General features: G+C 53.5%; 4 protein-coding genes across 4 annotated transcripts; all 4 read left to right on the top strand.

The window, feature by feature from the left end:
- The first annotated feature begins 1,034 nt into the window (after nt 1-1,034).
- On the top strand, nt 1,035-24,286 carry PRKD2 (protein kinase D2). Its single transcript, XM_016212637.2, has 18 exons — nt 1,035-1,295; nt 3,324-3,462; nt 7,061-7,192; nt 9,777-9,931; nt 10,035-10,251; nt 11,204-11,281; nt 11,358-11,511; nt 12,318-12,435; nt 12,539-12,616; nt 12,792-13,050; nt 14,242-14,294; nt 14,431-14,503; nt 15,213-15,319; nt 16,152-16,313; nt 19,665-19,763; nt 21,692-21,959; nt 23,722-23,807; nt 24,065-24,286. The coding sequence occupies exons 1-18, from the start codon at nt 1,050-1,052 to the stop codon at nt 24,275-24,277; spliced, it is 2,637 nt and encodes an 878-aa protein (XP_016068123.1). The 5' UTR covers nt 1,035-1,049; the 3' UTR covers nt 24,278-24,286.
- A 4,933-nt stretch (nt 24,287-29,219) lies between these two features.
- On the top strand, nt 29,220-37,832 carry DACT3 (dishevelled binding antagonist of beta catenin 3). The gene is made up of 4 exons (XM_087826782.1): nt 29,220-29,486; nt 34,199-34,295; nt 34,450-34,602; nt 35,580-37,832. The coding sequence occupies exons 1-4, from the start codon at nt 29,238-29,240 to the stop codon at nt 36,974-36,976; spliced, it is 1,896 nt and encodes a 631-aa protein (XP_087682908.1). The 5' UTR covers nt 29,220-29,237; the 3' UTR covers nt 36,977-37,832.
- Nucleotides 37,833-47,153: 9,321 nt separating this feature from the next.
- On the top strand, nt 47,154-48,064 carry GNG8 (G protein subunit gamma 8). The gene is made up of 2 exons (XM_016212633.2): nt 47,154-47,438; nt 47,784-48,064. The coding sequence occupies exons 1-2, from the start codon at nt 47,355-47,357 to the stop codon at nt 47,910-47,912; spliced, it is 213 nt and encodes a 70-aa protein (XP_016068119.1). The 5' UTR covers nt 47,154-47,354; the 3' UTR covers nt 47,913-48,064.
- A 6,503-nt stretch (nt 48,065-54,567) lies between these two features.
- PTGIR (prostaglandin I2 receptor) lies at nt 54,568-56,899 on the top strand. The gene is made up of 2 exons (XM_016212631.2): nt 54,568-55,507; nt 56,513-56,899. Exons 1-2 carry the CDS (start codon nt 54,734-54,736, stop codon nt 56,897-56,899), a joined length of 1,161 nt encoding a protein of 386 aa, XP_016068117.2. The 5' UTR covers nt 54,568-54,733.
- The last annotated feature ends 4,542 nt before the right edge of the window (nt 56,900-61,441 follow it).

The raw sequence follows: 61,441 nt of genomic DNA, 5'->3' as shown, positions 1-61,441 counted from the left end.
GAGACGGCCCCCTTCCTTAAAGGGCCAGGCGCCTCCGCGCCCGCCCCCGCGACCTGTGGTGGCGGTGAGGCTGGCTCGCCCCTCCCTCTCCAGCTCAGGAAAAAGTTAACTTTGCAGACTCGGGTGTGTTGTGGGGAGGGATCGGTCCTACCCCCCTGCCCTGCATCTCCTACCCCTGCCCCCTGACCCAGGCAGTAGAGGTGCCTCCCCCAACTCGGAGGTGCTGGGCCCGCCCTCCCCTTCCGCCCCCTCCGCACACTCCACCTTCTCTCTGACGTCACCAAGGCAGGCGCCGATTGGCTGGCTGCACTGTCGCTCCGGACACTTCCTCCTGGGCCGTAGCAGCAGAGTTAAACTTTGGCGAAGGAAAAAGAGCCACCCGCGCCCGGCGACCCTCCCTTGCCCCACCTCCACCGCGGATGGTAACGCCCCCTTCTCCGCGGGCCCCCGACCGAACGTTTTTCCAACTTCCGAGATCCGTGAGATTCCCTCTTTACCACCCCAGCCCTCGGGATCCCTCTGCCCATCCCGGGCCCGTCGGATCCCTGGGATCCTCTGGATCTCCGACTCAGAGATTCCCGCCCTCTATCCTCAAGGTTTGGTGATTCCCTCGGCCCCCCTTAATTGGATCCTCTTCTTAGAGCCGCTGGATTCTGGGGTCCCCCTGATCCTTTTTCAATCCTTTCTCTTTACAAGGGGCCTTCAGATCCTGGGCTCTGCCGATCTCTGCGACCCCTACTTACTAGATTTTCTATTTCGATTTCTTGGAATTTCTCAGTCGCTGGGTCCCCCAAACCATTTATTTTTTTCTGCTCGTCTGTGATCCCTTGATTCCCTGGCGTCTCATCCACTAGATTTCTTTTCTGATTTCCCAGGGTCCCGCCATCCTAGAGTCCCCTCAACCTGCCAGATTTCTCTAATCGGATCCCCAGGATCCCGCGCTCCCACTACCAGTTTACGAGAACCCTTGGATACAGTGATCCGAGTTCCCCGGGCTCCTCCAGCCGGATCGCGGGTGGGCGCCGGGCGGCCGATCCCGGGCCTCCCCCATGGCGGCCGCCCCCTCCCATCCCGCCGGGCTCCCGGGCTCCCCCGGGCCCGGGTCTCCTCCGCCCCTCGGCAGCTTGGACCTGCAGTCGCCGCCACCGCTGCTGCCCCAGGTTTCGGTCCCGGCCCCGGGCCCTGGGGTCTCCTTCCACATCCAAATCGGGCTGACCCGCGAGTTCGTGCTGTTGCCTGCCGCCTCCGAGCTGGCCCATGTGAAGCAGCTGGCTTGCTCCATCGTGGATCAGAAGGTGAGGCGCAGGGTTTCCCCCACCCATTTTGGGGAGAGGTCTGGAGAAGGGGGGCGCTGACCGAGGCGACCTGGAGCCTGGCGTAGAGGGGGAGGGGGTTTAATCCTTAGGAGACTGAGGGATGGGGGTAGGGCATTGGCCCCAGTTGCCTCCTTACCCCACTACCCGTTTGAGCGAGGCCTGGGCAGGGGTGGGGTGCCCCAGAGGCCTCCCCAAATTGCGAGTCCCTGCATGTTGTTTTGTGCAGCCGGCAGGGAGGAAGGGAGGGGCCCACCAGGTGTAGAAGGAGGAGGAGGAAGGGGGCAGCAGATGGGGGTGAGGGAACACCTCCCTGCCCAGGCCCATCCCTGACCTCCCATTTGGTGGAAACAGTAGAAATTGAAGCCGGGCTGGCCAGGGCGATCGGGTGACATGTGTAGGTGTGGGTGCTTGCACTAGCTGCCAGGGTCAAGTGAGGTCGCAGAGCCTAATCTGCCCTCCCCCAGGCCTGAGGTGTGTGTGGAGGGGCAGGCAGCTCTTCCCAAAGTTCAGAGGTTCTGGGGACTTTTACCCCCACACCTGGGCCTGATGCTGGCCTGTTAAAACTGGCTTTCCCCACCCCACCCCACTCTTAGCTTTGGACACCAGGGTCACCATTGGGGGTGGGGGGCTGAGGGTCATGGCAAGAGGGAATCAGGAGGAAAGTGAAAAGTCAGAATAGTGATCTTCTCTGTTGTTATCTAGACTATCAAAATGTTCGAATATTAGAATTCTAAATTGGAATATGCAACCGTAGGTAATTGAATTCCTCTGATATAAAATGTTCAAACATTAGAATCCTAGGTTGTTGAAATACTAAAACGTTAAAATGTTGGAATATTAGATTCCTGGGTTGTTGGAATCCTTTAATACTAAGATATTCAAATATTAGAATCCTAGTTTATCAGACTCCTAGAACATTAAAATACTAGACTACAGCTAATCTAGGTTGTTGAAAATCCTAACAGGTATAATGAGAATATGTTGAACTCTAGAATGTCTGAACTCCATAATGTAGGCAAGTTGGAATCCTTCAATCTCCAAATTTTAGAATCTTCTCAGACTCCTGGAAATGAATTCTTTGGGCTTCAGAGAAACATCTGGAACTGGGCCAACTCCCCCATTTTACAGACTAGAGCTTATAGAAAGACTTCCCAGGCAGTCAGGACCCAGTCTGTCTAGGTCACCTGTGGACCCTCTCTCAGTGGGTGAGAACAGATAGGGCTTCCTTTGCCCTTCCAACCCCCAAACTAGCAGGCCCAGCTCCCATGCCCACCTGAGTCTGCTCCTTGGGAAAACAGGCTGGGAGGCAGGGCAGATTGTCCTCCGGGTGAAATTCTTTGTCCAATGATCAAGTCTTCAGCCTAACTCTCAGGCCTCACCCCAGTTTTATTTTCTGCCTTCTCTGTCCAGGTGTCTTAGGGCCCCTTTCCTTCCTTCCAGCGGCCCCACCTGGGCTGTTTCACTTTCTGTTCTATGGGGTTTCATTTCCTGCCCCCACCCTCCCAAGCTGGGGACCAGGACACCTGGGTCCTTTGGGCTTTAGGTGGGGAACATCCTCCACCTTCAGCTCCCTTAAGCCCTAGCCATCCCATAGCCCCCACTTCCCTGGAGTCCCTTAAGTCCCTCCTTTCAGCTCACCCTATCCCAGTGCTGGGCCTGGAGCCAGGTAACAGGGACAATAGATCCAGGAAGGAAGCTGGGAAGGGGGGGCATAAGGAAAGGGGTGCTCACTCAGACCCCCACCCCCGATCTCCGGGAAATTCTAGTGCCCAGGCTCCCGGAGCCACTCTCCTTCCCACCCCAGTGCGGCAATCCAGCCACTAAACTGGCCTCCTCTCTCCCAGCACACCTGGGGCCCTGGCATCCTGCCCAGTTGGGCCTGGGAGGGAGCCGGCAGGAAGCGAGGGGCTGCAGGGTCTCTGAGTTTCCGGGGGAAACAGGCGGCCCTGCTCTGGGAGGGTTCCAGACCGCTGCCTTTCCGTCATTACCTCTCTCTCCCCCCCTCAGTTCCCCGAGTGTGGCTTCTATGGCCTTTACGACAAGATCCTGCTCTTCAAACATGACCCCACGTCCGCTAACCTCCTGCAGCTGGTGCGCTCCGCCGGAGACATCCAGGAAGGCGACCTGGTGGAGGTGGTGCTGTCCGGTGAGAGGCCAGGCCCGCCCAGGGGCGGAGCCTTGCGTGGGGTTGGAGCAGGGGGTGGAAGGGGAGGTGGGCCTGGGGACTTGCTTTTTTTTTTTTTTTAATATGTCTTTATTGATTTCAAAGAGAGGAAGGGAAAGAGAGAGACAGAAACATCAATGATGAGAGTCATTGGTCGGCTGCCTCCTGCACGCCTGCCACTGGGGATTGAGCCCGCAACCTGGGCATGTGCCCTGACGGGGAATCGATCTCCTGGATCATAGGTCAATGCTCAACCACCGAGTTGCGCCAGCCAGGCAGGAACTTGCTTCTTAAAGTTAGGAGCCAGTGGTTCTAAGTCCTGGCTGCAAATTAGTCACCTCGGGAGCTTTTACAAACGACTGCTCCACTTCTCCGGAATGAGTAAATTTATTGTTGTGCACGCACACTGTGGAATCCGCAGAACATAAACCAGCCACAGCAACGCTGGTGAATTTCCCAAACCTAATGCTGACAGAAGCCAGACATGAAACGACGTTCTGTATAATTCCATTTATGAAGTACAAAGACAGATGCAATACTCTGTGGTATTAGAAGCCAGGAGAGTGGGTGCCTTTGGGGAAGGGAGAGTTGGGTGGAGGACACGAGGGAACTTTCTGGGAACTGGCTTAAACTTCCATTTATCTATCAGGGTGCTGGTGACACGGCGTGTACAGTTGGGCAGTTCACTGAGCCATGCACTTTCGCGTCTTTTTCTAGACGTATGTTAGACGTCGATATAAAGTTTAAAGTGTTTTATGCCCGTGCCTCCTTCCCAATGAAATGCTAAAATGCAATCTGACTCTGCAAGATGTCAGACTTTTCAGCCAGAATCTAGTCCACCCACTGGCCATTCCTTTGTTATAGATGGGCAAGCTCTTGCACCGATGAGCCTGTGAGGGTTCCTTCAAGAGGGAGGGAGTGGGAGGTGTCTGCCCTAATCACGGCTGTGTTTCCTCCCCACTGCCCCTTGCATACTGCAATGCTCAGTTACATTTGTTAAATGGATGGATGACAATTAGAAGTTTGGATTTAATTCCCGTGTAACCTTATTCAGGTTTTAAATACCCTCACTTAGTCTAGCAACTCTTAGATTTTTATCTTCACCCTGATCTCTCCCCTAAAACCAGGTCTCATTCACATAGCTGTCTCCCTGCACTTTTACTTGGCATCTCCAGGCATCTCACAATGGCCTGTCCAAGACAGAAATTGTATTTTCTCCTAAACCTACTCTCCCTGTGGTCTGCAACATCCAAACCTTTAGGCATCCTTGACTCCTCTTTTTCTCCCACCTTCACTTTATGTCACCAAACCTCCTGGTCCTACCTTTCACATACATTCTAAATTTATTTTGGACTACTGCCACTGGTCCAAGCTGCCATCACCTCCTGTCTACATTATTTCAGTAGCTCCTAAGTCAGATCTTGACACTCCACTGCTGGGGATCTTCCCATAGCTCCCCATTACCCTTGGAATAAAATATAAACTCTTCAACATGGGTATTGTCCATTGTTCAAGGCTGCCCACTGTCGGGCCCCTGCCAATTCCCCCAAAGTCATCTCTTAACACTGTCTCCTTACTTTCTTTGTTCCAGCCATGCTTGCCTGCCCTTTGTCCCTTGAACAAACCAAGCTCCCTCCTACCTCAGGGCCTTTGCACTTGCTGTTCTTTTTATTTTCTTAATCCTCACCTGAGGATATTTTTTCCATTGCTTTTCAGAGAGAGTGGAAGGGGGGGAGAGAGAAACACCGATGTGAGAGAGACACATCGATTGGTTGCCTCCTGCACGCTCCTGCCTGGGACCGGGGCCTGAGCCTGCAAACAAGGTACGTGCCCTTGGTCGGAACTGAACCGGGGACCCTTCGGTCCACAGGCCGATGCCCTAGCCATCTCATCTTCTCATAGCTAGCTCCTTCTTGTTATTTGGATCCCAGCTTAAATGCCATTTCCTCCCTTGTCTGAAATTTATTTATGTGTTTATGTTTCGTGCCTGTCTCCCCAAAAGAATGTCAGCTCCTTGAGAGTGGGGTGTAAATCTCTCTTGTTTATAGCTTTATCTTGAGTGTGTAAATAGTGCTTGGCCACAGAAGAGAGTCCCCTTTCCGTTGCATAATACAGAGAAAAAAATAGCTTAATAGTAGACTGAAACTTGGGGGAGAGGGAGGAAGAATGAGTCCAAAAATGAAACTTCTAAGATAATAGCTGACATTTATTGAGCACTTTCTTTGTGTTGGGCACTGTTTTAAAAGCTTTCCATGCATCCATTTAATCCTTAAAGAACCTATAAGGAGACACTATTATGATGCTAGTGTATTCTTTTCCTAGACACCCGCACGGCTCATATCCTACCTCCTCAGGCCTTTGCCCTAATGTGACCTGGAGGCGGCCTTCCCTGACCACCTGTTTCAAGTTGTACCTCCCGCACCTTCCCTATTTCCCTTTCCTGTTTAACTTTTCTCCTAAGCACTTACTGACTTCTAACTGACTGTATATTTTACTACTTGAAAATTTCAGAGAGGCAGGAAGTATGGTGATAAAAGCATGAACTCTAGGGCCACACTGGCCTGGGTTTGAACGTGGGTTCTATAGCTGTGTGACTTTGGAGAGACTTGAGATAAGTTGCTTAACCTGTCTGTGCTGCAATCTCCTCTTATAGAAAATGGGGATGTAACAAGATGTGTCTGACAGCCTTGAGAGGGCTAAATTCATTAGGTTTTTTTTGTTTGTTTTTTAATTGAGAGAGAGAGACATCAATCGGCTGCTTCGAGTACCCACCCAGACTAGGGATTGAACCCACAACCTGAGGATGTGCCCTGACTGGGAATCAAACCTGCCACCTTTTGCTGTACAGGATGACGCTCCGACCAACTGAGCCACACTGGCCATAGCTTTTTAAAGTACTTAAAGTACTTAGATTAGAGCAGTGTCTGCACAGAGTAACTGCTAGACTGGGTGATTGTTAAATAAGAATATTTATTTTATTTACTTTGTCTGCCTCCCTCACTAGAGGGTCAGCAGGGATTTTGTCTGTTTTGTTCTGTGCTATCCCTACTGCTTAGAACAATGCTCAGTAAATTTTTGTTGGATTTTCATTTTAAAGATGAAAAAACTGAGGTACACAGGTGTTTGTTTTTCTCTTGATGCTCTGGCTCTGCCCCAGACCAAGTAGATCAGAAACTCTATATTTTTTTATTAAAAAAATTTTAATTGTGGTGAAATATACATAAAGTAAAATGTACCATCATAACCGTGTTTAATTCTACGGTTCAGTAGTGGTAATTACATTCACATTCTTGTGCAACCAATCCGCAGAACAGTTTTCATCTTGCAAAACTGGAACTCTATACCCATTCAACAACTCTCCCCTCCCCTCTCCCAGTGCCTGGCATAAGCACATAGGTGTTTTGCCCAGTGGTGGAGCTGGGATTCGAATCCAGGGAGAATGTAGTATATGAGTAAATGAATGAAGGGAGGAACTATTAAACCTTGCCGCTGGGAGGATTGTGAGAAACCCGGAGCGCGGGGGCTCGAATAGCCTCTGCTGGCCCCCGCTCAGTCCTCCGCCCCTCCCTGCTGCCCGCAGCTTCGGCCACCTTCGAGGACTTCCAGATCCGCCCGCACGCGCTCACGGTGCACTCCTACCGAGCGCCCGCCTTCTGCGACCACTGCGGGGAGATGCTCTTCGGCCTAGTGCGCCAGGGCCTCAAGTGTGATGGTGAGTGACGGGCTGGAGGCGGGGCCTTGGGCGGAGCTCAGGGCCGGGGGCGGGGCTCGGAGGCGGAGCTCAGGGCCCCAGGCGGAGCTTGGGGGAGGAGTTGCAGGTGGGGCCAAGAGGCGGGGCTGGGTGGAGGGTGGAGCTCAGCGCTCGGGGTGGAGCTCGGAGGGAGGGGTAAGGGGCCGAGCTTGGGGCAGGAAAGGGGCGTTCACAGGGAAAGGGGCGGAGCCTATGCCAAGGCGAGATCTACCAGAAAACTGCCGTTAGGGATTGTTGGAAGGAACTGGTTTACGGGATCGCGCGGGCTGACTGGCTGGCCAGCTCTTAATCCGTAGGGTAGCCGGTCAGCAAGGGCAGGCTGGAACTCTCAGGCAGGAGCTAAAGCTGCTATCCACAGGCAGAATTTCTTCATCTGGGAAGTCTCAACTCTGCTATTTAAATCTTTCAACGGATTGAAACAGGCCCACCCAGATTAACTAGGATAATCTTTCTCACTTAAAGACCGCTGATTGTGGATTTAAGTCACATCTGCAAAATACTACATAGCAACACTTAGATTAGCGTTTGAATAACTGGATGCTAGCCTAGCTGACTCATAAAGCTGAGGGTCAGGATCTACCCCTTGTCAACTTGGCACCTCAGTCTGCCAGGGCTGCCATAACAAACACCTCAGGCTGGGTGGCTTAATCAACAGACACTCATTTCTCACGGTCTCAGAACTGGGATACACACATATATTCAGTCTATAACAAGCACCCATACACATCTCCTTAAATCATACTTAAAAAAAAATAAAGGCACACATTGTTGATGCTTCTGAGCGAGAATGTTGAGATCTCACCTGCCTGCAGCTGAAGCCACAACACCCACCTTGGCTATGCTCTACACACAGAAGATGGGGACTATCCATTCTGCAATGACGACCTGCACCTCCATTGTTCAGTGTGCCAGCTTCGTGGTGCTCGTGTTCCTATGGAAATCCAGAGTCTTTGATATCCTGTGTTCCAGATGACCTACAGTGTAGACTGCGATTGTTATCATGTAGCCCTAAATATATTATTTAAGGACTCGGGATAATAGCCACACCAGGCCTGCAGAAAGCCGATTCAGTGCATTCAAAGCTACTATCAATATGGCTGTAATCCATACATCACATCCAACTCTTTTTTTTTTTTTTTAAATGTCTATTGATTTCAGAGAAAGGAAGGGAGAGAGAGATAGAAACATCAATGATGAGAGAGTCATTGATTGGCTGCCTCCTGCACAGCCCCTATTGGGAATCGAACCCGCAACCCGGGCATGTGCCCTGACCAGTAATTGAACCGGGATCAGCTGGATCATATGTCAATGCTCAACCACTGAGCCACACCGGCCAGGCCACATCCAACTCCTGATGTCTTGGAATATGTAACCTTCGTCATGGTGCAATCCTGATGTCATCATATTCTAACAGGCAGTCTTAGCAGGGACTTCAGTGGCCCAGCTCACAGATGGTGGTCCAAGTTCACATGGTTCCAAAAGAGGCCCAATGACTGTACTTGACATCACTGACACCTTCCTATGTGAGTTGGACTACCTTGGTACTCATACTGGGAGTCATGGGTGAGATTCTGAAATTCCGTGGAGCATATGAAAGGCCCAAACTGGGAAATGATTCCTATACGCAAAGGCCATTTGCCACCCTGAAGCTCTTCTTGTCACGCCAACAGCATTCCTGGGGTGCACCTCTCCAGCGGGACGTCGTGCATCTGAGACAGTGCCGGTGATGGAGAGTTACTGAGCTGCAAAGTCTACAACACGCAGCCTACGAGAAGAGAGCCTTCACGGAGCATCCTGAAAGAAACTTCCAGAGGCTGGAGGAACATTCCAGGACAGCCATCCTGGAATCACGTGGAATCACCAGAGGTGGATGGGAGCAAGGGTGCAGCAAGCCCAGTGGAAACTACAAGCTGAGTCTGATTTGTGGACTGTAAAAGAATTTTTTTTTAAAGAAAAAAACAATAACAAAGTCATGCTTCCACCCGATATGATGCAACCATCCCAAGTGCAACTGGGAGCATGCTAACCCTTTCTTTCCCCAGAAGACGTGTGTCCTCGAATGGTGTTCATTCCTCTCCACTGATGTCCTGTAATTTAAATATAACACAAAGTGAATTATTATCAATATCACAGTGGGTGATAAGGGGATAGGAGAGGGAAGAAAACAAAAGTACTCGCTATTCGCACACATGCTCATAAAGTAGGGAAGAGCGGCTCCTAGCGATTCTAGTCCTCACTTCTGCAGCCGGTCACACGGTGGTGGCTTCCCTCTTTCACCCCCAATCCGCTTTCCCTCTTCAGCAAGCACCTCGCTGCTCACGGTGCTTTGCCTGGTGGGGAGGCCCAAACCTTCATTTCTGAAAGTCCTGGGCCAAAAGCAGTTCTGCCTGACTTGGGTTTTTGTAGATTCCCGCTGACTTTAATTACACTCTAAGAAGCTTCCTGAGGGACTCGCAGCGCCCCAGATCTGCAGAGGAGAGGGGGTGGAGCTTTAGAGCCCAGGGCCCTGGTGGCCGTGTTTCTGACCGTCTGGCGCCCCCCGCAGGCTGTGGACTGAACTACCACAAGCGCTGTGCCTTCAGCATCCCCAACAACTGCAGCGGGGCCCGCAAGCGGCGCCTGTCGTCCACGTCTCTGGCCAGTGGCCATTCGGTGCGCCTCAGTACCTCGGACTCCCTGCCCTGCACGGCTGATGAGCTGGTGAGGGGCTGGGGGGAGTGGGCATGTTGGTGGGTGGGGGGTGACGAGGCCCGGGCTTGGGGCGACGCCCTGATGTGTCCCTTCCGCTCGCACTGACCGATAGAGCCGCAGCACCACCGAGCTCCTGCCTCGCCGCCCCCCCTCCTCCTCCTCATCTGCCTCATCCTACACTGGCCGTCCCATCGAGCTGGACAAGATGCTGCTCTCCAAGGTCAAGGTGCCACATACCTTCCTCATCCACAGCTACACGCGGCCCACCGTCTGCCAGGCTTGCAAGAAACTTCTTAAAGGCCTCTTCCGCCAGGGCCTACAGTGCAAAGGTCAGTGGAGTGGGGGAATTAGGGGGGTACAGAGAGGGTTAGAAACCCCCCCCCCCACGCACACATGCACTCAGAAGCTTAAGGTCTCAGTTGGGCTTGTAGCAAAACACAAGACTGCCAGGATCCCAATCCTTCGAAGCACAGGATCTTATAAGAGGTGGGCCCTGAATCCTGGTGTTCTAGAACCTTTGGCATTCTGGAACCCTAGAAATCCAGAATTGTAGAACTCAAGTCACTGTAAAACCTTGGACATCAAGGAGTCTTAGCAGTCTAGAATCATAGAACCAGAGATGTGTGTAGAACTCCAGAAACTTGGACATTGAACTCTGGAGTCTTAGACATCTAGAATATAGAACCTTAGAAAAATAGGTTTACATCAAATTCTAGAATCTCTGATGTACAACATCCTAGAACCTTATAATAATCACACTCTAGAGCAATAGTTCTCAACCAGGGGCAATTTTGCCCCCCCAGAGGATGTTGGGAGACCTTTTGTTTGTCATACAGGGATGGTGCAACTGTTATCAAATGGGTAGAGATCAGAGATGCTGCTAAACATCCTATGATGCCCCGAACAGCCCCCCACAACAAGAAATTAGCCAGCCCAAAATGTTTATAGTGCCAAAGGGTGAAAAACCCTGCCCTTGAGTGTTCAAAGTCTAAAATCAGAGAATGTTAGACACTGTTACATTCTAGAATCTTAGAAGTCTAGGGTAAAGACTATTTACATTGTTCAAATACTTAGAGTCACAGGGCTTTAGAGCCACAGACATTTAACTTGGCCCTCCTATTTAATCTAGTCTCTCCGTAGTTGGGGAAACTGGCTCAAAAGGGGACAGCCATGGAAGGGGGTCAGCCAGTTTCCTTCCTGACTCTTTTGAGCCTGGTGGTTAGGGGCCAAGATTCAACCCTTCCCCCTCCCCCTTCTCCTTGTTTCCTGACCTCCTCGCAGACTGCAAGTTTAACTGCCACAAACGCTGCGCCACCCGAGTCCCTAATGACTGTTTGGGAGAGGCACTTATCAACGGAGGTAAGAGGCTGTGGGCTGAGCGGGAAGGAGCCGGGGGCTCTGGGTGGAGGCCACTCTGATGCCCTGTCCCCCTCAGATGTGCCGATGGAGGAGGCCACCGATTTCAGTGAGGCTGACAAGAGTGCCCTCATAGATGAATCAGACGACTCCGGTATCATCCCAGGCTCCCACTCGGAAAATGCTCTCCACGCCAGTGAGGAGGAAGAAGCTGAGGGAGGCAAGGCCCAGAGGTACCCAGGGTGCCCTCTGGGGATGCCCTTCCCCATCTCTGCAATGGGTTGACATTACCTCTATTTGAAAATTTCCCAGCCTCCTGAGGCAAATCTTAAGCACCCACACTTTATTTTTCAACTTAATCTTTTTTCCTGATTTACATTTTTTAAAAGCTTTCAAAGAAGCATATTTTAATTTACATTGTATTTTGGGGGGGAACTGGTAATACAGCCATTGAAGTCCTCCCTCTTCCCTGCCTCTCAGCTGCCCAGCTCCTCTCCCTGGAGGATTCCAGTGGGATCAGTTGCTGGTGGGTCCTTCCAGAAACAATCTGTATTGCAAACTGACAGTACAGTGTAAGAACATGGACTCTGGAGCCAGACTGCTGTGTGGCCTTAGGCATGAGATTAACCTCTCTGAGCCTCAGCTTCCTTATCAGAGAGGTCAAGTCACTTGCCCAGTGTCACACACCTGGCTACACAATCCCTGGCTCAGTCGTAATTAGCACTTATTAGGAACCTAACTGTGTGCCAAGCACTGTGCTAAGCTCCTTAGAAAGGTGTTCACTCCCCAGCAACCCCTTTGGATGGAGAAACTGAGGCACAAAGAGGTTTAGTAATTTACCAGGCAGCCTGACTTTGGAACCCAGCTTTCCAACAAAAGCCTCCTTCCTCATTATGGGAAATCTACAAAACAGGGATGGGGGGGAAGTGTGCCCCCCAAAAACAACTCCCAGGCTGCCCAGAGATGCCCACTTCGGCCCCAGGCGCTGTGGTTATTTTCTGCTTATAGTAACCTCCCGCCCCTTCTTTTCCCTCCTCAGCTCCCTAGGGTACATCCCCCTAATGAGGGTGGTGCAGTCAGTGCGACACACGACACGGAAATCCAGCAGCACACTGCACGAAGGTTGGGTGGTTCATTACAGCAACAAGGACACGCTGGTGAGTGGAAGGGGCGGGGCGGGGGCGGGGCCGGGGCGGGGGGCGGGGTTTAGGGCCCGAGACACCTTCGCCTCTCACTCGCCTCTCCCTCCTCTCCCCACAGAGGAAGCGGCACTACTGGCGCCTGGACTGCAAGTGCATCACACTCTTCCAGAACAACACAACCAACAGATACTACAAGGTGGGCCCGCGGCTCCGGCTCCCCCGGGCTTCCCCTCCTTCCCGCCACCTTCTTCACGCCGCGTCCCTTCGAGCCGCCTCACCGCTGCCGCTGGATTCTGCGCGCTCTCCCGAGCAAGCGGAGAATCCAGAGTCCGCCCGCTGTCCTGACCTGCGCCGGCTCTGTGTCCCGCCAGGAAATCCCGCTGTCAGAAATCCTCACCGTGGAGCCCGCCCAGAACTTCAGCCTTGTGCCACCAGGCACCAACCCGCACTGCTTCGAGATTGTCACTGCCAATGCCACCTACTTTGTGGGCGAGACGCCTGGTGGGGCCCCAGGGGGGCCCAGCGGACAAGCGGCTGAGGCTGCCCGGGGCTGGGAAACAGCCATCCGCCAGGCCCTGATGCCTGTCATCCTCCAGGACGCGCCCAGTGCCCCAGGCCACGCGCCCCACAGTAAGTCCCCCATCCTGTCCTGAGAGGATGGGTCTGGGAGGGCTTGGATGGGGTCCTGGGGAAGGGAAGGAAGGGCCAGGGGAAGGCAAGGAATGGCACAGGGATGAATGTGGCATCTGAACGCAGCAGGCCCTGGTCCAAATCTTCATTAAGCCCTGGACTTGATGTGTGGCCTTGTGCACGTCACTTTCCTTTTCTGAGTTTTGTTCAGGTGGTGACAACTTCTCCACATTGTGAGTTTAGACTTTTAAATTCATGCGTTTACTGAATGCCTCCTCTGCCTGACCTGTGCTGGACAGTGCTGGGTTCACAGCTGTGACCAAGACAGCCAGCTCAGGACCTGCCCTCCTGGGGCGCACAGTCCAGTGGGGGAGACGGAGCTGTCTTTAGACATGATGCCTCATAGTGAGCAGCAGGGCTGGGACATGGGAACCAGAGGGCTGGAGAAGGCCAGGGGAGGTGCCTGACCCAAACCGAGTATCCAAGAGGGCTTTCTGGAGGAGGCAACTCTGAGCTGAGACCTGGAAGCTGAGGAGGGGTGAGACGGGGGAAAGCAAATGGGAAATGATGTTAGGCAGAGGCGAAGGGTGATCAGAGTGCCAGGTTGCCAGCCTTCCAGAGCTTATAATCCAGTGTGGATGGCAGATATTAATCAGATCATCCGGCACGATGATAGCTGAGACATAGAACACGTGCTAGAGTACTCCGACATGGCCCAGCAGTGAGACAGGCTGAAAGATGAGGGAGATGAGGAGAATCTCTGGTTCTGGTTGGGTTGGCAGGGGGGCAAGTTCAGGGGAAGATGCTGGAATCAGTTTGGACTTTCCCCTGAGCCTCAGTTTCCTCCTCTATAAAATGGGATGAGCACACCTTGCTTGGCGCGGAGATCGCAGGGTGAAATGCTCGGGAAAATCATTCATGACATCACTTCTCAAGACCCTTAGTACATCTCATTTACTCCCCTCCCTGGCCCTGAGACAGAGGTGCTTGTATTATTCCCATTTGCCAGATGAGGAAACTGAGGTTCACAAGTTGGTAGACAAGTGAGGTAGACAAGACGGTAGCCTGAGGGTGTGCCTTGGATACCTGGATTTGAACTTGGGTGGCCTGGCTCCAGAGGCTGCCCCTGGAGTTGTGGATGAACGTAATCCTGAGCCTCGCCTCTTACCTCCGCCTCTCCCCTCTCCCCAGGACAAGCGTCTCTGAGCATCTCGGTGTCTAACAGTCAGATCCAAGAGAATGTGGTGAGACCCCTGCCCATACCCCATGGCCCCAAAGATGTCCTCCCCATCCCATACTCTCCCAGCTCTCCCACCCTCCCCAATCTCCTCGACCCCCATCTCCATTTGCACCCCTGACCCTCCTGTCCCCACCCTGCAGGACATTGCCACTGTCTACCAGATCTTCCCGGATGAGGTGCTGGGCTCAGGGCAATTTGGAGTGGTCTATGGCGGTAAGGACACTTCTGCGCTTACCCAGAGTGGGTCCTGGGGGTTTCTGGGCTCCAGACCTTCCTTCCGGTTGGCCATATGTCACCTCCTGTTCTGGTTGATTAGAAAACTAGATCCTGGGGGCAGATTGTCACAGGGTCTTCTCTTCCCACTGGGAAAAGACTTTCTCCTGGTATGAACACGGAGGACAATTCTGTACTCTGATTGGCCACAGAGCTAGAGTCTAGATTCTTTTTATTTATGTATTTATTTGTTTGTTTTTTATTGATTTGAGAGACAGAGGGAGAGAGAGATTGAAACATCAATGGCTGCCTCCTGCACACCCCCTATTGGGGACTGAGCCCTCAACCAGGACATGTGCCTTGACTGGGAATCAAACCTGGCAACCTCGGTGCATGGGACGTAGCCCCACCAACTGAGCCACACTGGCCAGGGCTAGAGCTAGATTCTGATTGATTGTAGATCTAGTTTCCCATGTAGTAGAGTCCCCTCCTTGGAGCTCTGTCCTTACCTTCCGTCATTCAACTTTTATTCCTAGGGCCCCCTGCCCCTTATGTCTCTCCAGGGGGCCCCACGGAGCCACCTTGATGGCTTCCCATCCACCTTCACCTAATGCTGGCTGTGTCTCTGCGGGTGGGGGGCAGAGTCCCTCCTGCCAGGACTGGAAGGTCCTGCTCCCCTCATCCCCCACCTCCCCTACCCCCTGCCCAGGAAAGCACCGGAAGACAGGCCGGGATGTGGCAGTAAAGGTCATCGACAAACTGCGTTTCCCCACCAAGCAGGAGAGCCAGCTCCGGAACGAAGTGGCCATTCTGCAGGTGAACACTGGGGTCTGGGGCACAAGTCTTTCCCACCCAGGAAGGGCCTTTCCTTCTCACTTCCTCCCTTCAGCAGCCAATTGACCCATCTGGGGTAGGCAGGGAAGGCTTCTTGAAGGAGGGAATATGCATGTCGAGACTGGAGGGTTGGAGAAGATGTTCTGGGCAGAGGGACCAGCCTGTGCAAAAGTTTAGAGCTGAGAGGGAACATGACAGCTTCTAGGCACTTGAAGGAGTTCAGGGTTATTAGATAGTTTATGTGGTGGGAAGTGAGGTCAGGGAGGAAGCTGGCGTCACACACTGTGGACTTTCTCCTGAGGGTACTGGGGAGCCATGGAAGGATTTTCAACAAGGAAGGGACAGAGTCAGGTGTGTTTTTAGAAAGATACCTTGGGCTTCCATTGGAAGGTGGGTGGAAAGGGGTGGGAGGAGGCTGGGTGGGGGACCTGGGTGAGAGAGATGGGTTCAGGCCAGGCAAGGGCTGGAGGAAGAGAAAGGAGGCACAGATTTAAAAGGCAGATATACAAAGAATTCTTCCCACTTCTCCATACTCCCCTCCCTCCCTCCCACAAACCTGGGCCTTCACCAGAATTTCATGATGTAAAGACAGATCCTTCTGGACGCCTGGTGGTGCAGGGTGGTGGTTCTGCCTGGGCCTGTGGGAAGCCCCTTCCCCCCCCTGCAGTGGCACCTCCAGGGAACAAGCTGCTCGTTCAGGGACATCCTTCCTCATATTTGTCATCCCCCTGCTCCCATGGCTTGCCCTCTGGGGTCCCAAGTTAGTGGGTGACGTAGGTCCTGACCCCCTACCCTGCACCCCGCCCCACTCCAGAGTCTGCGGCACCCGGGGATCGTGAACCTGGAGTGCATGTTCGAGACGCCCGAGAAGGTGTTTGTGGTGATGGAGAAGCTGCACGGGGACATGCTGGAGATGATCCTCTCCAGCGAGAAGGGCCGGCTGCCCGAGCGCCTCACCAAGTTCCTCATCACCCAGGTGTGCCCCCCCCGGCCCCTCCCTGCCAGCCCCCCGCCCTGCGGCAGACACCCCCTTGGGGCGGCCGCATGGTCTCAGGTCAGGCAGACACTGGGTGGATACTAGAAACCAGTAAGACTAATGATAACAGCAAAAATCATAGAAATAACAGTTTAAAAATAATAGAGTAATAATAGGACAGATAATAGAGCAATAACAATAGGAAAATAGGATGAGTGGAAAATAGTAGTTAACAATAATAGTTACTATTACAGCCACATAATAATAATAATAGATATCATTGCAGTCCCTTGCCACATAAGGGCGGGTCAGTCAGCGATGGACATACACGCGACCGTAACCCCGTCAGGTTATAACGGAGCTGGGAAATCCCTACTCCCAGTGACATCGGAGCCCTCGTAAGGCCGTAGCGCAAGGATTCCCCTGTGTTTATACAGTGCTAGTCCTATAAGGCACAACACACAGCTAGGTACGGGGCAGGAGATGATCGTGACCATGAACGGCGGTTACTGGTTTATGTGTTTACCACACTTCTTGATCACGGTTTTAGAGCGCTCTCTCTGTTCCTAAACCAGCACGCCTCCTATGTCCCCGCCTTCTCAGCACCTCAGTTTGCCTCGTGGTTGAGTCCGTGTCATGTTTTGTACGGTAACGTGCTGCACGGGCCGGTGGCCTGGGACCGACAGGCCGCGCGCCGTCCGGGCTTGTGTGCTGCACTCTGATGGCCACACGACAAGGTGGCCCACTGATTTCTCAGACGGCACCCCTGCCGCTAAGCGGAGGCTGACTGAGCCCTATTTCAGTACATGCTTAGCCGCAGAACGGCCTCTTTTTCTGAATTGTACCCCATGGTGGATATCACCAAACCCCCCAATTGTTGAGCACGTAAGTTGTTTTCCATTTTCCACTATTACAAACAATATTCTGTGAACGTCCATCTACAAACATCACCAGGTTCTGGTGGGAGGATTTCAATAGAACACATTCAAGTAGTTAACTCTTACGTCCAGGGACATGTGCTTTAAATTTCCTTAAACATGTTGGCCTTTTACTCTCTTTTTATCTTTGCCGTGATCAACAGAGCTTGAGGGTGTATATTTTCTCCCTCCTTACTAATTCTGGGTAAAATAAACACCAGTCTTATAGATGGGGAGGTAGTACTGCATGTGGCTTCACCTGGCAGTTTAAAAATTACAAGTGAGCTTGACCATATTTTCATGTTTATTGACATGTGCTTTATTGTACTCTTTTTTTCAATTGGATTATTCTTGTTGAATTGTAAACCCTCTTTGTATATGAGGGACTTTGGATCCTTGTCACTGTTCAGTTTTTTTACCCCAGATTTGTTTTCCTCTTCATTTCATTCATGGCTTTTATTTGCCATAGAGAGTGTAACTTTTACAATGTTAAATGTTGCCTTTTGTGGCTTCTGCATTTCAGAGCCTTCCTAGAAAGGCCTTCCCATCTGGCTGGTCACTCACCTGATTCTGGGACATCTCTGTTGGTTGCAAAGCCCCCTGTGCTATGCTTCTTTACCCAGGTCTAGCACCCTCACTCTCCCAAGCTGTGTGGCTTTGTCAGGCTGGCTTGCAGGTGGGGACAGAAACCCACTGAGGCAGGCTCATCCAGACCAGGTGGGGAGGGGGAACTGCCTGCCTTCAGCAACTGAGGCAGTTTCTCTTTCTTTCTGGTCATCCATCTCTTCCTCTCTTCTTCCTCCACTCTTCTCTTTTTTTCTTTCTCTCTCTCTCTCTCTGCAGATTTTTGCTTTCTGCCTCTTGCCTGCCCCACCCCAAGTCCTGGGCTCAGCCCTTCACTTGTTTAGGCCTCACAACCACCCTTCGAGGTAGGTATTATTATAACCCCCATCTTACAGGTGAGGAAACAGATGGAGGGAGGTCCCGGGCCTTGCCCAAGGTCACACAGTTAGGTAACAGCCTGGTGAGATTTGAACCTGGATCTATCTTGCTTCCAACCTGCCCTCTTTACTCACCACATTTAGTGGGAGCGGGGAAATCACCCAACAGGAAATCAGGAGACATAAAAATACATCCTAGGATCTCAGTCTCCCTGTGTGTAGAATGAGGAGGTTGGACCTCAGCGGTGACTTTCAAATAGCTTTTCTGTCCTGGAAAGTCATCCAGCGCAAACAGTGTGAAGGACAAGTATTTACATTCTAAGACAGAAATTACAACTTCATGCTTACATCTCTCTACTCCCAGTGCATTTAGTATTTTGTTTGAGTTTCCAACAGAATCAAGGAAAATTGTGGTTCCTACAGATAAATGCTTACAAATGGTATCAGGTTTTTTTGTTTTGTTTTTAAAGATTTTTTATTTATTTTTAGAGAGAGAGGAAGGGGGAGAGAGAGAAACATTGATGTAAAAGCAAAACATCGATCAGCTGCCTCCTGCACACCCCCACCGGGGATCGAGCCCGAAACCCAGGCATGTGCCCTGATGGGATTGGAACCGGCAACCTTTCCATGCACAGGATGACACCCCACTAACTGAGCCTTACAGGCCAGGGCTGTGTTTTGTTTTTTTAAATCAGCTCACCTTGCCACTGTAGAATACTCTTGAATTAACAGATAACAGCAGGAGAGGCTTTATTTGAAACACAGAAAAATATGTTCACCAACAGGTCATCACAAAAATAATAACCAATAACAACAATAATAATAGCTAATGTGTAGTGCTCGCTCTGTGCCAGACGCTGTCCTGAGCACTTTATATGCATCTGTTTTTAAGCCTCACCGAACCCACAAGGATGGGTACTGTCATCATTCCCCATTTTACAGATGGGAAAACAGACCCAGAAATAAAGTGACTCGCTCAAGGCCCCAAGTGAATAAGTGTAGAGCCAGGTTTTCCACCAGGGTAGACTGGCTCTAGAAAACCCCCCACCTCTTAAGAGCATTACACTTGATATATGACGCATTGCATATTCATATTGTTTGTATTGCTTTGTATTAGTTTTTCAATGGATGAAAAATATGTTTTCAAAAGTTGCATCACACAATAGTATCTCCTTGAAAGCTGTAACTGTATTAATAGCTCTTTTTTTTGCAAGAACTTACCATGTGCCAGAGGCTCTCAGGGTCTTCCCGAAACCACCACTCCAGTTTAGCCTTCCTAGAATTAGGTGTTCGACTCCTATCTCAGGCATAAGTGGTTCTGGGGTCCTGAGGTTTTTCTTTGGTGTTCCAATGCCACTGTTGGCCCAGCAGTCATCTTTAGGAATGCAGAGGAGGGCATGGGTGGGATTTGGAGGGCTGGCTGCTGAAGGCAGGAGCTGGAGCAGGCATCTCTCCTCCTTTCTGACTGGCTCCATCTCGTCTCCTCTCCTCAGATCCTGGTGGCTTTGAGACACCTGCACTTCAAGAACATCGTCCACTGTGACTTGAAACCAGAAAATGTGTTGCTGGCATCAGCTGACCCGTTTCCCCAGGTCAGTTTTGTCCCCTCCTGAATTTGGGGAGTCCAGCCAGTGCTGGTGGCGGGTGGGATGTCTTGTATTAATCAAGATAACAATGGCTGAAATAAAGGCTTCTTTCTCACTCATGGAGGGCCAAGCATAAGCATTCTGGGGCTGGAAAAAAAATTAAATCAAATTTAAAAATCAGTTATTTACTTGCACTTGCCATATTTAAAGTGCTCAGTAGTGCCCTTGGTTAGAGCGTCGGCCCACTGACTGAAGGGTCCTGGGTTCGATTCCAGCCAAGGGCACGTACCTGGGCTGCAGGCTCAATCCCCAGCCCTGGTCAGGGTGTGTGCGGGAGGCAACCAATCAACCTGTCTCACTCACATCGATGTTTCTCTCTCTCTCTCCGCCCCTCACTCCCTTCCACTCTCTCTAAAAAAATCAATGGAAAAAATAACTTCAGGTGAGGATTAACAAAAAATAATATTAATAATAATAAAGTGTACAATTCCGTGGCTTTTAGTGTATTCACAGATTTGTACAACCATTACCACAATTCATTTTAGAACATTTTCATCAGTGGACTTGACTGTTCTGGACATTTCATAGAAATGAAATATGCAACAGTATGATATGTGGCCCTTTGTGATTGGCTTCTTTCACTTAGTTATGTTTTCAAGGTTATTCTTTTTTTTTTTTTTAATCCTCCCCGAGGATATTTTCTCCATTGCTTTTCAGTGAGAGTGGAAGGGAGAGAGAGAGAGGGAGAGAAACATGGATGTGAGGGATACACATTGTTGGGTTGCGTCCTACATGTGCCCCAACCTGGGCTGGGGATCGAGCCTGCAACCGAGGGTATGTGCCCTTGGCTGGAATTGAACCTGGGACCCTTCAGTCCACGGACCGACGCTCTAACCACTGAGCCAAACCAGCCAGGGCAAGTTTATTCATTTTTATGGCCAAATAATATTCCATTGTAAGATCTGTAGGAAAGGGTGGATCTTAGGAAAGAAGAAGATCTCTAAGGTCTGTCAAAAAGGAGAGGATCTTAGGAAAGAGTGATGTGGCTGTCACGTTGAGATTCGGGTCAGGGTTGGGGTGTGGCTGCTTTTGAAAGCAACAGAGGCTTGGGGCTTCAAGGCATTTGGACTTTATCTGAAGAGCAATAGTAAGTCAGGGAAGGATTTGAGCAGAGGAGGGACAATACATGAACAGAGGTGGCCGCACAGAGGACTGCCAAGGACTGATAGGCAGCAGAGCAGGACCTTGAACCCAAGGCCTTGCTGGCTCTAAAACCTGTCCATGCCCCTGGCCTGCCTCCACCAACCAGGGAAAGCTAGGCACACACCTGTTACTGTCTGGATACCATGGTCCCCAGTTTACCTGCCCAGTCCCATTTAATCCCCAGGTGAACTGGAGAGGAAGCTGCTATTAACCTCCCCCAATACAGATGACAAAACAGGCTGGGGGAAGTTAGGTCCCTCTCCTGAGTTCCAGGCTCACTCTGCCAGACACTGCTCCTAATGCTTGGCATGTGTTTACTCTTCCAACCCAAGCAGCCACCCTTTCAGGTCCGGGCTGTTAGCATCTCCATTGTGCGGACGAGAACACAGGCACGTGGAGGTTCCCGCACACCTGTTCCGCATGCCAGGCGCGGTGGCAGGTAGCGTTCATTGAGCACTCATTGCCTGCCGGGCATTTATTGTCCCGTAAGCTTTAGATGGATTAACTCGTGTGATCCTCATGACAACCCTTGAGACAGGCGCTGGTATGACCCTCCTCATACAGATGGGGAAACTGAGGCACAGAGAGTGGAAGTCACTTGGCTAGTGAGCGGAGGCGCCTGGATTCGAACCAATATTCTCTATTCTCTGAAATATCATGATGGGGGGACACTGGGCGGAGAATGCAGCCTCAACACCCTTTCAGACCTCCCCCACCCCTCACCTTGGCAGGTGAAGCTGTGTGACTTCGGTTTCGCTCGCATCATCGGCGAGAAGTCCTTCCGGCGCTCCGTGGTGGGCACGCCCGCCTACCTGGCGCCCGAGGTGCTGCTCAACCAGGGCTACAACCGCTCGCTGGACATGTGGTCAGTGGGCGTGATCATGTACGTCAGCCTCAGTGGAACCTTCCCCTTCAACGAAGACGAGGACATCAACGACCAGATCCAGAACGCCGCCTTCATGTACCCCGCCTGTCCCTGGAGCCGCATCTCAGCGGGAGGTGCGCCGGGCGGGGAGAGTGGGCGGGGCCGCCAGGGGGCGGGCCGTGCGTGGGGGTGGAGCCTCGTCGTGGGGCGGGGCCTCAGGGAAGGTAGGTCCTTTAAACTGTAAGGCACCCTAGATCTGGAAGTTTGGGGCAGGAACTCAGGGGCTTATGTGGAACCAGGGCCCCAGCCTCAGGCCTGGACTAGGTTGTGTGGGCTTGGAACGGAATGTCCAGAAGCGCTAAGACAGACTCCTGCCGTGGGGGCTAAGCTAGGCGTGGCCTGCCTGGGACCAGACCAGAAGAGGGACTGGACCTGAGGAAACCTCAGGGCTGGGGTGCCAGGAGAAGAGGCTGATCCTCCCAAGGTGTTAGCTAGGGCCTGTAGTCTTTGTTGCTATGACCCCGAAAGGGTTAGCCCCTGCAAAGGTGGGGGGAAGGAGGGAGCCAGGAGACAGGTTTAAGGAACAAGAGGTGGCTAAATTTGCGGGGTTGCTGGGGTGAACTAGGGATTGAGACCTGGGGCCGGGTCCAGTGACAGAGGGGGCTGGTTTAGTGGCGTGGTTAGAGGAGGGGCAGGGCCATGAAGGGTTTCTGTAGCTGTATGGGAAAAACACCACCAGCCCAGAGACCAAAGTCACACCTGGAACCTGGGAGCCGGTTGTGGTGGGGAGAAGCGTGGGTCGCAAGAAGAGGGAAGTCAGGACCAAGGCAGACCTTAGGATATCTGCATACAGGGGCTTTGGTGTCTTGGCCAGGTAGTTGCACTGGACCTTGTGACTTGAGCCGCTGCCTTGTAGACCAGCCTGAGAAAGTTAAGTCCTAGTGCCCAAAACTTTGGGGGGAGCCAGTGTGGGGGTGGAGCTAAGATAAGAAACCCTAAATAAGTTAGAACAAGGGGCAGGTCCTGTAGCCAGGAGCTCAGGACAGGGGGAGTTTGGGAGGAAGGTTAAGAAGACAATAATTTTTTCATAACAACTTATTCAACAAGGACATGTTGAGTGCCTACTATGGGCCTGGTTTGGACTGTCCTAGATTCTGAGAATACTGAGATGAATTGGAGAGAAGGGATCAGGTGGAGAGAAGGTTGTTGAGTGGTCTCTGAACAGTGGGAGGGGTAAGGGCCCTAGAGGGTGTGACTTCATGGAGCAGGCAGAGGATGGGGTGACGTGAAGGTTACCTAGTGCAAGGAAAAGAGTTGGTGGGGGGCCCAAGAGAGGTAAGCACTAAGCGAATTGACTTGAGTCCTAGAGTAATGCTGGAGGTCCTGAGAAGTCACTCAGTAAGTTTGTCAAGTATGCGTGAGAGAATTTGAGGGTGGATGTGCGTGAGGGAGCCTGCGGGTGTTGACCAGAGCAGAGTGCCCGTGCAGACAAGGCCTACACTCAGAGGGGTCCACACAGTGAAGCCTTTGTCTGTCCTTCAAGGCTTCTGATCAAGGAGAGAGCCTCGGACAAGCTCTGGGTTGTCTTGAACGCCTGATACTCACTAATCTTCCTTGTCATAGAGAACAGGCCTTGGTCTCTGCAGGAAACCAGTGACTACCTACCATCTACTAGCATTGTTTATTTTCATTTTCTCCTTGTGGACATAGCAAGTGATGCATGGATTTCCATTGACCAGGGTGATGTGAAGTTTCCATTTTATAGAAATTCATGTTCACCTTAAAAAGTGAAGTGATTTACAGTGCAAAAGGAAGGCCAGAATGGGCAGCAGGTAGGCTGGGGTGGCCTGTCGGCCCTCACCCCGCAAGACTTGAACTGCCTCTCTCCTCACGCAGCCATAGACCTCATCAACAACCTGCTGCAGGTGAAGATGCGCAAGCGCTACAGCGTGGACAAGTCTCTCAGCCACCCGTGGTTACAGGTGATGCAGGGGGCGGGGCTGAACCTAGATTTCTCATTGGCCACGCAAGTGGTGAGGGGTGTGGCACGTTACGGTGGTTAAGGAAAGAGCCTGGGCCTCCCATTGGTTGAGCTGTGGGAGGGGGTGGGGCTACATCTCTATTGGTGGAGCGGGTTGCGAGGCATGTGGCTACCTGGTCTTCGGTGCCTGGAGCTGGGTCGCTATTGGCTGCCGTCCTTGCAGCGCCCCCAAGCTAACCCCTGTTTTCCGGGGCCCAGGAGTACCAGACCTGGCTGGACCTCCGAGAACTGGAGGGGAAGATGGGCGAGCGGTACATCACTCACGAGAGCGACGACGCGCGCTGGGAGCAGTTCGTGGCGGAGCACCCGCTGCCCGGGCCCGGGCTGCCCGCCGACCGGGAGCTGGATGGGGCCTTCCCACCGCAGGACCATGAAATGCAGGGGCTGGCCCAGCGCATCAGCGTCCTCTGAGGCCCCGCGCCCTCGGCCCGGCTGCCCCGTGATGCTGTAACCCCCGTCCTCGTCCCACCGATGAACTGCTCTAGTGGAAGCGACCTCCCGCCCAAACTGGATGGGACAGGCCCCGGGGGAAGAGCATGTCGGGGATGCAGGGAGTTATTTCCAAAGTTAATTCCTCAACAATTAAAACGGACTCATCTCTGGCCCCATGGCCACGGTCTCTGGCCACACCTCTTGTATCCTCAGTCTGTTCGCCTGGGAAGGGGGCTGCCTAGGAAGGAGGCCTGATGGAGAGGTGCGGAGGAGGGCAGAGGGGGAGGACTTGGCAGAGAGGGCTAACGGTGGGAAATAGAGGGGGAGGGGTGCCGGGAGGGGAAACGAGAATTGGGGAAGGTATGGAGGCGGCATGAGGAGGAGAGGGAAGAGTATAGACAAAGAGTTACAAGTGGAAGAGAGGTGAAGGAATATGGCCGGAGGGGGAGGTCGGGTGGAGGAGTGGGGGGTTTAGAGGAAAGCAAATAATCTCATGGTTTATTTGATGCATTTTATATTTGGTGTTGCTATTACTGATCAGCTATCAGTAATGACATTGCAATCAGCAGAGGTCTGGTTCATAGCATAAACCTGATACACAATATTTACTATTTTAAATTGATGTGATGACTTCTCCACACTGAATGTGTTCATTCACTGGTTCACCCATTTGTCACACTGTGCTGGATGATTGATGTTGGAGACACGGTGGTGACCAAGCCACCCAAGGCCCCTGTCCTCAAGGGGTTCACCATCCAGTGGGGAGACAGACCTGTCCTTGGACAATGATGACCCAGAGTGGGCAGGTCTAGGATGGGGAGCCCAGGAGGGTAGGGCAGCCTACAGCGAGCCTGGGGGTCAGGGAGGACAAATCTTCTGAGCTGACTTCTAGGCCCTGAGGTTGTAGGCAAAGGGAAGATCCTTCCACCTTTGACCCCTGCTCTCCAGTATCCCAGCTCCCCCATTGTCAGCCAGACCCTTGGTCCCACAGCTGAGGGTGAGTGATGTGGGAGCATGCACCTGGACACCTTCTCTTTACACCTTGGTCATATGTAGGCTTAGACATCTTAGTTAAAGACTTTCCTGAGCCCCTTAAAACCTCAATGTTTAACTGCCAATTTAGGTTAGTTACTACCTGAGCTTGCTCTTCATGTCTTCCCAATTTATATCAACTAATCCATCTGCTGGTTGGTTCTGGAGCTGCAGCTCTTTGATTTGAAAAAAACTAAATGAGCCTCAGTCAATGAGGATCTCCAAGTGAACTAGAACACCTCTGAGGTGTAACCTGAGCTAATACTAGTGGGGGATGTCTCTTAAACTCCATCCTGAATGTGCCTTCCTCTAAAACTGATCTAAGATCCAGGAGTGTAGACAACAGAGGGACAAATCCATTACCAAGGATAGACCCAGGCTAGGAAATGTATGGAAAGACTACTCAGGCCTGATCCTTAACAATTCTGCCTTGGCAACTAGATTTAATATCCTGAAATTGGAGGCATGATCAAAAACATAACTTTAACTAGAAAAATGCCTCGATTACAGAATTCATGAGATAGCCCAACATCATGAGGATGCCATGGCAGATCAAATCCATACAATATATTTTAAGGTCCTAGGACTCAAACAATTAGAAACAAAAAAAAATGTCCATTTTATCAGGACCATCAAGTACCACAAAACCTTGAGACTGTCCAGCTTTAAAATACAAAAAGAAATTCAAGCCTAAGATTCTGTCTCCCCAATGACTGCCTTCCAGCAGACTTTCTCCTCCTGTCCATAAATATCCCTCAACTCACAGAGGGAAATGACCATCCCCATTAATGGGCTTGCTACCACCGTTTTAGTAAACACAGGGGCCACACCACTAGTATCTCACATCTACCCCCCAAGTACACAGCAGTGGTTGTGATGAGATGCCACAGTTTGCCACATGATTTACCCTTGTCTAAGCCATTCTCTGTCTTGTTAGGTACCTTACTACCCAACACCTTCCTTTTTATTATTTTAAATTTTAATTTGTTGATTGATTTTTAGAGAGGGGGGAGGGAGAGAGAGAAACATTCACGTGAGAGAGCAACATTGATCAGCTGCCTCCTGCACACTCCCTACCGGGGATAGAGCCTGCAACCCAGGCATGTGCAGAGATCCAACATGCAACCTTTTGGTAACCACCCTAATGTCAGGAACCACCTCTTAATTGAACTCACCTGGGTTTCCCAGCTATCAAAATATTACCCATCCCAAGTCAACCGATGCTGCTGACAATTTCTTCTGTATCGGTGGCATTCATTGTTCTTCTAGTGACTCATCTCGTAGTCCCAGCCCTGTCCCTGCATCTTCTCAGTTTTCCACCTTTAATCAACATTTGTTTCTGATGACTCAAATAAATAAGACTATTATCCCCATGAGACTTGGGTCACCCCCAATTATGGGTACTTTCTATGTGTGGATTTCACTGACTGGTATCTACCTACCAGCTGGACTGGCTCCTGTGACCTTGCCAATCCTGTAAGCCCTTATCAGAGTTTCTATCCCCCTAATTCTATCAACACCCACATTTCACTCTCCTCTCAAACCTGCAATTCCTCACAAATGTAAGAGGTCTGTCAGATCCTGTGGAGGCTGAAAATCACCACACAGGCACAAGATCCAGGATTACTGTCATCTCCTTTTTCATTAGCATCCAAAGAGGCCTTGGAACAAGAAACCAGATGCTTGGGAGTAAACCCTGAGGATTCAGTATGGCCTCCAACCATATTTGGGCAACTTTTGTACCCAGGTTAGGGGCTGCTGGGGAGGGACTTGTGGCCTGTGGTTGGAAGCAATGCTGCATGTTAATTTCCAGGAACTCTGGAGGCATCATCATTATCAATAAGGACATCAAAAGGCCAAAAAGGAAATCTGCAGAATTGCTACCACTGTTCTGACTCTGCCAATCAAGCATCTCTCTCCACTTCCTTCTCGGAACCCTCTCGATTGGCTGCCCTTTGGCCTCGAATCTTGGTTTTACTCCTTTATTCAGCCATTTTAATGCATCTTCCTAGGAATTACCATCTGCAAATGCCTGCTGACCAGAACCCTGAATCAGCTTGAGATTCAAGATTTTACATAGCAAGTGGTCCAACTGGTCTTGCACAAACAACAGGGAAGAAATGCCAATCCTGACATCACCCCAGACACCATCTACTGAGAAAAACTTGTTTGCAAGCCAGCTCTCCAGATCCCCCTTTCATTAATCCCAATCATCTCCCCATGTTAGAAAATTAAGGTCATTAAGGACAGATTAGGCCTGTCTTAAACAAGAGGGGGATTGAGTCAAGTTTGTCTCTATTAAAGTTCAGGCTTATTTTTCTCCTTTGGACTCTAGAATAGTTTTTACTTATCAGATCCTCTGTGGCTTATTTATCAGATACATGGAAGGCACCATTTCAAGCACTTGACAAATATATCACTTAATCCTCATAACAACTCTGTGAGGTAGGCAGTATTCTGACGCCCATTATACAGATGAGAAAACTGAGGCACAGGGAGGTTAAGCATGTTTCTCAAGATCACACAGCTGTAAAGTGGTAGAGTTTGGACTCACTCTTGACAGTCTTTGCTCTAATTCTCTACTGTTACCTCTCCTGCTCATGATCAGAAGGTCACTCATAAAAGTGAGAGGCTCTCACATGGTCTTCTGGGCCCTGGCTTTTAAGGAGTCAAGGACTGTCTGAGAAATGGTTATGAATGTTGGAACTAAATCTTGAAGGTTGTAGGGACGCACACTTGGCGTAGTGACACAGGCTGGCCACCTGAGGGGGCGCCAGCCTCACTCGCGGAGCCCGGAGAGGGAGGAGGGAACCTTGGAAACAAATGTCAGGCTCAGACTCTTTAGGACCATAGAACGTCGAGAACACAGCATCTTAGAAGGCTGAGAACAAAGCCTCTTAGAACGTAGAACAAAGGCCCCTGGAATCGTAGAATGGTGAGCTCAGAACCTCACCGCATCTGGGAGACAAAGACGTTTAGATTCTGTTCTGGCTAAATCATAGAATCTTCCTCCAGGGTCTTATAACGCCAAATTTTGGAATATAACCGATCTTAGACTCTTAGAAGCAAGACTGGCTACATAATTTGCGAGTCCTAATGTGAAATGAAAACGCAGGGCCCCTTGTTTAAAAATTAAGGATTTCAAGACCGTAACAGCAGAACATTAAAACCAAGCCCCCGGATCCTCTAAGCTTGGCCGCATGCCGGTGAAACCGGCCCCGCTTAGAAGTATAATTCTATGGGAGGTTGTTGATCTGAACTAGACCGGCCCTTCTAGTTTTACGGCTGAATTCTGAGAGGGCTTCATGGAAGAGAGGGCAAAATCCGGGCTCTATTCTCTAACTCTTTCCTACTCCCGCTTAACCTCAGAAGCTGAGGGTTGCGAGGGGCTGAAGGGAAAGGGAGATCTGCCAGTAACTTGGACCCGTTCTCTATTTATAGAATACCTCTTCCCTTCCTGCCCAACAATCCAATGGTAGCCCGAGCTCGCCCGCAAGGGGGCGGAACCAGTTGCGGGACCCGGGAGGCACGGACCAATGACATTGGAGCAAGGACGGGCTTGTTTCATTGTGACGCGTGGGGGCGTGGCCACGGACCAATGGCAGGCTGGCGTGGGGGGGCGTGGCGAGGCCGCCTGAGAGCACAGCGAGTAGGCAGCTGCGAGCATGCGTCGCATTGGGGGAGCGGGTGCATGCCCCAGCAATAGGTGCTGGTTGCTGTGTGGTCGGGGGCGTGGCTATGCAGATAAGGCGCGGGCGGGCGGCCCAATGGGCGTGCGCCTATGCAGATGAGACGGTGACAGCCGGGCCAGCGGGCGGGCGGGCAGGCGGGCTGTTGGGGCGGGGAGGTGGGACCGGGAGAGGGGTGGCCGCGGGGCCCGGCTGGGCTGGGGCGGGGGGCCGCAGCCATGATCCGGGCCTTCTCGTTCCCGGTGAGCCCCGAGCGGGGCCGGCTGCGGGGCTGGCTGGAGGGCAGCCTGGCCGGGCTCTGCGAGTTGCACTGGCTACGGGAGAGGCAGGAGTACCGCGTGCAGCAGGCGCTGCGGCTGGCCCAGCCCGGAATGGGGGGCGCCGAGGCCGAGGACGAGGAGGACGCCGACGAGGACGAAGATGCAGCGGCGGCGCGCCGGGCCGCGGCGGCCCTGGAGGAGCAGCTGGTGAGGGGCCGCCTGTCCGTCCGTCCCTCCGCAACCATCTGTATCTGTCTGTCTATCTGTCTCGGTTAGATGCTCACACACCCGTCCCGGTGGGGGAGGGGAAGGGGGGAAGGACAGGGGGTGGGGCTGCAGACCCTGGAGTCTGGGCGGCGGGCGGGATGTGGCCTCCCCACCCCCGAACTGGGAAAGGAGGGACCGCATGGCTCCGCTGGAGTCTATAGACATGCCCAGGCCCCATCCCCAGAACCCCTTCCCCAAAGAAAACCCTTCTGGGCGCCAAGTATGTGTCAAGCCCGGGGCCAGTACTCAGCATGCGTTGTCTTCTTGCAGCTTGGGTGATAAGGGGGGATAGTCCCCATTTTACAGAGAAAGAAACTGAGGCTCAGAGAGGGCAAATGACTCACCCAAGGTCACACTGCCCAGATCCAAACGTGCCCCACTCTGGGCCCCTGCTGCCAGGGCTCCATCTTCCCTAGGTCCTGGTGTGCTTGGAGGTCTCCGGGGGCCAGGTGGGGTGAGGGACTCTTAGGGCCTCCGGAGGGAGGGATGCCTGCCCAGGGGAGGCTCACAGTTCCTGAGGACCCCACGGTGATTGTGGCCCACCCGTGGTACTTTTCCTCCTTTCCTACCTGGTCCCAACCCTGGTTAACCCAAGAGGAGGCAGGCTGAGGCGGCATGGGGGGTCTGACTCCTGGGCTCTCTGGGCGCTTGAATGGGGGAAGGTGGAGCAGAAGCCTCCAGAATGACTCTCTTGTCGTTCCCCACTCTCCCTCCCCTCATTCCTTGATTCTCCCGACGTCTTCCTGGGTTCCTCACACTCTCCCCACCGCACATCTCTGTGACCTGCCGTGTGTTTCTGTCTCCCTGCTCTTCCCTTTTGCACATCTGCACCTCTCTTTTCCGGCCCCAGGTCCCCGTCTCTGCTCTCTCTTCCCCTCCCCCCAGCCCTCCAGGCCCCAGACCCCAGCTCCCGGTGCAGATCCCATCCCCAAGCCTGTGGGTGGTCAGAGCTTCCCGTTTGGGGAAACCTGAGCCGAGGTGGTGGGGGAGTGGGCTCTCCCTGCTGCTGACCTCGACTGCCCCCACCCCAGATGGGGACTGGGGAGGGGACTGAAGCCAGACTCAGAGGCTGCAGGCCCAGCCCCTCCCCCGGCCGGGAGTGGGACCCTGCACATTCTTCTCTGGAAACAGAAACAGCTGTGGGAGGCGCCACCCCCTCCCAAAGTTAGAGAAGCATTGTGGGGGCCTTCACCAGCTCCCCGCCACCCACCCCCGGCAGGCTGGGCTTGGGAAGGCGCCTCCCAGCTCTAGGAGGAGAGGAAAGTCATGGGGATGGGCAAGCTGTGTCCTTCCTCACTGCCCCTCAGTCTCTGCCTCAGTCTCCCCTCCCTTCCCCCTCAGCTACCCCATCTCTGCCCCTCAGCACCCCCCCCCATGAGGTGGTAGTAGGGAGGCCTCTTCCCCGCCAGTCTCCAGGCAAAGCGCCGTCCCGGCATCAGGGAGGAGGCGGCAGCAGGCAGCGGGAGGGAGACAGTGGCCCGAGAGAGGCGCAGAAAAGCGCTAAATATAAACCCCTCTGGTGTTGGGGGTTCCTGGGTCCTTCTGAAGAGGGGGTGGAGGCCTCTACTCATCCCTGAGCCTCTGTCTTACGATGCTTACCTCTCCCACCCGCCACCCAGGACTATAACCCCTTTGAAGCAAGAGCGCTGAAGCCAGACTTCCTTCGTTTCTCACAAGACTGATGGGGAGGCAGGAACAGGGTCTCAGAGGAAACAGGCAGGAGTCCTGGCAGGGGGTGGAGGTCCCTCTCTCTCCCACCAAGGAAGAAGGTCTCCTTCCAGCAAGAAGGACTTAAGCTAGACTTGCAGAAGGACTTCCTAACAGAGACAAAGGGAATTGGACACAGACTAGGGATGTGCGGGCAGGAACAAAGGTCTGAAAAAGTTTGGGCGAAGGGGTTAGGTCTCCCCAAGCCCTAACCACACTCATGTTAAGCCTGCCTGAGCTTGACGCCCTCAAGCCCACTCGGTATTGGGGGCAAATGGGGAGCCAGATTCAAACCAAAGACCTTCTGGTCTTTTAAAGATTCATCCCTTTGCAGCTGGAAAGAATGAGGTCAGACTTAGAATAGACTGGGGGAGGGAGTGCTGGGGGGGCCCAGGCACAAAGGTAGAGGAGGCCTCTCCTTTCCATTCCCCCTAACTCCTGCCTTCCCTATGACGGCAGAATTGAAATTAGACCTGAAGAACTCACTAACACTTATTTTTAATTACACAAGTAATCGTGATTTTATATTTTCCTTGTTAGAAATTCAGAGCTTTCATGTAAAATAAAAGCTAACATTTATTGAGTACTTAAAAGGAACTGCTCTTTTAACTCACTGAATCCTCACAACCCCATAACAGAGGGAGTTGAAGGATGCCCTGTTACAGATGAGGAAACCAAGGCCCAGAGAGGTGAAGTAACCTGCTCAAGGTCACACAGCTGGGAAGCGCCAGAGCTGAATTCGAACCCTGGCAATTAGACTCCAAGCTATGCCTCCTTAACCACTTCATTGTACCAACCTGTTCCCTTATCCCTCACTTGGCTCCCTAAATGCACCCTCTTCCCTGAAATCACCTCTGTGTCACCTTGGAAGTCCCTGCAGGCCTTTCAATGCATCTACTGGCAGAAACAGTTTACATACCAGAAATTTCAAGCTTTGCTTTGCTTTTTTACAAATTCCAGTTTCTTGGGTAAGGTCCCAGGGCCTATGCCAGTGGTTCTCAAAATGTGGTCCACTGGACTAGAGCATCACATGGGAACCTGTTAGAAATGCAATTTTGGGGGGTTCCAGACTGGAATCAGAAGCTCTGAGGGGATCAGTAATTCAGGTTTTAATACACCCTCCAGATAATTCTGACCCACCCTCATACTATACACTCTGCACTTTCCTTTCCCCACTCAACATTCTGTCTTGGTGATGGTTCTATATAGAAATTGCCTCCTTCCATTTTAACAGTTGTATAATATTCTGCTGTATACATTCATTCCTTCATTGAAAGTTTCCTGAGCACCTACTTTGTGTCAGACACTGTTCAAGGCACTGGAGGTGGGGAGGGTGCAGTAGTGAACAAAACAGTCAAGAATCTCTGCCCTCCAGGGGCTGACATTCCAGTTCGAGAAACAATAAACAAATGCCAACCTGAAATATATAATTTTAAGCCATGGGGTCATTGCTGCTATGTAGGAAAAAAGGCAGGGCACCTGAGGTGCAGAATGACAGAGCTATTTTGGAAAGAGGGTGGGAGAGGGGATCGGGTAAGCAAAGTTTCTGAATGAAGCAAGGGAGTGAGCCAGGAGGAGATGCGGGGGACACATCCTACTGAGGATGGAACATACCTGGCATGTTCAGGGAACAGCAAGGAGGCCAGTGTGGCTAGTGCAGTGAGCAAGGGGGCAATTAGTGGGGGACATGATATGGGGTACCTGGGGAATTCTGATTTATTTCTAGTCACCCCAGATGCTGCACAATTCTCCTGCTTTCCTGGGTTTTGCTCAAAGACGACGCCACCCTGAGCCCCTCTGCACACTCAGAGCAGGAGCCCAAAGTGGATTGTCTTGTTGACTTTCCTGCCATAAACAAGCCCAGGTGGGGGCTTCTGTTCTGGGGGAGGGAGAGGATGGAGCCCAGGAGAGCAGCCACAGGAGTGGGAAGCTGGAGGGGGGGGGGTGTCTGCAAGGGAGCTGGCCAATCTTTCTGCCTTAAATAGGCAGGGCTGGGCGCCTGCCCTCCCAGCCCCTCCTCCCTCCCCCCTCCTTCCCGCCGTCCAGACAAGCTGCTTTTGTCTGAGGGTCAACCGTCAGCTCAGCTGCCGCCACCTCTGGCCTCACCCAGACCCCAGTGAGACTCTTCCTGCCTCTGGCCCCAATTTCCAACATGAGGTTCAGTTCCACAGTCACTGTCACACTCCCCTTAAAGGGTTTTCACCTTCACTTTTTCACACCTGATAAGAATCGATCTTTTGCTGCAGCAAGAAGGAGACAGGGTAGACTCAACAGAAATTTCTTATGGGGATCAGGAGCAGTGGGGGCTTCTGAGTGGGAATGGAGCAAGAGCTGGAGGCAGATGTGGTCCCAGGAGCCAAGGAACCTGCTGCAGTACCACTGAGGCTAGGAATGCCTTTCCATTAGGCATGAGGGGTTCTTTCTGAAGTGAGGAGCAAAAACATATGAGTCATAGCAGCCTATTTTATCCATGTGAGGGAAAGGGTCAGTCTGCACCAGGAAGGACTCAGGGAGATTTGCAAAAGAACTTTCTACCGGTGGATGAGGGGGAGGGAAGATGGAGGCATCTGAGAAGAAAAGGTCAAGGACCTGGGAGAAGGCAGACTAAGGGATCTGCTAGGTCCTGGACACCAACTTTTAGCAGTGAAGTGCCCTTACAGCAAGAAGAACTAAAGTTAGACTCAATGAGGGACATTCTAATAGGGGTCAAGGGGCCATGAGCACAGATGGAAGAAGGGAGGTGAAAGGAATGGGACCTTCTGAGGCCTCGTCACACCTAAAAGGGAATAAGTGGCTGTGGTAAGGACTGGATTTAGCCCGTCTTTTGAAGTCAGAGTCTCATTGTCAAAGTGAAACTCTGCCCATGAGCTCCTGGAATAGGGGACCAGTCGGCAGAGGACTTGGGGGTGGGGCTTCTGACCATCCTGCTCTCACCATGCCTTCAGGAGGCCTTGCCCGGACTCATCTGGGACCTGGGCCAGCAGCTGGGAGACCTGAGCCTGGAGTCTGGGGGCCTGGAACAGGAGAGCGGGCGCAGCTCGGGTGAGCATGGGTAAAGGGAGCAGGGTCAGCCTGGGACACCCCAATGTTTTCCACTGTCCCCCATCTCTCAGGCTCCCTTGTCTCTGTTGCTTGGTCTCCACCCCCTGGTTTCCCCAGGCAGGCCCCCTGATTATCTCTCCCCTTCTCAATCCAGGCTTCTATGAAGACCCCAGCTCTACAGGAGGTCCTGACTCACCACCCTCAACCTTCTGTGGGGACAGTGGCTTCTCCGGATCTGGCTCCTATGGACGCCTGGGTCCCTCTGAACCCCGGGGCATCTATGCCAGCGAGAGGCCTAAGTCCCTAGGTAAGGTGGGTGGGGTTGGGGCCCTGAGAGCCAGGGAACTGACAGTGAGAAGATGGTTTTGACCACACACTTCTGAGTCAGACCAACCTGAATTGGAATTCTGGCTGTGACATTCCTTTTCATGTGATTTTGAGTATTTCACTTCTTTCTGGACCTCTGTTTCTCCATCTGTTAAAATGGGATTAATAACTGCACCGATCTCATAGGGAAGTTTTGAGTATTCAGTGGGCCTTTGCCTTAAGGCATTGGACTTGGTACATGGGAGCCTCTTGGTCATTGGGAACTACTGTTATTCATTCATACAAGTTTCTGAGCCCCTACTATGTGCTATCCTAGCACACTATCCCATGGGTGATGGATACAGCAGTGAAAACAGTCCCTGTCCTCACAAAATTGACATTCTAGTGAGTGAAATAGGTAACACACAAGATAAATAAGTAAAACACATAGGGTATTAGATATTGACAAGTACAATGAAAAGAAGATTTGGGGAGGAGACTAGGGAGTGTCTCTTGGAGTAGGGGAATGAATTGCAATTTTACAAAATACGGTCAGAGAAGGCATCCCTGAGACTGTGACATTTGCGTGGCACCCTGAAGCAAGTGAAGGAGTGGACCAATCCTGAGGGAAGAGCGTTGTAGGAATCAGTAACAGCAGGTGCAAAGGCCCTGAGGCAGGAGCATTACTGGCCTCTGCATCCTGGAGGTCACGCTCGTGGGAGACCTATACATGTAGAGGGGAGGGCTTAGAAATGGAGGTCAGAGAGGCAGAGGCAGGACAGATCACTCAGGGCCTTGTAGGCTACTGTGAGGATTTTGTTATGAACCTGATGTGGGGGAAGGGGTGAGAGCAGGCTTTTTTGTTTGTTTGTTTGATGGAATGGGACAATAGAGGGGAAATGCCCGTCCTGGCACCTTGAGAACGGCCTTGAGAGCCTCTTCCACTCTTCCTTTTGAAATTTTGTTTCCCTCCCGTAGGAGATGCCAGTCCTAGCGCTCCCGAGGTGGTGGGAGCTCGGGCAGCAGTCCCGCGGTCCTTCTCGGCGCCCTATCCCACGGCAGCCGGGTCTGCGGGCGCGGAGGCCGGCTCCTCAGCGGAGCGGCGGGCCCGCGCGGGGCCCTTCCTGACGCCCAGCCCTCTGCACGCGGTGGCGCTGCGCAGCCCTCGGCCCTGCGGCCGCCCCCCGGCAGACTCGCCCGACGTACCGGGCTCCGGACGGCCCCTGGACGGCTACATCTCGGCGCTCCTGCGCAGGCGCCGCCGCCGGGGGGCGGGCCAGCCCCGGACCAGTCCCGGGGGCGCGGACGGGGGCCCGCGGCGCCAGAACAGCGTGCGCCAGAGGCCGCCCGACGCGTCCCCGCCCCCCGGAGGCGCGCGGCCCGCGCCCGAGCCCCCCGTGGAGCGCGCGGGGGGCCGTTCCGCGAGTCCGGCCGCCTTGGGCCGCGCCTGGGCCTCGCAGTGGGAGTCGGAGGCGGCGCCCGAGCCCGCCGCGTCGCCCGCAGCCCCCTCGCCCCCAGACAGCCCGGCGGAGGGCCGCCTGGTGAAGGCGCAGTACATCCCGGGCGCTCAGGCGGCCACCCGCGGCCTCCCCGGCCGCGCGGCCCGCCGCAAGGCGCCACCGCTGACCCGGGGCCGCAGCGTGGAGCAGTCCCCACCCCGGGAGCGTCCCCGGGCCGCGGGCCGCCGCGGACGCATGACGGAGGCCTCGGGGCGCCGGGGCTCGCCCCGGGCGCGGAAGGCCGCGCGCTCGCAGTCGGAGACCAGCCTGCTGGGCCGCGCCGCCGCCGTCCCTCCGGGGCCGCCCAAGTATCCCACAGCCGAACGGGAAGAGCCGCGGCCCCCGCGGCCTCGCCGCGGCCCGGCACCCACGCTGGCCGCCCAGGCCGCGGGGTCCTGCCGCCGCTGGCGCTCCACGGCCGAGATCGACGCCGCCGACGGGCGCCGCGGCCGCCCCCGCGCCCCCGCCGCCCGCGGCCCGGGTCCTGGCCCGTCCCCGTCTGCTCCCCAGCGCCGGCTGCTCTACGGCTGCGCCGGCAGCGACTCCGAGTGCTCGGTGGGGCGCCTGGGGCCCCTCGGACGCCGGGGCCCGACGGGCGGCGTCGGCGGCGGCTACGGGGAGAGCGAGTCGAGCGCCAGCGAGGGCGAGTCGCCTGCCTTCAGTTCCGCATCCAGCGATTCCGACGGCAGCGGTGGCCTCGTGTGGCCGCAGCAGCTGGTGGCGGCCACCGCGGCTTCCGGGCCTGGAGGTGGTGCGGGTGGAGGGGCGCCCGCCGGCCCCGCCAAGGTCTTTGTGAAGATCAAGGCTTCCCACGCGCTCAAGAAAAAGATACTACGTTTCCGTTCGGGTTCTCTCAAGGTCATGACTACAGTATGAGTCTGGGGGTTTGTTTGGGCTCCCCTTCATAGCCTCTGCACCACCACACCCCCAATCACTGACCCTTCCACACCTCCCTTCCAAAGACCACCGTCTTCTCGCCTTCCAAAGACCCTTCCTCTGTGCCCCATCCACTGCAGTCCTGGTTGATAAGGCTCCCCCTCCTTAGGGAGGAATGGGGGAGGGGCCCTGTCTGACCCAGTGGGTCTTTCAACTGATGGCTCTGCAGCCCATGGGCAAAAGTTCCCTCTCTCTGGACCTCATCTTCCTCATCTGTGCTATGGGTGTACTATGGTATGCTGAAGGGGTAATTCAGTTTGAACTTCCCCGTTCTAGTTTAGACAGTCTGTTTGATGCCCTTCACTTCTCTCACTGAGCCCTCTTAGTCTTCCCCTCCGTGCCCAGATATGGCCCCTCATACACAAAGTGCCCCTCATCCATGTCCTTGGATATCCCCTTGGCACGTGGCTGGCTGGAGACTCTCTGTGTCTGACCCAGATGGTGCCTTCAGAGTGCCCTGGGAAGGGAAGGAGCACTGACTTTGGGGTTTTGAGGGTCAAATAAGAGTTGATAACACCTGGGAAGAACGACTTTTTATTTCTATCCATGGACAATTACGGAAGATTGGGAAGTAGAAGAGGGGAAGGAAGATGGCTTCTATCTTGTGGGTTACCCCCCACCCCACTGTGAGAGGGAGTGGGAGCTCAGGATGACCCTCAACTGTTTCAATCCAGTATTTTTTTCTTTTTAAAAATTACTGTATTTATTATGACGATGGTGACTCCCCGGTGCACAGGGGAGCCAGATTCTGTGTGTTTCTCTAACCTCTTTGTAAATAAACGCACAGTGTTACATATGTGGTGGACTTGACTTCTGTGTTAAAGTGGGAGAAATGCTTTTCCTTTGGACTAACATTTATTGAGCGATTACGGTTTGCTTTGGATGTGGCAGTGTCCAGAAACAGATGGCAGATGCCAGGGTGGGTCTCAGCATCATTTTCTAGCCATTGGCTATTTTATTTCAATGACTGACCTTTGATGGAGTTTTGTTTGGTCATAAATGTGGTTTCATAAAATGAAAACAGTATGGGACAGTCCTAAATCCCCTTGCTCAGAAGTCATCATAATCAGTTTGATATGCATCCTTCATGTTTTCCTTTATGTGTTTGCATACATATATGGGTCTAGTAACTATATAAATATATATAACTATGTATATGCATATACATATTGTTATACTGTATATATAAAACTATATTTACATAAATTGAACTATATGTATGCATTCTTTTTAAAAAATATATCTTTATTGATTTCAGAGAGAGGAAGGGAGAGGGAGGGAGAGAGAGAGAGAGAGAAACATCAATGATGAGAGTCATTGATCTGCCTCCTGCATGCCCCCTGCTGGGGATCGAGCCCTAAACCTGGGCATGTGCCCTGACAGGGAATCTCCTGGATTATAGGTTGATGTTCCACCTCTGAGCCACCCCGGCCGGGCTATGTATGCATTCTTTATCAAATTTTTTTTTTGGGGGAGGGGGGGATTAAGTCATCTGTGCCTGGAGATTTCTTTATGGGAAATATTTTAATAAGAATTGAATTTTTGCTCTAACTGGTTTGGTTCAGTGGTTAGAGCATCGGCCCATGGATGGAGGGCCCCAGATTCAGTTCTGGCCAAGGGTGCATACCTCGGTTGCAGGCTTGATCCTGACCCTGGTTGGGGCTCATGCAGGATGCAACCAATCGATGTGTCTCTCATTGATGCTTTTCTCTCTCTCTCCCTTCCACTCTTTGAAAAGTAATGGAAAAAATATCTTTGGGTGAGGGTTTAAAAAAAAAAAAAGAATTGAATTTCTTTGATGGTTATAGTACTGTTTAGCTTTTCTATTTCTTCCTGTGTCAGTTTTGCAAAGTGATATTCTTCTAGGATTTTGTTCATTTAATCTAAACTTAGATGACATATATTCCTATTACTGCACTAGCTGATAAGATTTCACTGTAGGGAGTCCCATAATCCAACCCTACTGTCAGCTCTCCAGTTCTTTTGCTATTATGGACCTTGCTGCAGTAATGTCCTTGTAAGAAACTCTTTGTGAATTTATGTATGACTGTCTATAGATCCACTTCTAGAAATAGAATTGCTTAGTCATTATAGTCTGCTCATTTAAAAACTTTTAATTGATACAGCCACACTTCCTTTCACTGACGGCCCTCAATTGAGATTTGCAACAGCAATTTTTGAGGTGCCTGTTTTTCCACCCCTTTACCGAACAATGATTTGAGAGCTGTTGCTTTAATTAGCATGTCTCCTTCCCTGTTTTCTTAGTGGGATACATTTTTTTGTTTGCTAATTGACCCACTTGTGTTTCTTCTGTGAATTGCCTGTTCACATCCTTTGCACAATTTCCTGTTGGTTAAGCCCAATAATTATACTAATTTCAAGGATGGATAAATAGAGGCTCAGAGAGGGGCCACCACTTGCCCTGGTCGTACAAGAGGGATCCAGGACAAGAACTGCCACCATGCCCACAGCCTGAAGGATGGGCATTTGTTGCTGCTTTGACCTTTGTGCTGACAAGGATTGAATTGAAAGGGACCACAGCAGGTCTGGTCCCTTTGAGGCCCGAGAAGTGGGGACCAGACCTGCTGGTCACCTGAATCTCTAGTGCCCAGTAGGGCCCTGTGGACACAGCAAGGAACAAAACAGAAAAAGTCTCTTCCCTGTGGAGCTTCCATTCGAGTGTGTGTGTAGATAAACATGTATTTCTTTTAGAGTACTAATAAATCAAAGTTATTTTTAAAAGTTTGCCAGGAAAAGCCATTGCTTGTCAGGCCCTTGGGAATATTCACCCCATCTCCATTCCATAAAAGAGGCAACTGCAGCCAGAAAGGGGACATACAGATGGCCTGTCTACACAGGTCACTCACTGGTCAAAATGGTTACAGTCAAATGGATGACCTCCCTTCATTTTTCACATGCTAGGGCTTGCTCGTGAAAAATAACAGCTAACACTCATTGAGCACATGCCAGACTCTAGTCTCAGCACTTTATATATATTGACTCACTTAATCCTCACAACCTCATGGGGAGTAGATACTATTATTATGCCCATTTTACATGGAGAGTCTGAGGCACAGATAGATTAAGTAGCTTACCTGAAGTTATTAAATAGCAAAGCTGGAATTTAAGTTCAGGCTGCCTAAGGGTTCAGGCTCTTAAGCACTGTCCTACATAGTATATTTGCTGTATGGATTATCTCTGGAAGGATATACAAGGAACTGGTCACAGAGATGGAAACAGAGAGGTTGACAATTAAATTTTATAATTTCTTAAAGGTGGTAGGGCAATGAGGAAAAACTGAGCAGACATATGAGGCAATTGAGTGGAATGGGGGAGCGGAGCAGTTCATAATTTTAAATGGAGTCATCAGGGATCATCTCATTGAGAAGGTGACATTTGAACAGAGACCTGAAGGAGGAGTGAGGCCTGGGAAAGAATATCCCAGGCAGGGGTCCAGTGCAAAGGCCCTGAGGCCAAAATGGTGCCTGGCATGTTGGCAAAATAGCTAGGAGCCCAGCACATCTGGAGCAGTGAGTGAGGAGAGAGGATGGGAGGGACTTCTTGGGCCACCGTGAAGATTTTGATTTTTTACTTCGAAGGAAGTGGGAGCCATGGGACAATTCTAAGCAGAAGAGGGACTTAGTTTTTTTTTTGGGGGGGGTGATGGGGTTAACAGTTTTATTAAGATATAATTCACATACCATAAGACTCATCCATGTAAAATATAGAATTCAATGGCTTTTTAAAAAAAATGTTTTTTCTTGTGATGGGAACTTTTAAGATCTAGTCTCTTAGCAACTTTCAAATATGCAATATGATTATTAACTATAGTCACCATGCTGTACTTTACATCCTCATGGCATTTATTTTATTACTGGAAGTTTGTACCTTTGACAACCTTCACCCATGTCACCCATCCTCCCACTCTCCTTCTGGCAACTACCAGTCTGTTCTCTGTATCTATGAGGTCTTTTTTTTATTCCATATAAGTGAGATCACACAGTATTTGTCTTTCCCTGTCTGACTTACTTCACTTAGCACAATACCCTGAAGGTCCATCCATGTTGTTGCAAATGGCGAGGTTTCCTTCCTTTTTATGGCTGAATAATATTCCACTGTGTGTATATTTCTTTATCCATTCATCCAGCAATGAACATTTAGGTTGTTTCACATCCTGGTTATTGTAAATAATGCTGTAATGAACACAGGAGTGCACATGTCTTTTTGAGTTAGTGTTTTCATTTTCTTTGGATAAATACCCAGAAGTGGAGTTGCTGGATCATACAGTAGTTCTATTTTAAATTTTTGAAGAACCTCCATACTGTTTTCCATAGTGGCAGCACCAATTTACATTCCCTCCAACAGTGCCCAAGGGTTGCCTTTCCTCCATTTCATCATCAACACTTGTCAGTTCTCGCCTTTTTCATAATAGTCATTCTAACAGGTGTGAGGTGATATCTCTTTGTGGAATTGATTTGCGTGTCCCTGATGATTAGTGATGTCGAACACCTTTTCATGTATCTGTTGGCCTTCTGCATGTCCTTTTTGGAAAAATGTCTATTCAGATCCTCTGCCCATTTTAAAACCAGATCGGTTTTTTGCTAATGAGTTGTATGTGTCTTTTATATATTTTGGATGTTAACCGCTTATCAGATATATGATTTACAGCCCTGGCAGGGTAGCTCAGTTGGTTAGAGCACTGTCCTGACACCAATGTTGTGGGTTCAATACCCAATGAATGCATGGATGGGTGGAGTAACAGAGAGATGTTTCTCTCTTCCTTCCTCTCTCTCTCTAAAATCAATAAAAAGCAAACAAAAATATATACAATTTACAAATATTTTGTCCCATTTGATGGGTTGGCTTTTCATTTTGTTGATGGTTTCCTTTGCCGTATGGAAGCTTTTTAGTTTGGTGTAGTCAAAGAGTTGTGCAACTATTATCACAGTAAATTCCAGAACATTTTTACCACCCCAAATAGAAACTCAGCACCCCCTAGCTGTCATCCTCCAATCTCCCCAGCCTTTGACAACTACTAATCCACTTTTGTCTCTATAGACTTGTCTTAGACATCAATGGAATCATAAAATATCTGGTCTTTTGTGACTGGTTTCTTTCACTCAGCATAATGTTTTCAAAGTTCATCCATGTCGTAGCATGTGTCAGTGCTTCATGTCTTTTTAATGCCACGTGATACACCATTGTTTGGATAAGACACATTTAGTGTATCCATTCATCAGTTGACAGACATTTGGGTAGTTTCACTTTGGGGCTATTATGAATAACGCTGCTGTGAGTGAACACTCCTGGACAAGTTTTTGTGTGAGCATGCATACGTTTTTATTTCTCTTAGGGACATACCTCGGCATACAATTGCTGGGTCATGGGGTAACTCCGTTTAACCATTTGAGGAACTGCCAGACGGTTTTCCAAAGCGGCTGCACCATTCTACACTCCCACCATCAGTGCCTGAGGGTTCCAGTTTCTCCACACCCTCACTAACACTTGCTACTATCTGGGGACTTGGGTTCAAACAGGGTCCCTCTGGCTGCTCTGATGGGACCAGGCTGGGGGAGACAGAGGAAGAAGCTGGGAACCCTATGAAGAACCACTGTGCCAGTCCCCGAGGGAGACCATGGTGGCTGGACCAGAGTGGGGACAGCAGAGGAGGTGAGAAGTGACAGGATTGTGGAGAGACTTTGAAGATGGAGTTAATGGGGTTTGTTGCAAGACCATTTGTGGGGTGCGTCAAGAAAGGGGTGTCAAGAATCACCCACAGAGATGGGTAAGACTGCAGTGGGAGTGGGTTCGGCAGGGGGAATCCCGAGCTCAGCTGGACCTGCCAAGTTTGAGATTCCCAGCAGACACCCAGGTGGGAATATACAGTAGGCCGCTGGGTATTTCCTCCTAGAATTACCGTTGGCGTTCATTGCACGTTTCTTGGATAATTAAAGCCAGACCTGGATCTGAAGCCAGGGTCTCGGTTTCCCTATCCAAAAAATGGGGCCAATAATACCACTGACTACTAGGTTGTCATGAGACTGGGGCGATTCCTGCACACCTCGGAAATAAGGTCATGCGTAGGGTGAAAAGAGGGCTGAGGGCGGCAAATCAGGAGAGAAGTGGAGGTCACGCTCGGTTCAGGCGGTGTCCGTCTCCCCTAGTCCCCAGCCCCTGGCCGTCGTCGGCGAGGGGGAGGGGAGGTTGGGTTGTCACCCCGTCTACCCGCGCTCTAAGTTGAGTTTCCTTCTCCGGGGCTGCCGGGGCCAGAACTACTGATGGAAACCAGCTGCTGGAGGCGCGGAGGCCGGGCGCACGCCCAGGCCCCTCCCCGGCGCCGGCAAACCCGGCTAAGGGGGGGAACTAGGGCGCCCTAGCTCCCCACCCCCCTTCCACAGTAAGCCCGGGGCCCTGGCACGTCCGGCGAGCCTGATGCTTTCCAGATGTGAGCCTGGTTCCCCTCCCCCACCTGGCCCGTTGCTCCCGCAGAGTAGGGGGGGAGGGGAGCCAGGGTCCGACACCCCCCCAATCAAATGGCTACACCACGGATCTGGGCCGGTGTCCCCTCCCCGCCGGTCTCGTTCCCCTGACCAGGTCGTAAAATCCGAACTGCGATGGGCTGACTGCGGTAGAGACGCTCCTTCCCCCACCTCTACCTCTTTCCTGGGCTCTGGCCTCCGCCTTCCCGCCTCTGTCTGGGGTGGTCGGGACACGCCCATCCAGGCCACGCCCCTCCCCTCCGGACCACGCCCCTCAGGGCGCCGAGGCCCCGCCTCCGCCACCGTCCCCTGAGCAAGGCTGGTCCACCCGCCCGTCTCTGCCTAGGTGTCTGTATTTTTCGGTCCCCGTCTCCGAGTCTACCTTTCTGTCTGTGTGTCTCTCCTGTACCCTCATGTCTCTGTGTCTCTGTCTCTCTGCGATCCTCTGCTTGTCTGTCTCCCCGAGTCCGTAGGTCTCTCTCCAGATTTGTCTGTCCCAGTCTCTCTCTGCGTCTGTCTCTCCTTGCACCGCTCAGCCCCTCTCTCGGTGTCCCAGCCCGTCTTCATTTCTCTCCCTGTCGCCCCCTCCACCTTCCTGCATCTCTCGTCTCCAGTGTCTGCACCCACCCGGCCGCGGGAGCGCCTTGCCCTCCGATTTCCACCTCCTCGTACGGCTTTGGCGCGGGCGCCCCCGTGTGGCCGGCAGGGGACTGTCACGAGAGGACTGAGGGCTGAGTGTGCGCGCCCGCAGGTGTGTGCTGAATGCGAGAGAGACACCAGGCGTCCGTGGGTGACACGGGAGATGGTGTGTGACACCGAGAGACTGTAAGTGTGTACTACTGGGAGATTGTGAATGAAGTCAGGGGTTGTGTGTGGCTATGTGACCTTGTGAGATGTGTGACAACCAGAGTATGATTGTGAAACTGTGTCACACCCAGAAGTTGTATGTGACTGTGTGTGAGAAGAGAGAGATGACATGTATATGACTTCGTGTGACACCATGAGGTTAGGTGTACCAAAACACTATTTGGGGGATTGTGGCGTCAAGAAATATGTGAGGGTGAGAGATTGTGTGTGACAGTGTGCAACATAGTGACACGAGTGCTGTGTGTGTCACATGGGCAGACAATGTGTGACACTGAATGAGTGTGATCCACCTAGAGACGGCGTGAGAAGGTAGTGTGATAGGCCAAGAGGGACAGGGTGTGACACAGAGACCAAGTGAATGTGAGACAGCATGTGTCAGCCTCGCTGGTGAACTGTGAGAAGGGTATGTGACTGTGTGTGACACAGATTGTGTGGGAGGCTGACAGACTGGCACAGCGTTGTGACAGTGCATGAGAAAGTGTGCAACTATGCAGGGCACTCAGAGATTAGAGTACAAGAGAGTCCTGGCTGGTGTTGCTTAGTGGTTAGAGTGTCGGCCGTGCACCAAAGGGTCGCAGGTTCAATTCCCGGCCACGCCTGGAGTGTGTTGGGGAGGCAGCCAATCGATGTTTCTCTCATCCATCTTCCTCTCTCTCTCCCCTCCCTCCTTCCCTTCTACCCTCTCTAAAAATCAATGGGAAAAATATCCTCCAGTGCAGATTAACAAAAATAAAAAGTAGAGTAGGAGAGAGACCTTGTGTGTGTAAGTGTGCGGCGTGGGAGATTATTGTGTGAGGGCGACAGCTGTGTGTTGTGTGATACGGACTGAAGCTCAAGAAGAGGTTCTGTACATGACAGTGGGGGTGGACAGACTCTGTGTGACTATGTGTCAGGAAATGTGTAAGACTGTATGACATTTAGAGATTGTACAAGAATGTATGTGACTGTTTGTGGGAGTCACTGGATATGACTGTTACTGTGTAATAAAACATATGATAGTGTTTGACAAGGAGGTTGCATGAGTAATTACATGTCACTATGTGAGGCACTGAGAAAGTGTGAGACTGAGATAGGATGTCAGACAGAGAAGTTTTTATCCGATGAGTGTGTGTGTGACATCTTGAAATACTGTGTGACACTGTGTAAAACTGTACATTTGACACTGAAAAAGTATATCTGGTCGTGGTTGTGCAAGGTGTCATTGGTGACGACGTGTCACACTCAAAGATTGTGCAGGACTGTGTATGGTATTTTGAGAGACCATGTGACAGGCACTGTGGGAGATTGTGTGTTGGGCACAGACCATTTGTGAGAATCTGTGGTAATACCTGTGACACAGTGAGTTATTGTGGGTCTCTGTGCGAGGGACTGTGAGTACGAGGCTGTGTGCTGAGAGGGGTCATCTGTGATGGGTGACGCTGAAATAGTGGATGTGACAGGGAGGGAGAGCCTGTGTGATGGAAGGAGAGGCTGTGTGGGACACACAGGAGAGATGTGTGTGACTGTGGAATAAATGCAGCAGGGTGTGGGGCACACCTGGAGAGACTGTCTTTTCCTGTGAGTGAGTGTGAGAGAGACAGAGACAGAGATGGAGAGGGGAGACTGGGAGAGGGATAGAGGGAGGGAAAGAGACACAGAAACAAAGAGGGGGACAGACAGACAGAGATAGGACCCAGAAAGACAGACCCAGGGTGGTGAGAGAGCAGTGGGGCTGGTGGTGGTGGCAGCCGGCGGAGGCGGGTCCTCAGGGGCTGCGCCCCGGGGGAGGGGGTGGGGCTGGGCTGGGCAGGGGGACCCAGAAGCTGTCTCTCAGCCTCCGCCACCAGTCTGTCATCCCAGCCCTGAGCGACAACAGGTAGGAGGCTCTGGTCTTGGCCCCAACAGGTCGTCCCTCTGCCCCTTCTCAGCCAGTCTGTCCCCCTGGGAATGAATGAATGAGTGAGTGAATAAGTGACTGTATTTCTTCATTTCCATCAGCCCGTCTCTCCCCCAACCCTTCCATCTCCCTCCCTCTGTCCCTCTGTCCGCTGTCCCCTTGTCCCCCGTGCCCCTCCCTCTACCTCGGCTTGTGTCCCTATCTCTACCCTCTCCCACCCCCATCACTCCATCCCTCCTGGGCTCCTCCATCTCCTTCCCTAACCCCCTCTGTCCCTTTGTCCTCTGTAACCCTCTCCGCCCGATCACTTTGTCCCTCCCTTTACCCCTCTACTTGTCCCCCCAGCCCCCTCCATCACTTCACCCTTCCCTCTCTCCATCTCTTCCTCCCCCGCTCAGTCTCTTGATTTCTCCTGAGCCTCAGTCTCTCCTTCTGTCACTTTGTCTCTCCCTCTGCCCCTCCATTTGTCCGTCTCTTCACCCTGTCTGTCCCTCTCCCAGTCAGTCAGGATTCTCCCCCACCCCAGCCCTCTCTCCAGCTGCTAAGAGCAGAGGAGCCTTTGAGGTGGAGGCTGCGGGGGGAGCTCCGGGGGGGAGCGGAGGGGCAGCTGCAGCCAAGGCCCTAATGAGGCGCCCTCTGCGCCCCTCCCGCCGAGATCTTAATTCCTTGTTCTCCCCGGAGCCACCGCTAATTGGCCTGAGGAGGCCCCCTCCTGGCTCATGCCCCATCCCTGGGGGCCGAGGACACCTGGATCCCGCTCCAGCACCTGTGGCCCCTTCCTTCTGTCCCTCCCCCCACCTGTCCCAGCCTCGCGCCTGTGCCTCCCTCCTACCTCCCTGGTCTCTCTGTCCCCCCGTCCCTCCTTCCACCTGCCTCTTGGCCCCCCACCTGTGCGGCTCTTCATTCCTCCACTTTGCCCTCTGTCTGTCTGCACCCCGCTCCCACTGCCTCGGGTACCCTCGTGCGCTCTTCCCCCCACGCCCCAGTGGCTGGGTCCCGCCCCCACCGCCACCCTCACCTGGGGGCCAGCCTCGCCCTAGCCTACCCCCGCGGCCGCCCCTCCCGCCCGGCCTTTAACTCCTTCCCTGCCGCAGCCATGTCCAACAACATGGCCAAAATCGCGGAAGCCCGCAAGACGGTGGAACAGCTGAAGCTGGAGGTGAACATCGACCGCATGAAGGTGCGGGGTCGCGTAGGAGGAAGGCGGGGGCTCCCGGGCTGGGTCTGGACCGGGTGCTGTTGGGGGTGGGGCACGGAGCCCGGGGCGTGGGGCGGGGTGGGGTGGGGTGGGGTGGGGAAGATCCTTCCTAACTGAGGGGGACCCGCGGGCGGGCTCGGGAAGGGGGCGGGGCCTGGGAGGGCGGGGCCAGGTCCTGGGCGGGGCTGCACAAGGGGAGGGCGCGGGCGAGGGGCGGGGCCTGGGAAGGGAGGGGCGGGGCCAGGTCCTGGGCGGGGCTGCACAAGGGGAGGGCGCGGGGCGGGGCCTGCGAGGGGCGGGGCGTGGACTTCACCCGCGTGCCTGCAGGTGTCGCAGGCGGCGGCGGAGCTCCTGGCCTTCTGCGAGACGCACGCCAAGGACGACCCGCTGGTGACGCCGGTCCCCGCCGCGGAGAACCCCTTCCGCGACAAGCGCCTCTTCTGCGTCCTGCTCTGAGCCTTCCCGACTGCGTGCCCTCCCTCGCTAAAGTTTGAATCCAATAAACGTGGTGACCGGTGGTCCCCGAGGCACGCGCAGAGCCTGGAGCCACCGCGGGGGAATCTGTGTCCCTTCTCACATCTTGAGTGTGTGTGGAGTGGGGGGGGTTGCGGGTGAGGACATGCGGGGTGTGTGGATGCGGAGGGCGGGCGTATCGGAGGCACTCCGCGGTCCTGAATATATTTAATAGGCCCAACAGTCCCACAGGCAGCTGGCTACTTGTATAATAGCTTTTTTACAGATGAGGAACCGGAGCCAAAGGAGGCCCCAGCTAGGAGGTAATGGGGTGAAGATTGTAAGGGGGCTCCAGCGCCCCCTTAACCCCTCAGCTGGCCCTGCTCCTCTCCTCCCTCTTGGGCTGGAGATTCTAAGTAGTCCCTTTGCCCAGCCCACCTTTCTCATCCCTGAATGATTTCACCCCTTTTTTTTCACATTCGGCTACTTCCTGCCACAGGCCTACCTCTGTCCTGTCCTTAAGCACTGAACTCTGTTCATTCATTCACTTACTCGTTCATTCTTCCAAACACTCCCTGAGAACCTGCTCTGTGACTGGCCCTGTGCTGGGGGAAGCTGAGGACATGCCTGTGACTGAGACAACCTGGCCCTGCCCTCCTGGGACTTAGAATCCAGTGGGAGAGACAGACCTGTCCCCAGATAGTGACAACCCAGAGTAGGCAGGACTGGGGTGGGGGAGCTCATAGGGAGCACCTGACTCAACTTGGGGTCAGGGAGGGCTTCCTGGAGGAGGAAGCTGGGGCGTGGTGGTAATAAAACTTGGGACCCAGAGAAGAGAGGAGGTGAATTAATGTGTACATTCCTTCCTTCAAATTATTTTCTTTGTTCTGGGGACACAAGGATGACTGTTACAGCTCTGGTCTCTGCTCAGTGTTTCCCACCTCACATATTGGTGGCCTGCAGGACATTTATAGGCTGCAGTTATATTTCTTTGGTTTTCTACTTTTGGCCTACATAACGTTTAAAATGTTCTTGCCCTGACCGGCGTGGCTCAGTTGTTTGGGCGTCATTCCGTGCACCAAAAGGTTGCCGGTTAGATTCCCAGTCAGGGCACAGGCCCAGGTTTCCGGCTTGATCCCCGGTGGGAGGCGTGTGGGAGGCAGTTTTGCTCTCACATCGATGTTTCTGTCTCTCTCTCCCTTTCCCTTCCTCTCTCTTTAAAAAATAAATAAGTAAATAAATAAATAAATAAATAAATAAATAAAATGTCCTTTACTTGTTTGCAAAGTTGAAAAATAGAGTACTTCACACAAAATTTCCTACTTCCCACTTCTTTGGAACTGTGACCTCAGATCTCCACAACCTCCCAGGGTGATCATAGGCTATAAGATGCGATGGGGGGGCTTTCCAGCTTGCTGAAGTCCCCACCCTGCCCTATTGTCTCTCAGTTGAAGAGATCAAGGTCTAGTTGAGATTTATCATTGAGCCTGTGTCAGGGGCTCTTTATAGTAGAATGAAGAGAAAGATGAAATGTCTGTTGAAAATGAGGAAATTCGGATAAGCTGTGGGTTTGGTTAATTATTTTACCTGGTTGGCCCAGGGGCCATTGAGTTCAAGACCCCCTCCCCACTCTTCACTCCCACTGCCTCTTCTCTAGATTAACAACTCTGTGCCCCAGAGTGAGGCCAAACCCCAGGATCTGGATGGAGATGGACAGCTCCCTGGGCCTCCCCTCCTCAGAGGGGGGCTGCGCATGTGTCTGGCGAGTGTTCCATCCTTCACATCAGATTAGGGTCCCCTGGGCCCCAACTCTGAGCTTCCTGCTGAATTGAGGCAGGAGAGGCTGTAATTACATCTCCCTCCTGCCTCCCACTTCTCAGCTGGTTGCATCATGTCTGTGGGAGCCCCGGGGGAAACAGGGGACAGAGAGCCAAGGATGAGCTGGGGGTGGGGTGGGAGGGATGCTGGGACAGAAGTTGCCGGAAGGATTCTGGAATTTCTCCAGTCTAGCATCCTTGCATCTCAGAGCCCGAAATGCAAAGGAATCTATAATCCTAGGACCCTGGAGGGCTGGAATTCCGGAGTCTCAATCCTGTGGGGCCAGGATCCTGGGGTCCTGCCCCTGTCCGGCACTTCAGAACTGTAAGGATTTCTTGAACCTAGACTGTTGGGATGTAACCTTCTCAGCACTGGGGTCTTGGAGCTTCCTCTTTGGAATTCCTGGTCTTGGGAAAGGGAAGCCGATGGGGAGCAAGTGGAGCTGGCTGACCCCGGTGGGGAAGGCAGGAGGTGCCTGCCTGGAGCAGGGGGAGAGAGAGGAGGGGAGGCGGGCGAGTCTGGACCCAGAGGCCAGTCAGGACTGAGGCTGGGAGGGGGAAGCCAGAGGGACAGGATAGCTCCCTGGTGACCAGCCTGCATGCGTGCAAACCCAGATAATCCTGTCAGCTGGGTATTGTCTGTACATCAGCAGCTTCTGGTCACAGCCACCCTTTCCTGCCACTCCCAGCTGTGAGGTCAGCTCTGGGGCCAAGGGGCAGAGAGGTGACTGCCTAGGGAAGTACTTTCTCTAGGAAGTACCCTCTCAGTCATTCCAAACCCTGAGGGCTACTGGCTGCCCCTCCCAGGCTGTCTTTCCTCCCGCCCTGCACAAACCGCACGTGCAAAAAGCAGTGCTGGGCCAGCTGCGGGGCTCGGGGAGCTGTAGCCCAGCCAGAGGAGCCACAGTGGTGACCCTCGCCTCCTGGGCGCCCTGGAGCCCTGTCTCACTCAGCAATTCTCCTATAGCTCCCAAAGGGACTCAGTCCAGCCTTATTGTACAGCCACAGCCTACAGGCCCCAAGCGATGTCACCTGGCCAGGTGGGACTTGAGGTTGGAGTGGGACCTGGATGCACTCAGGAGGGGTGGGAGGAGTTGTGGGGAAGCCCGAAAAATAGAAGGGAGAGTATCCCTGGTGAGGGGCACACAGCCCAGGTACAGGCAGGGCAGGGACACAGAGCAGAAGCCCCTGGAGCCAGGGCAAGAAGCAGATGGATACAGAAGGACCCATTTGGGGTGGAGAAAAGGGTGGTAGGCAGAGAAAAGAACCTCTGGCTGTAGGTGCTGGGACCTGCCGAGGAGGGACAGGTCAGGATGGACACACAGCAGCTTTTTTTTCAAATGTGTTTTTATTGATTTCAGAGAGAGGGAAGGAGAGGGAGAGAGAGAAACATCAATGAGGGGGTCATTGATCCGCTGCCTCCTGCACGCCCCCTGCTGGGGATCGAGCCCTAAACCTGGGCATGCGCCCTGACTGGAATCGACCCGTGACCTCCTGGTTCATAGGTTGACGCTCAACCACTGAGCAACACTGGCCGGGCCACACAGCAGCTTTTCACAGCAGCGAGAGGGCACAGTCAGATGGAGGACGGAAACAAGGGGGTCAGGAGGGGTGGGGCCCAGAGGGAGCCTCAGCAGCAGCACATCCAGAGCTGGACTGGGTAGGGCAGCGGAGGCTCAGAAGCTCCAGCCAGCAGGCGCCCGAGAGGCCCACTGCGGCCGCACTTCCTGGCCTGCTTGGCACTCGGCCCCTCGAGGACAACCATCCAGATGTGCGTCCCAGCTGGGTGTGAAGTGACTCAGCTGAGGGCCTGCCAGCCCAGGCTCCAGCTCAACCCTTCCTCTCCTGTCACTGTTGCACGCTATTGGGAACAGGTCCCCATCAGATGGTGTCCTCTGAGCCTCTCCACACCTCAGCCCTTGGGGCACAGTAAGCAGGCTAGGGTTTGTTGAGTGAATAGTAACCCCAGCAGCTACTGGGGGCCTTCCTGGAGGCAGGGAAGGTGGATTCCATCTCCAATCTTCACACAACGGCCCGACAGGGGCAAGGCAGCCATCTGATGAAGGCAACAAGGCTCAGCTGGGGAAGTCATTTTCCAGCATCACGCAGTGACTGGGAGTGGTGGAGGTGAGCTTCTAAACCCACTCCTTTCCCCTGCACCGTGTGCATGCAAACACACACACACACACACACACACACACACACACACACACACGAGACACGGCCATAAAGAAATGCATGAGCCTGCAATAAAGACACAGACACACAGGTGCACAAACAGGCCTTAGAGTAGAGGATGGCTATCCACACATGCCATCCTCATATTCGAGGTCCCTGCCACACCCCTCCGGGCGTCTCCCTCCCCTCCCCCTGCTGCGTGTCCATTTCCAGTTGCCCTCCTCCGTCTGCCTGCTGTCCCCCTGCTCTGGGTCCCTGGGGGAAGCCCCTGCTCCTAGCAGTGGGTGGGGGGTGAGGAGAGCTGCTGACTCACCCACCCACCAGTTCCTTCCCACAGGCCGGCCCCTCCCTGCTCCGGAAATCATCCCCTCTCCACACCCCTACCCAGCCTGAAGAGTGACCTCTCACCCCAAGGCACCTGGAAGAAAGAGGAACCTTTGTTAACTGCTATTGGCGGACCTGGGGGGGGGGAGGCACAGCTGGGGAGGAGGTCCCGGGTCCCCAGAAGGTATGTCCGGCACTGGCAGGGACTCCAGGGAACCTTAGTTCTCTCACTAGGAATGAGTTCTAGTCATTGCTACCCTTACCTGCTTCCCAAGCACAGAATTGAGGCCAAGGTTGTAAACCTCCCCCCTTGGCACAGATGGGGAAACTGAGGCCTGGAGGAGGGCAGGGGCCTGTCTGAGGACCCACTGGGAACAGAGTGGAGCTCCCGAGTGCTCAGTGGTCCCTGGTGGGGACAGGAAGCCAGTGAGAGGGAGGCTCCAGGAACCAGAACTCCCCCACCCTGCAGCTCCCTAGATGCAGAGGCCTGACGCTGGCCTGCCAGGCATAATCCTTCATTAATATGATATAGCTTCCTGAGTTCCCTCTGGCCTGCCTGGCGACTGCAGGGCATAAGCGGGGAGGGGCCACACAGCTGGGAGTCTGGGGCCCAACACACAGACACTCCAAGAACAGTGCTGTGTGGTCACTCTTGCAGGCCCCAGTGAGGCTAGAGTTGGGGCATCCATCCTGCTGAAAGCTGGGGCTGCCAGCTGGGCATGGTGATAAGGAGCTGGGCGAGGGTGTTGTGGTTACCGGAGGACATGGGAACAGAGGGGAAGTCTGCAGCCCTTGGGGCCAGGAGCGTGGCTCCTGGCCTTGGGTGGACACATCTGCACAGGCTCCTCCTTACAGAGTTCTCTGGGAGGGGCTGCTGGCCAAGGTCAGCCTCGAGGCCCAGGAAGCTGCTGTTACCCCCTTGTACAGATGAGCAAACTGAGATACACCAAACTGAGGTAAACCAGCTTCCCGTCCTTGCCTAAGACCATCACAAAGCAAGGAAGTGGTCGAATTGGGACAGAAACTCAAGATAAATGGAGTGAGACACTGAGTTTGTCATTTCTACCCCGAAGCTGCCTCCCTGAAAGATAAAGGGTGTCTGAGAGGGTCTCCCAGTTCCCATTGGGCCCTACGGGACCAATGAGCTCAGTGGGAACAGGGCAGGTGACTGCTGTGCTGGCAGCTGGGACACATGGCAGTTTGTAGAGGGTAGGAGAGATCCATGTGACCTCCTGGATGTTGGAGCCCTGGACGGCTGCCTGTGGCTCAAGTATTATTCCTGGAGGTCAAGGTCGCCAGAGCTTGGCCTGGGGCCTGGGATGCTGAGGTGAGAAGCAGGAGGGCAGGGTGCTTTCGAAAGCTCTCTGAGGCCTTGGCACAGGTGAGGAAACTGAGGCCTGGAGGAGGGCAGGGGCTTGTCTGAGGTCCCACTGAGCACGGGAACAGAGTGGGCATGGGGCTCTGCAGTTCAGCGTGCGAGAGCGAGCCTGACGACAGGCTCTGGTCCAGCCACCTCATTCCCCAGCCTTCTGGAAGGAGCAAATTGTGTCCAGGGAACAGAGACCTCAATGGTGCCTGGAAAACACTGCATCGGGGAGGAATTTCCTGGTCATTTCTCAATCCCTGGGCAGTGTCCTAACCCTGGAGCCCTGAGCCCAGAATAGCTCCCAGGGGCCACCCCCAGACAGCCTTGTGGACGGGCCAGTTGTGCTCTGCAAGGCCTGTTCTGGTCCCGACTGGTGAGTCCAAACTCCATGTGTCATGACTTAGTGACTCCCAACCTGGGGCCACTGGGAGATGCTGGGGAAGGGAGGGGGGCAGAAACCTGTGTGTGGGGAAGTGGCAGGTGGCTCAGCGATGGGGACTGTGAGAAGACACAAGGAGGGGAGGCAGGGAGGGAGATGGACGTACTGGGCTGAGGGGATGAAGGGAGAGTGCCAGGGAAGGAGGGAGGGAGCAGAGGGGGCCTCTGGAGAAAGCAGGGGAAGGGAAGGCGGGGCAGAGAGAGGAAATGAAAAAGCTGGGGCGAGCAAGCTAGATGAGGAGGGAGGGAGGGGGGAGAGAGGGAGGGAGGGAGGGAGAAGCTGACACACAGAGACCTCACAGACAGCGATCCCAGGCCTGAGGGGACAGAGGAGGGACAGAGAGAGGCGGCAGAGGTGCGGTGAGGAGGGGCTGCCAAGAAATGCAGAGACGGGGATAGAGAGCAGTGGGGGGGAGACGGGCAAGGAGGGAGAGGTGGAGGGGTTGGGCAAGGGAGGGGACAGAGACAGAGACAGTGAGAGACAGAGAGACAGACGGGAAGAACTAGGAAAGAGGAGAGGAAAGAAGACAGAGGGACAGAAGAATAGACAGCCAGCCGGACACACGGGAAAACTGGATTGCCTGGAAGACCCCCGCTGAGGTGGGGACTAGGGGGAGGCTGGCGGCAGATTTCTGAGCGGCTGCACCGGCTCCCCTCCGTCACCTCCCTCCCCACCCCCGGGCCCCTCCGGTCGGGCCAGGATGGCAGACTCCTGCAGGAACCTCACTTACGTGCGGGACTCGGTGGGCCCGGCCACCAGCACCCTGATGTTCGTGGCAGGTGTGGTGGGCAACGGGCTGGCCCTGGGCATCCTGGGGGCGCGGCGGCGGTCACGCCCATCGGCCTTCGCCGTCCTGGTCACCGGGCTGGCCGTCACTGACCTGCTGGGCACGTGTTTCCTGAGCCCTGCGGTGTTCGTGGCCTACGCCCGAAACAGCTCGCTGCTGGGCCTGGCCCGTGGCCACCCCGTGCTGTGCGACACCTTCGCCTTCGCCATGACCTTCTTCGGCCTGGCCACCACGCTCATCCTCTGCGCCATGGCCGTGGAGCGCTGCCTGGCGCTCAGCCACCCCTACGTCTACGCCCAGCTGGACGGGCCGCGCTGCGCCCGCCTGGCGCTGCCCGCCGTCTACGCCTTCTGCACCCTCTTCTGCTCCTTGCCGCTGCTGGGCCTGGGCCAGCACCAGCAGTACTGCCCGGGCAGTTGGTGTTTCATCCGCCTGCGCTCCACCGAGCCGGGGGGCTGCGCCTACTCCCTGGCCTACGCCAGCCTCGTGGCCCTGCTGGTGACTGCCATTGTCTTCTGCAACGGCTCTGTCACCCTCAGCCTCTGCCGCATGTATCGCCAGCAGAGGCGCCACCAGGGCTCGCTGGTCCCAGGCCCCGGGGCACGGGCACGCGAGGACGAGGTGGACCACCTGATCCTGCTGGCCCTCATGACAGGCATCATGGCCGTGTGCTCCCTGCCCCTCACGGTGAGTCCCCTCTGCAGCTGGGGTGGGTGGGTGGGGAGCGGCAGCGCCCAGCTCTGTCCTCCATTGTTTGTGCCCATTTCACTGATGGGGAAACTGAGAATCAAAGAGGTCAGAGGCTTTGGCAACTGTCAAATAACTCCCTACTTTCTGGAGGTCCCTCCCATGTGCTTCTGCTCCATTGGACTCCTCCTGACGCCTGGAACCCCCTTTTCAGATCTGTCCCCCACACAATCAAAGGCATGCCCACCTCCCCTGCCCCTAATGATAATAAGATCCACCTTCACTGAGCACTTGCTCTATGGTTTACAAATCCTGCTTTAGATACTCTTCAAAATGGCCCATGCACCCAGTCCACAAGCAATTACTGAAAACAGGTCAAAGTTCCCGTCTCATTACCATTTTCACAGATGAGGGGGCGATGTCTCTTGCCCACGATGGCACAGGGTTGGGTCTGGACCCCAAGCTCCTTTGATTCCAAGGTGTGAGCTCCCCCCCCTTCGGCTCCAGACACCCAGGCTCCCTCCCCCCAGTGCCACCCTCTCTCCGCCATGGACTCTCCTCACCTCACCCCTTTCCTCCCTGAGCCCTCCCAGCCTCTCCAGAAGTGAAGCAGGGCAGGCCCCTCACCCCCCACTGGTACTGTGGCACATGTCATCCCATCTATACACTGGGCCTCAGTTTCTTTTTCTGTAAAATTCAAGGCTGGGCCATACTTGAGAGTCATCAAAACTTTAGGGACTTTAGGGGGGTTACAGATGACGCAGGGACTGGAAACTGGACAGACACACACGGTCGCAGCCCCGGGACCCATCCACGCAGCTCCCTCTCTCCCCCTCCAGGCCTCCCCGGCCGTCTCCTGGGGCTTTCTCTCTCTCTCTCTCTGCTCCCCGATCCGGTGCCTTCATTTCTTAGTTTTCATCTGTCAGGGAGCAAGTGGGTGGAGGGGAGTGAGGGTGGGGCGGGTGGGGAGGCGGGCGCTTTTCGACACCCTCTCCCTGCCCTCAGATCCGCGGCTTCACCCAGGCCCTCGCCCCAGACAGCAGTGAGACGGGGGACCTGCTGGCCTTCCGTTTCAACGCCTTCAACCCCATCCTGGACCCCTGGGTCTTCATCCTGTTCCGCAAGGCTGTCTTCCAGCGCCTCAAGCTCTGGCTCTGCTGCCTCTGCCCCAGGCCCGCCCGCGCGCCCCTGCAGAGCCCCCTGTCCCAGCGCGCCTCGGGGGGGAAGGGCCCAAGGGCCCCCGCCGCTCTCGGGGGGAAGGAGGGGAACTGGGTGCCTCTGTCGGCCTGGGGCGAGGCGCGGGGGGCACGCCCGGCCCCCGCGCAGCGCTCGGGCAGCACCGTGGGAACGCTGTCCAAAGCCGAGTCCGCGGCGGCCTGCTCCCTCTGCTGACATCGCCCGCGGTGCCAGCCCCGCCCTGCCTCGGGAGCGGAGCCGAGCGCCAGGCGAGGCCGGAGCTGCAGGTGGACGAGCAGGGCGAGGCCCCTGGAGCCCCTGAATTCTGGTGGTGGAGGGGGATCAGCTGCTATATCTCCTCCCCCAGGGTGGCCACACCAGGCTCTGGGAGGTGAGGGGGGAGGGGCACGGACGTTTATCCTGGAGCACAAGAGCAAAGTTCTCTCAAAATAACCAATGGCCTGGCTGGCCTGGTTAGGCCCTTGCCGGTCCATCCATCTCACTGTCGAAATATTCAGAAGGCGGAAAAGTTCCCAGAGCTCCCGTGCATGGGGGTTTCTTACGGTTAGTGTTCCTGTGCCAATCCCCATCCAGTCAGGGTACCCCGGTCTCCAGGGGATGGTCCTACCCTCTCCTAGGCCACTCCAGGAGCCACCTCCTCTCTGCCTCCCGTGACTTCTGATTCCCCATCTAACTTGGGGGCTCTGTCCCCCCAGGAGAAGCGGGGGGAAGGGGAGATGCTGAATTGGGGGTGACACTGCTGGGCGTGCGCCTAGGAAACTTGGTGTGGCTTGGTAGTTGTAAGGCTTGGACTGTGGGGGCACAGGTGTGGGGTATGAATCCCAGGGATGGCCCAAGAATGCAAACCAAGCCCTGTGCCTGTCCCCAAATAAATAGCTGCCTCCAGACAGAGCCTGATCTCACCTTTTGTGTCCTTGGAGCCCTCACAAAATTTTCATTCATTCATTCATTCGTTCAACAAATAGTGGGCGCTGACTCTGCCAGGTGCTGGAGACACAGAGCAGTCTCTGCCCTGCCCTGCACTCTGTTGGGTGATTTCCAGACTTCCACCCCTACCCCGTTCTTGTTGCCATACCCTGCCCTCAGAGAGGGCCAGAATCAAGGGTGCCCAGGAGTGAGCCAGTGAGCTAAAAAGTTGAACAGAAGTGTGCTTAGAGTGGTGGGAGAGTTAATGGGAAAGCACCTCCCACTCCCCACCCCCAGCCCACCCCAGTTCCCCTTTCTCACTTGCTCCTGGGTTAAAACAATAAATCCAGACCTGGGGAAGGGAGCTAGGCGAGGCAAGAGCCGTCTACAGCAGCTAACACTGGTGATGTGTACTGTGTGATATGTACCCTCCTACTCCAGCCTGCTATTAGAGCCCTTCTACAGAGGCCAGAATCAAGGCCCAGAGGGGGCAATTAACCAGCCCCAGGTCACACAGCAAGAAGAAAGCAGCCTGCGGGCAGAGCTGGTCCGTCTCTGGAGCCCAGCGCACTTGTTGGACCAGTGACTTTGCCTCTCTGTACTTTGGCTTCCTTTAGCGTAGAAGGGTGATCAAAGCCTAGGACTTCGCTTACAGGGCTGTGCTGAGGATGAAATGGTTAGCCCTGAAAAGCCTTCAGCACAGGGCCTGGAGGGAGCCTACAGTAAATAGGACTGTCGCTTTCTGGCTCTCTGGGCAAATGTAGTTTGACAACAAAGCAATGTTTGCTCCATTGTTTTGACATTTGTCTTCAGTCACTATGTTTCTAATCATATCAAGAAGAAAAGGGGTGTCTGGGAGAGTCAAAAATAGGTCAAGATGACTGCTTAACGGGTTTGGGGTTTCCTTTTGGGGTGATGAGCATGTTCTAGAACTAGATAGTAGTGGTCGCACAACATTGTGAATGTACCAAATGCCTCTGAATTGTACACTTTAAAATGGTTAAAGTAATAAATTTTATGTTATGGGCATTTTACCACAATAATAAAAAAAAAACCATGTTATACTGAAAAAAAATTGAGAGTGTGTAGAAATTTTTATAGCAGACTCGACAAAGTAATATTATTTGGTTGAATTTAATAATAAAGTTCATTTGTACAAAAAACAGGTGAAGAAACCTCTGGTGGGGTCCAGTCTTTGTTAACAACATGGCCCAGGCTCAGTGGGGAGCCACCCAAAGGGACCCCCAGAGGGCGGTGGAGGGGCTGCAGAGGGGTGAGAGCTGAGAGGGGCCTGCTGTCCAGGGCACGACTTACCTCCTGTCTCTGTGCTGCCCCTGAAGGTGGGTCAGTTCCCTCCAGGCGGCCGTAGGGCTCACTAAAGGCCAGCGCGGGGCTGGAAATTCAACCCACAGCACCCCGGCCCGAGGCGGGTCTATTATCACGCCCATCTTTCAGATGCGGTTTAAGGGAAGAGGGTGAAGTGTTGCTGGTTTCCTGCTGGCTCTTACCGCCCGTCCCAACATCTCTGGAATCTGCCTCCCCCTGCACCGCCACCACCTCTGGCCTAGATGTCTACACTGTCTGCCGCGTAGGGGTTTCAAACAACTCCCACCCTGTCCACCCCCAGCCCTCGGGGATGATTTGGGAACTCGTCTCCTAGCTGGTGTCCTGACTCAACTGCCCGTGTAGCCTCTCTGCTTGCCAAGTTCAAGGGCTCCCACGGCCTGGAGGCCAAGGGCCAACTCCCATTCACTCTGCTCAGCCGCACAGACAGCAATCTCCCCCAACGCGCCCGTGACCTTTCGGGCCTCCACCTCTTTGCTCACTGAGCTCATCCTTCCTGGAATAGCATTTCCCCTTCTCCCTCCATCAAAAGCACCCTGGCCCTTGGTGGTCCTGCTTAAACCCCTCTTCCTCCGTGAGGGCTTAATCACTCCCCTCAGGCATGCTGGCGCGTTTTGGGCTCCAGGCTGGCACAGGCATTTGCTCACTCAGCAGGCTCTAAGAGAGGGCTGACTGTAAGGCAAGTCTTATCTCCATGATGCTGGGGACAGTGACAAAGACAGCCCTGCCCTGCCCTCCTGGGGCTCACAGTCAAGCGGGCAGGGCAGGGCTGGGGGAGGGGAGGGGAGGCATCTTGGGGGACAACAGGAGGGCTTCTTGGAGGGGATGGTTGAGCTGAGACCTGAGGATTGGAAGAAAGTGAGCCAAGAGGAGGGTCCTGTCATGGTCACAGCTCTGACTCTGGCCTATAATGCCTTTCCTCTTTAGAGCTTCTCATTCATTCACTGATGAACCTGATCTGGGCCTGAGGCTACTGTGTGCCAGCTGGGGATGTAACAGTGACATACACCGCATTGGCCCTCCCTCGCTCATGATGTGGTGGGGTGACCATTTAATACAAATATGTATTACAATAAGCAACACAAAGACAAAATTACGAGCTGTTACATGTACCGAGAGCGCAGAGCAAGGATCTGTGAAAACATACACAAGGCACCTGCCTGAATCCGGACTGGGAGGGGTCAAGAAATGACACACTAGGAATGGATCTGTCTCCCTCCAGGACTTCATTTTTAAGGTCATTTCTTTACTCATCTTTCTTCCTAGCTCCGTGCCTGGCCTACACCCTGCCTGGCTGATCCCTTCGAGTCGCAGCAGATCACCGGGACTTCTATAGTCACTGCCCCACCTACTGCTCACACTGGGAATGACATTTAGAAACGGCCCCCAGAGCCACTGCTCTGGACAGCAGCCCCTACCCTCTGGGAAGCCAGAGAAACCTGGATTTCCCTGGCTTGGCACTGGTTAGGCACCTCCCGGTGTATCCCCTTGTCTAGTCACATTGTCAGGACAGGCTTTGGCTGGTCTCGCAGCTCTGGGGGCCTGAACTGGAAATGATTCCCACTGCATCTCTGCTTTGGGCTGGAGTCAGCTCCCCTCAGTGCCTGCCTGTGTGCATTAGAAGCTCTGAGTGAGGTCTATGTGTTTGATTAATAAAGAATGGGAGAAGTCATGATTATTTAATAATGTGCCCTCTATTGGAGTAAACATCTTTCAAAACACAGGACCCAAGGGGGAAAATGCAGACAGTAGATACATATGGGCATTGGGAGGCAGTGGGTAAAAGTGTGGGTGTTGGGATCTGAACACCTGGGGTTTTGAGACCCAGCTCAGCCACTTCCAAGAAGTGTAGTGCAAGATTTTGCCTGCCTGGCCTTCAGTCCTGCAGTCAGCTCTCAGTAACTTATCTTGTGCCTATGTGCCCACCACACTGAACTTTATTAGGACTCAGTTTGGCCTGGGTGAGAATTAAACGTGTAGAAAGTGTTTGCACAACCCTCGGAGGTATTTTATGACCCTCATTTTATAGATTATTCTCCATTTTGCAGATTGGTAAACTGAGGCCCAGAGAAGTGAAGTCACTGCTCCAAGGTTATCAGGCAGGAGGTGGCAGAGGTAACCCCTGAGGCTTGGTGAGCACATGCTCACTGGCTTGGAGCCCAGTCCTATGGGTCACCGAAGCCTATCTTCTCTCAACTCTGTGGCCAGACTTTTGCACAGGTCTCCTGGTGCTGAGAGGGCAGCTCCCATCTCAGACCCCACCACGATGACCTGAGCCTCAGCCCAGCCTGCCCACTGGCTGTCTCTGACCTGTCTGAAGTCATCTTTGCTTTAAAATGACCATTTACTCTAAAACCGGGCAGCTGAGCACAGACTTCTTGGGGTCAGATCTGGTTCAAATTCCAGCTCTGCCACTTCTGACTTAATGACTGTGGTACAGTCTCTTCACCTCTTTGGGCTATTTGTTTCCTAGGCTGCAGAACGATG

Source organism: Miniopterus natalensis, chromosome 18 (genome assembly GCF_054644295.1).
Source record: "Miniopterus natalensis isolate mMinNat1 chromosome 18, mMinNat1.hap1, whole genome shotgun sequence".
Taxonomy (NCBI): Eukaryota; Metazoa; Chordata; class Mammalia; order Chiroptera; family Miniopteridae; genus Miniopterus; species Miniopterus natalensis.
The sequence above is the reverse complement of the archived record's forward strand: the minus strand, read 5'-3'. Positions and strand labels throughout refer to the sequence as shown.

Excerpts from the sequence above, each read along its gene's own strand:
- PRKD2 (XM_016212637.2), top strand. The coding sequence starts at position 1,050 with ATGGCGGCCGCCCCCTCCCATCCCGCCGGGCTCCCGGGCTCCCCCGGG. Across the intron at positions 11,512-12,317 it reads GAGGGAGGCAAGGCCCAGAG|CTCCCTAGGGTACATCCCCC; the intron begins GTACCCAGGGTG and ends TTCCCTCCTCAG. Across the intron at positions 14,295-14,430 it reads GTCAGATCCAAGAGAATGTG|GACATTGCCACTGTCTACCA; the intron begins GTGAGACCCCTG and ends CCCACCCTGCAG.
- GNG8 (XM_016212633.2), top strand. The coding sequence starts at position 47,355 with ATGTCCAACAACATGGCCAAAATCGCGGAAGCCCGCAAGACGGTGGAA. Across the intron at positions 47,439-47,783 it reads TGAACATCGACCGCATGAAG|GTGTCGCAGGCGGCGGCGGA; the intron begins GTGCGGGGTCGC and ends GCGTGCCTGCAG.
- PTGIR (XM_016212631.2), top strand. The coding sequence starts at position 54,734 with ATGGCAGACTCCTGCAGGAACCTCACTTACGTGCGGGACTCGGTGGGC. Across the intron at positions 55,508-56,512 it reads TGTGCTCCCTGCCCCTCACG|ATCCGCGGCTTCACCCAGGC; the intron begins GTGAGTCCCCTC and ends CCCTGCCCTCAG.
- DACT3 (XM_087826782.1), top strand. The coding sequence starts at position 29,238 with ATGATCCGGGCCTTCTCGTTCCCGGTGAGCCCCGAGCGGGGCCGGCTG. Across the intron at positions 29,487-34,198 it reads CGGCCCTGGAGGAGCAGCTG|GAGGCCTTGCCCGGACTCAT; the intron begins GTGAGGGGCCGC and ends CCATGCCTTCAG. Across the intron at positions 34,603-35,579 it reads CGAGAGGCCTAAGTCCCTAG|GAGATGCCAGTCCTAGCGCT; the intron begins GTAAGGTGGGTG and ends TCCCTCCCGTAG.